The 71,313-nt window shown below is 47.1% G+C and overlaps 3 protein-coding genes across 3 annotated transcripts in view; all 3 read left to right on the top strand.

Moving 5' to 3' along the window:
• LOC130493313 (gastrula zinc finger protein XlCGF57.1-like) overlaps positions 1–4,523 on the top strand; it is a gene marked incomplete at its 3' end in the record, with an annotated part of 5,891 nt that extends 1,368 nt beyond the window's left edge. The window contains exons 3-4 of the mRNA XM_056867026.1: positions 2,641–2,817; positions 3,331–4,523. Coding sequence (XP_056723004.1) covers positions 2,641–2,817; positions 3,331–4,523 — 1,370 coding nt within the window. The remainder of the gene's footprint in view (positions 1–2,640; positions 2,818–3,330) is intronic.
• Positions 4,524–32,273: 27,750 nt separating this feature from the next.
• On the top strand, positions 32,274–52,443 carry LOC130493312 (oocyte zinc finger protein XlCOF6-like). Its single transcript, XM_056867025.1, has 7 exons — positions 32,274–32,696; positions 32,988–33,102; positions 35,386–35,456; positions 35,666–35,792; positions 37,393–38,941; positions 39,194–39,349; positions 52,416–52,443. The coding sequence occupies exons 1-7, from the start codon at positions 32,274–32,276 to the stop codon at positions 52,441–52,443; spliced, it is 2,469 nt and encodes an 822-aa protein (XP_056723003.1).
• Positions 52,444–56,875: 4,432 nt separating this feature from the next.
• Positions 56,876–58,354, top strand: LOC130493310 (zinc finger protein 658B-like; the record flags this gene model as incomplete). Its single annotated transcript, XM_056867024.1, has 1 exon — positions 56,876–58,354. A coding segment is annotated over one exon (1,479 nt), but the record flags the coding sequence as incomplete, so codon positions are not given.
• Between the last annotated feature and the right edge of the window lie 12,959 nt (positions 58,355–71,313).

Here is a 71,313-nt window from a genome sequence, read left to right as displayed (position 1 = left end):
GATCTGGACACTATACTTCTGTTGATGCAGCCCAAGACCGCATTTGCCTTTTTAGCTACCGCATCACACTGCTGACTCATGTTCAGTGTTTGGTCTACTAAGACCCCAAGATCCTTTTCACACACACTACTGCTCAGACAAGTCTCCCCCATCCTATAATTATGCATTTGATTTTTCCTCCCTAAATGCAGAACTGTACATTTGTCTTTGCTGAAGTTCATTTTATTAGTTCTATCCCACTTCTCCAGCCTGTCAAGAATATCCTGCATCTTGGCTGTGTCTCCTACCGTATTTGCTATCCCTCCCAATTTAGTATCATCTGCAAATTTAATAAGCATCCCCTCTATTCCTTCATCCAAATCATTTAAAAAGATGTTGAACAACACAGGGCCCATCACAGATCCCTGAGGTACTCCACTTGTCACTCCTCTGAAAGTGGATGGGGAACCATTAACAAGCGCTCTTTGGGTGCGATCTGTCAACCAATTAGAGATCCACCTAACAGTAACAAGATCTAAATCACATTTTCTACCAGAATATTATGGGGAACCTAATGGGGAAATATGACAAAAAATTTTTTTACCGTATTTGCTACCCCTCCCAATTTAGTATCATCTGCAAATTTAATAAGCATCCCCTCTATTCCTTCATCCAAATCATTTATAAAGATGTTGAACAACACAGGGCCCAGCACAGATCCCTGAGGAACTCCATAAGTCACTTCTGTCCAAGTGGATGAGGAACCATTAACTAACCCTCTTTGGGTACGATCTGTCAACCAGTTCAGATCCACCTTGCATGATCTCTGACGAAGGAATCTGCTTTTTCTTTCAGTCTCCAGTTACCTTTGAGGCGGTCACCATGTATTTCACTGAGGCAGAGTGGGCCCTGCTGGATCCAAGCCAAAGAGCTCTCTACAAGGAAGTCATGCTGGAGAACCACGGGAGCGTAGCATTTCTGGGTAAGATGTCAAAGGTGCAAATTGCTGCCATTAGGATTGTGCCATTGGGCTGATGTGTGAATCAAAATCTTAAACAGCAATACCTTGTTTTAAGGCCTGCTTTGTTACTTGATCCCTTTTGGGAGCCTCGAGGTGGTGGGGTGGCAGTGAAAGCAATATTCAGCATGGCTGGGTAGAGTGACCCGATTGTCCTGGCTGGCCCAGGGGCAACAAAGGCCAGTGTTGTGGCCGTCGCCCAAGCCAGATAGAGTGTCTTGGCCTAAGACCAATGCAGGGCTGAGAGGCCCACAGGAAGACTCTGGAAGGGGCCCCCATCTTAATTCCTCAGTTGCCAACACACTAGTCCCCCAGATGGGATTATCGTCATCCGCTCTGACTGTGATCTGGACTGCAACCATCCCCCTTAAACTGGTTTAGATTGTGGGCTTTAATCCTGACCAGGTTTCTCTTCTTTCTTGGATTTCTTTTCCTTCCCCATATAAGAGCCATCTCTGTCTCTCTGTGTCTCTATCTTCTTGCGGAGAGACAGCTTGGTGTATTGGTTAAGAGTGGAATCTGGAGAAAAGGATTTGATTCTCCACTCTTCCCCATGAAGCCAGCTGGGTGGCCTTGGGCCAGTCATTGTTCTCTCAGAACTTTCTCAGCCCCACCTACCTTTCAAGATGCCTGTTGTTTAGAGGGTAAAGGCATTTTATTTGTAAGCCTCTTTGAGACTCTTTAGGGTAGAGGAAAGCAAGGCATAAAATCCTTCTCTTATTATTCTCTTCTATTTAATAATCAATAGCAGAAAAACCATAGAGCTGCACAACAAGTCAAATATGAACAGTGGGGGGAACAATTCTTTGCCACTTTAAGGAGTAAAAGTACATAGGAGTAGGAGGAGGCAAGGAATAGGCAGAATATAAAAACTGCTCTCCTGGGTGATCTGGCTGGGAATAAGGTGTGACCAGCAGTTCAGTTGGGGGGGGGAGAAGGTCTGATCAAAGAAATGCACGCTCATTAGTGAACAGTGCCTGATGGGTGGCTTGACTTCTTCAGTAGATGCTGATTGGATGTCTTTCTTTATTGCAGAAGCACATGTAGAAGAGACTGTTGGGGGATTCCAGGGGTTCTCTTTGGGAAAAACCAAGAATAACGATTCCAAAGGAAACTTGACAGACAGAGGTGGACCCCAGAAGCAGGAGGGAAGCCACGCAGACAAGAATAGGGATAAGCCCATTCCATTCCAAGGAGGGGTTTTGCATGAAATCCCAGTCCAAGAAGAAAGGTCAACCAAAACAAGAAGGAACAAAGGCCTCCGTTCTAACCAGACATTCCGCTCCAGGGAAATCGACAATAAAAGTGAGGCCTTTGGAAAGACCTTCATTAAGAACATGAGTATTATTTCCAAGATTCAAATTCCCTCAGGAGAGAAACCGTATGATTGCGAGGAATGCGGAAAGACCTTCCATCGGAAATCAGCCCTTACTTCCCATCAAAGAATGCACCCAGGTGAGGAGCTGTATAAATAGTTAGATTGCAAACCAAGCCTTTCTGATGCAGAAGGCTTTCATGTCCCTTTAAGGTGTATTTTCATGTACTCTTCAATGTACAGCAGGGAAAAGCCACTGAATTTTTTTGTGTGGGGGTGATCTGACCTCCTTGCATGGGTGCTAACGGAATCTGTCTTTTCATTCCAGCAGGGAATGATCAGTGGAATGAATGTGATCGGGAAGTGCATCAGCTATTGCCAGATAAAGTGAAGAATGATTATTTGAAAGGAAACTCTGGGAGTCAAGGCAAACTAAAGAGGCAAAAAGAAAGTCACATGGTCGAGAAGAGAGATAAACCGATTCCTGGCCAAGAGCAGGATGTCTGTAAACTAGTCCACATGGTGGAGGCGGCATGCAAGTGCTTAGAGTGTGGAATGAAGTTCTCTGATCAAGCTCATTATGAGAGCCATTTGGAAATACACAGTGGAAAGAAGACCCATCAATGCATGGAGTGTGGCAAGAGCTTCCTTCGCAGAGCAGAGCTCCTTAGACATCAAAGAACTCATAAACCTTATAGCTGTTCAGACTGTGGCAAGAGTTTCTCAGAGAAACCAGACCTTTTTCAACACGAAAGGATTCATTCAGGAGAAAAGCCATTCATCTGCATGGAGAATGGAAGGATGGTCTCTCGTGGAAGAAAGGGAAATGTACTTTTTCGAAAGCCTAGTGTAATGGGGGTACATAAATGCTTTCCTTGTGGAAATTACTTCAGATACAGATCACAACTCCTTGTGCATCAAAGAATCCACACAGGGGAGAAACCTTTTGAATGCTCAGAGTGTGGTAAGAGATTCAGTTGCAGTGGCAATCTTCAAAGGCATTTAAGAACCCACACAGGGGAGAAACCTTGTGAATGCTTCGAGTGTGGAAAGAGATTCAGTTGCAGTGGCACGCTTCAAAGTCATGTAAGAACCCACACAGGAGAGAAACCTTTTGAATGCTCAGAGTGTGGAAAGAGATTCAGTCGCAGTGGCAGTCTTCAAAATCATCAAAGAACACACACAGGGAAGAAACCTTTTGAATGCTCAGAGTGTGGAAAGAGATTCAGTCAGTGTGGCAGTATTCAAAGGCATTTAAAAACCCACACAGGGGAGAAACCTTTTGAATGCGCAGAGTGTGGAAAGAGATTCAGTGAAAGTGGCAGTCTTCAACATCATCGAAGAATACACACAGGGAAGAAACCTTTTGAATGCTCAGAGTGTGGAAAGAGATTTACTAGCAGTGGCAATCTTCAAAGTCATGTAAGAACCCACACAGGGAGGAAACCTTTTGAATGCTCAGAGTGTGGAAAGAGATTTTCCTTCAGGAGCAATCTTCAAAGGCATTTAAGAACCCACACAGGGGAGAAACCTTTTGAATGTTCAGAGTGTGGAAAGAGATTTTCCTTCAGTAGCAATCTTCAAAGGCATTTAAGAACCCACACAGGGGAGAAACCTTTTGAATGCTCCGAGTGTGCAAAGAGATTTACTAGCAGTGACCATCTTCAAAGTCATGTAAGAACCCACACAGGAGAGAAACCTTTTGAATGCTCAGAGTGTGGAATGAGATTCAGTCAGAGTGGCAGTATTCAAAATCATCAAAGAATACACACAGGCAAGAAACTTTTTGAATGTTCAGAGTGTGGAAAGAGATTTACTAGCAGTGGAAATCTTCAAAGGCATTTAAGAACCCACACAGGGAAGAAACCTTTTGATTGCTCAGAGTGTGGAAAGAGATTTACTAGCAGTGACAATCTTCAAAGGCATTTAAGAACCCACACAGGGGAGAAACCCTTTGAATGCTCAGAGTGTGGAAAGAGATTTACTAGCAGTGGCAGTCTTCAAAGTCATGTAAGAACCCACACAGGAGAGAAACCTTTTGAATGCTCAGAGTGTGGAAAGAGATTTACTATCAGTGGCAATCTTCAAAGGCATGTAAGAACCCACTCAGGTGAGAAACCTTTTGAATGCTCAGAGTGTGGAAAGAGATTCAGTCAGAATGGCAATCTTCAACAGCATCAAAGAATACACACAGGGAAGAAACGTTTTGAATGCTCAGAGTGTGGAAAGAGATTCTGTAAGAGTGGCAGTCTTCAAAGGCATCTAAGAACCCACAAAAAGGAACAACCTCTTTGAATGCTCAGCGTCAGGCCCTTGTCCCCTCCTCAGTTGAGACACTCCTATTTAATCCCTAATCTTTTCTTAGTTTTTTTGAAGTCCACCCCATTGAAAGTGTAATGTGCAATGGGCGGATCTTTGGGATAGGTTTGAGAGAGTGAGTCTCCCTTCCATGTCCAGAGCACATTTCCTTCACAGAGGCAGGATGTCACTCAGCCTTTTATATAACCCCCCTCCAGCTCCAAGGCCTGTGAACACCCGTATCTCTACTTCAAGTGAATTTTAAAAAAAGTTTTATTGAAGTATGCCAAATACTACAGAATATGCCAAAATATGCAAATAAAACCAGTACTTTCATATTAGAAAATATAAAAAAAGAAAGTGAAGAAAAGAAAGAAAAAGTGAAATATAAAACAATACAGAAACCGACTTCCATCTCGCCTCCTACAGAACAGAATATTATATATATTGTTCCTTTTGTGAATAGCAAAGTCCTCAGGGCCAGATGAATTGCATCCAAGGGTACTTAAAGAACTTGCAGATGTAATTTCTGAGCTTCTGTCCATTCTTTTTGAGAATTCTTGGAGAACAGGTGAGGTGCCAGAAGACTGGAGGCGAGCAAATGTCCCCATCTTCAAGAAGGGGAAAAAGGAGGATCCGTGTAACTACTGACCCATCAGCTTGACTTCTATACTGGGAAAAGTTTTTGAACAAATCATCAGTCAGTCCTTGAGCATTTAGAAAGGATGGATCTGATTACAGAGCCAGCACGGGTTTCTCAAGAACAAGTCATGTCAGATTAATCTTATCTCCTTTTTTTGATAAAGTTGCTACCTTGCTGCATCAGGGAAATGCTGTAGACATAGTTTATCTAGATTTCAGTAAGGCTTTTGATAAGGTTCCCTATAATGTTCTTGTAGACATATTGGGAAAATGTGATTTAGATCCTGTTACTGTTAGGTGGATCTCTAATTGGTTGACAGATCGCACCCAAAGAGTGCTTGTTAATGGTTCCCCATCCACTTTCAGAGGAGTGACTTGTGGAGTACCTCCGGGATCTGTGCTGGGCCCTGTTTTGTTCAATATCTTTATAAATGATTTGGATGAAGGAATAGAGTGGATGCTTATTAAATTTGCAGATGATACTAAATTGGGAAGGGTAGCAAATACGGTAGAAGACAGCCAAGATGCAGGATGATCTTGACAGGCTGAGAATTGGACTAAAACTAATAAAATGCACTTCAGCAAAGATAAATGTATAGTTCTGCATTTAGATAGGAAAAATCAAAAACATTATTATAGAATGGGGGAGACTTTTCTGAGCAGTAGTGTGTGTGAAAAGGATCTTGGGGTCTTAGTAGACCAAACACTGAACATGAGTCAGCAGTGTGATGCTGTAGTTAAAAAGGCAAATGGGATCCTGGGCTGTATCAACAGAAGTATAGTGTCCAGATCATGCAAAGTGACGGTATTACATTGGTCTGGTTAGACCTCACCTAGAGTATTGTGTTCAGTTTTGGGCACCACAATTTAAGAAAGATGTAGACAAGCTGGAACGTGTCCAGAGAAGGGCAACAAAGATGGTGAGGGGTCTGGAGACCAAGTCTTATGAGGCAAGGTTGAAGGATCTGGGTATGTTTAGTCTGAAGAGGAGAAGACTGAGAGGGGACATGATAACCATCTTCAAGTACTTGAAGGGCAAGTAGTGCCGAGGAGGGTGCCGAGTTGTTTTCTGTTACCGCAGAAGGTCGGACCAGAACCAACTTGTTGAAATTAAATTAAACGAGTTTCCGTCTAGACACTAGGAAGAATTTTCTAACAGAGCAGTTCCTCAGTGGAACAGGCTTCCTCGGGAGGTGGTATGCTCCCCTGGAGGTTTTTAAGAAGAGGCTAGATGGCCATCTGTCAGCAATGCTGATTTATAACCTTAGGCAGATCATGAGAGGGAGGGCACCTTGGCCATCTTCTGGGCATGAAGTATGGGTCACTGGAGGTGTGGGGGGGAGGTAGTTCAGAATTTCCTGCATTGTGCAGGGGTTGGACTAGATGACCCTGGTGGCCCCTTCCAACTCTATGATTCTATGAGATGAAACACCACAAGAGGGATGGCGCTTCCAAAGCGGAGGCCCTAGTTCCTGGGGGAAAGTCTCAAGACCTCAACCAGACCCAAAGGGTAGGAATAATTGGAGCAGCCACAAAGTCCCCTCTTGTACTCGTCTGTCCCCATAACTGCCTCTCTTCTCCCTCCCCCCCCATTGCAGCTCCCTTCATGGGATGATCCACACCGTCTCGGCTGAACCTCTTAGCAACTCCCAATCGGACCAAGCCAAAATCCCCACCCTCTCGGAGTTGCTGCAGGAAAAAGGCTTCTATGGTTCGACCCTGGCAGTTTTGGTTGTAAATAGCATTTATTTCTGAAAGGAGCTACATGCTGTGATGTTGCAGCAGCACCCTCTGGTGTCCGAAGGGGACGGGGCCTTTTCTTCACACTCTCCTGATTTCCCGGCCAGGGCAGCGCCTGGCACTCGGCTCAAAGCACACAACAGAGACACCAAAGTTCTCCTAAACCGGAGCGTCTCCATAGCAGCACGCAGTTGTCAGGTCCGTGTCTCAGTTAGATTCGTTTTCTCACCAACTTGCCTTCAAGGATTGTTTTGCATTCTTGGTCTCTTTGAAGCCGACAGAAGTCCGTGGGAACAGCGGCGCCTCTGTACCGTTTGTAATCTGTAATCTCTTGAAACTGTACTGTTGAGTGCTTTTTTCAATGCTTTTATATTAAGTGCAAGCCAGTTTCCTCCATTGCTGTCTTGGGTTCTCTATGCTCTGCTTACCTATGCTACCATTAAACCAACTTCTTTGGACAACTTCGTCTCCTGCTGTGGTTAGTGGTTCTCGATAGGGCAAGTGCTTACATTAAGACAGCAATGGAGGAAACTGGCTTGCACTTGGTAGTATAAAAGCATTGAAAAAAGCACTCAACAGTACAGTTACAAGAGATTACAGATTACCAACGGTACAGAGGTGCCGCTGTTCCAACGGACTTCTGTCGGCTTCAAAGAGACCAAGAATGCAAAACAATCCTTGAAGGAAAGTTGGTGAGAAAACGAATCTAACTGAGACACGGACCTGACATTTTGAACTGGTCTTATATGCGGGGAGACCCAGATACCCTGGAAGATTGGATTTTACTGGCTGAGGAAGTTGAAAGCCGCCGGCGATTCGTTTCGCTAGTCCGAAACAACCAAGGAGAAGGGCGGACAAAAGCCGCCCACCAAACCTTCGACTCCCAACCCGCGGAGACCAACCCGACTCCCTCTGGATCGCGAGTCTCGGTTCCAGAGAGGGCCCTGTCTCGTTTGCGGTGGAATGGGTCATTTTGCAGCGGCTTGCCCTCAATGTCCAGAACCCACTCGCCCAAGCATACTGCCTCGAGCCCGAGGACGATCTCAACACAGAGGCACCGCGGCCACCCGCAGCGCCGGGACGACCCACACCCTCTGCACTTCACACCGGAGAATCGACCCCGTAGGGTCCCGGATTACAAGTGCCCCAGTGGGGGACAGCTCTCCTTCTTCCGACGAGGATAATCAATGGAATTCCCCAGCCCTAAATCTGGAATCCCCTCTTGACCTGTCAAAAAACGGGTACGGTCTGTGGTGAGTGGAGCATCCCCACAGACCCCTGCGGAATCTCCTGCAAAAACCAAGGCTCCTGTCATGGCGAGTGAAGTTGAAAATACTGTTTATGTGGACGTAGTGTTACAACACTATAAGAAGGGCCCCCAATTACGTGTCAAGGCACTCATAGACTCTGGCTGCGGACGCACTTTAATCAATGAGGCCACGTTTGCAGCCCTAAAAGTCAAGTCCGAAGAACTACCGGTTCCCGTCCAATTCGCCCAAATGGACGGTAGCCATTTTAGAGGGGGGCCAGTCGACCGCCGCACACGGGGGGTGGCGATGGGTATCGGTTCCCATTGGGAGCAAATAGACTTTACCATAGCTCCCATCTGATACGAAGTTGTTTTGGGGATTAACTGGCTCAAGGGTCACAGTCCCTACATAGACTGGGAAGCTGACACAATTATGTTTACCAACCCTAAATGTGAACAGCACCGACGTGAAGTCGTGGTTGTACCTCCACCCGCTCCAGCCTTAACCTCCGATACCTTATTGCCGACGCCATTACCCGAGGTATGCCGAGACTTTGAAGATGTTTTTGATATAAAGGAATGCGATGCCTTGCCCCCCCTGTCAGCCCTTGGCCCACAGAACCAGAAATCACCACAAAGTCATATAGAGTCCAAACAGATGGCTTTTACTGGTCAAATAGGCATACAGTGCAAACGAATAAAATGACAGCTATGAGAGACTCACTAGCTGGGAGATAATATAAGGCAGAAAAGGCGGGAGATTACAAGCATAGGCTGAATACAGTTTCCCAGGAGCTGAGTTCCCAGGCCTAGGTATGCGACCTTGAGGGCCAGACAGTACAACGCAGAGACAGAGGCAATAACGAAACCGAGATAGCAGCCTGACATTCTGCTCCCCTCAAGGCCCCCTCCCAGTTCGCAAGGGGGCTGGCTTATCCGGGTAAGCAATGTGAAAGGCGTTGACGAGGTCGGGGGCGGAGACATCCCGTGCGCGCACCCATTCGTCATAGGCAGGGGGGAAATGTTTCCAACGGACTAAATACTGCAGGTTGCCATGGTGAACACGGGAGTCAAGGATCTTGGAGACTTCGAAGTGTTCCTCCCCCCCCACCATGATGGGTTGCGCAGGAGGTGGATCCGGATGCCACTGTGGAGAAGCAACATGGGGTTTGAGGAGGCTAATGTGGAAAACAGGGTGCACACGCCTCAAGGATTTGGGGAGAGCCAGTTCCACCGTGACAGGGTTTATGACCCGGGTGATGGGGAAAGGGCCAATGAATTTAGCACTGAGCTTATGGCACGGACGGGTGGAACGGAGATTTTTGGTGGAAAGGTAAACCAAAGCACCCACTTGCAGATCACCCCCGGGGGAGCGATGTTTGTCAGCTTGCGCTTTGTATTTACGCTTGGCCCGGTCGAGGTTGCTAACGAGCCAGGGCCAAGTGGTACGGAGGGCGTGTGCCCAGGAGGCAATGTCGGGGTTCCCCTCCCCCTCTACATCATCTGCAGGAGCAATAGGACTGAAATCTTGTCCATACACAGCAAAAAATGGGCTAAAACCTGTGGATTGATGCATGGCATTATTGTAGGCATATTCTGCTAAAGGTAACAGTTCCACCCAGTCATCCTGGTGGTAGTTAACATAACAGCGTAAATAACATTCAAGTACAGCATTGACACGTTCAGTTTGACCATCAGTTTGAGGATGGTATGCACTAGACAACCCTTGTTCCACTCCCACCAACTTGAGGAAAGCTTTCCAAAACTTAGAAACGAAACCACTTCCGCGGTCACAAATTATCTTACGCGGAAACGAATGTAAACGAAAGATATGCGTCACGAAGAGGCGGGCCAGTTTCTGAGCAGAGGGGATCCCTGCGCATGGAATCAAATGTATTTGTTTAGAAAACAAATCAGTAACAACCCACAACACAGTTTTACCCCCACTGAGAGGGAGATCAGTCATAAAGTCCATAGCAATCACTTCCCAAGGTTTGCTGGGCGTTTCAAGAGGTTGTAGCAGTCCCGGGGGTTTGCCCTGCGATCGTTTCGCAGCGGCACAAACGGGACAGCTGCGGATGAAGGAGTCAATGTCGGAACGCATTCCCCCCCACCAGAACTGTCTGCGCAATAAGTGAAGGGTTTTCAGAAACCCAAAGTGCCCAGCTGTTTTGGCTCCATGAGCTAAATGTAAAACGTCCTTCCGGAGAGCTTTGGGTACATACAATTTCGAGTCCTTGTACCAGGACCCTCCCTGTTCCAAAACACCAGGAGGTAGGGTATGAGCGGAGCGTTCTAAAAGGCACTGGTCCCGAAGGACATTTAAAAAGGACTCGGAGATGGGGATTTTGGAGGGGGCCCCCCCGTCGGCCATGGAGATCTTAGAAACAGTTATGGGGCTAGTGCTTACGTGCGGCGGCGCGCAGACTGCAGGCGGCTGGGCGGCCGGAGGGGTAGGAAGGGCGGGAACGCCGGTCTGTTGCGGTGGCGGCTGGGCAGCCGGTTGGGCTGGCGGAGCTTGTAAGTTGGGTAAGGCGTGCTGATGCTGGGATCGAGTTTGCACAGCCAGCATAGGTAGGGCCCCACGTTGCATAGGGGTGAACAGAGAGTTGGTGGGTCTCTCGAGTTTTACCGGATATTGTGGTAAACGGGAGAGGGCATCCGCGAGAACGTTCTGCTTCCCAGGGACGTGCTTCAGGGTGAAACGGAACTGAGCAAAGAACTCCGTCCACCGTTGTTGTTTCGCCGATAGCTTATGGGACCCCGTGAGGGCAGCTAGATTTTTGTGATCGGTCCAAACCTCAAAGGGGACTTTAGACACTTCCAAGAATTGTCGCCATAGAGTCAGTGCATGATGAACTGCTGAGGCCTCTTTCTCCCAGATGGGCCAGTTTAATTGAGCGTGCGCAAATTTTTTTGAAAAGTAAGCGCAAGGGTGAAGAAGACCATCCGGTCCTTGCTGGAGGAGAGCCCCTCCCATGGCTACATCGAAAGCATCGACTTGCACAATGAACATTTGATTTGGGTCTGGGTGCCGTAGCACCGGCTCCGAAGTGAAGAGGCGTTTGAGGGCCAGAAAAGCGGCTTGGCATTGCTCAGTCCATAGGATTTTTGCGGAGGGCAAGGCAGCCGAGCTTACTTTTCCCTTAGTTTTCAGTAGGTCCGTAATGGGTAGAGCCACCTGGGCGAAGTTAGGGATGAATCCCCGATAGAAGTTTGCAAATCCCAGAAATTGTTGTACTTGCTTACGGTTGGTGGGGGGAGTCCAATCGAGGACGGCTTGGACTTTGGCGGGGTCCATGCGAAGACCTTGGTGGGAGATGATGTATCCCAAAAACGTGAGTTTGCTTTGATGAAATTCGCACTTAGCTAGTTTTGCGAAAAGTTGATGGTCACGCAGGCGTTGCAGAACTTCCCGGACCAGAGCCACATGCTCGTTCATAGTTTTCAAATAAATGAGAATGTCATCTAAATAGACCACCACCCCACGATATAGAAGGTCATGTAGGATTTCATTGATGAGTTGCATGAAGACCCCCGGGGCCCCTTTTAATCCGAACGGCATCACAAGGAATTCATACATTCCGAAACAGCTAGAGAAGGCAGTGAGGTGCTCATCCCCTTCGCGGATACGGACTCGGTAGTAAGCTTCCACCAAGTCTAATTTAGAGAACACACGGCCTTCCTGTAATTGTCCCAAAATATCCGATATTAATGGGATAGGATAGGCGTTGGTCTGGGTAACCGCATTGAGCTTTCTGAAGTCAATGCACAGGCGAAGGTCGCCCTCTTTTTTCCGGACGAAAAACGCGGGGGCCGAGTTTGGGGCATTCGAAGGGCGAATGAACCCTCTGGCGAGGTTTTTGTCCAAAAAGTCCCGGAGGACAGTGCGCTCGGAAGCGCTCATAGGGTAAATCTTACTCTTGGTTAATGTGCAGTCCTTTACCACTTCAATCGCACAGTCTGAGGCCCGGTGGGGGGGTAAGGCATCACATTCCCTAAGGTCGAAGACATCTTCAAAGTCCCGGTATACAGCAGGTAGAACCGGTGGTGCTGGGGCAGTAGAGGTTAATGCTGGAACGGGCGGATATAGCAGAGCAAAGTTCTGCCGATGCTGGTCGCAGGTGGGACTAGCGAAGGAGATAGTGTTTGTTTCCCAATCAATACTGGGACTATGTCCTTTAATCCAGTTAATTCCCAAGACCACTTCAAATCGGATAGGGGCTATAGTGAAGTCTATTTGTTCCCAGTGGGAACCAATTCCCATTGCCACCCCTATGGTGCGGTGATCAACTGGACCCCCCTGGAAATGGCTTCCGTCCATTTGGGCAAATTGGACGGGGGCGGGTAAAGCCTCAGAGTCGGCTCTGAGTGCAGCAAAAGTGGCTTCGCTTATGAGAGTGCGACAGCAACCGGAGTCAATTAGTGCTTTGACGGGGAGTTGTGGGCCACCGTTAAGGTGTTGTAAAACTGCATCCACGTAGACGGTGGAGTCCACTTCTTTGATTTTGGTAGGAGCATTCGGTTTGATAGGAAGATCCTGAGAGGTCTGTGGAGATGCTCCATTCACCACAGACCGGAGCTGTTTTTTGACAAGTCGAGGGGAGATTCCAGGTTTAAGGCTGGAGAAATCCAAGGATTTTCCTCATCCGAAGAGGGAAAGTTGTCCCCCAATGGGGCACTTGTAATCCGAGACCCGGCGGGGTCGTTGGTAGTAGGCAGGGAGGCTGGGTCCCCGGCATGGAGTGCAGAGGGTGTGGGTCTTCCCGGAGCTGCGCTGCGGGTGGCCGCGGTGCCTCTGCGTGGTGGACGACCTCGGGCGCGGGTTGTCGTGCTGGGACGAAATAATTCCTGGCGGCGCGGGCAAACGGCTGCAAAGTGGCCCATTTCTCCGCAAGTAAGACAGGCACCCCTCTGAAATCGGGCTTCACGTTCCTGGGGCGGACGTGGGGGATTTCGTGGGACGAGCAGTGGTGCCTTGGGTTGAGGCTTTTGGGTGCCTTTTTCCTTGTGCTTTTGACCGACGAGAGAAATAAAGCGTCGGCGGCTTTCCACTTCCTCGGCTAATAGGATCCAGTCTTCGAGGGTATCGGGATCGCCCCGCATGTAAGACCAGTTCAGAATGTCAGGATGCAAGGCTTCCCTGAAATGATGGATCAGGGTGGTCTCGGGCCAACCTACAATTTTACTTGCCAGTCGTTGAAATTCATCGGCAAATTCTCGAACTGTAGCAGAGCCTTGTTTTAATTGTAAGAGTTCCGTTTTGGCTCTTTCCCCCAGGAAGGGGTCCTCAAACCTCCTTCTCAGGGCAGTCATGAAGTTGTTGAGGGAACGAATAGCACGAGAGCGGGTGTCAAACTGGAGGACCATCCAGTCAGCCGCTTTACCTGTCAGAAGGGAAGCTACGTAACGCACCCGGCTATCTTCCGTGGGGAAAAGTTGTCCTTGTTCTCGCATATAACTGTCCACTTGATGCAAGAAACAAGGCAAAGTCTCGAGAGATCCGTCGTACGTAGTCCTCAATTTGAGTTGCTTCCAAGGGCCGGGCGCAGGTTGGCCCGGTTGCACGGGTGGTCCGGGCGGAGGAACAACAGGAGCTCCAGGAGGCAAGGGTGGAGCAGGCACATTAGCGGGTGGTTGGGGTGGCTGTACGGGTACCCCCTGACCCGGTATCGGAACGGGCTGTCTCTGAGCTATCAGGGTTTGTTGTAATTGCCTGTTCTCCTGAAGCATACGTTCCATTAGTTCCTGGAGTTGATCAACACGGTCGGAGAGCTCCCGATTCTGGGCTCGTAAGAGATGAACCTCCTCACTTGGGCCACCAGTAAGATGAGGTTTACTGGTCCGGAAGCTTGTGGCCCATTGAGAGCTATCCCCATATAGATCCTCGTCTTCAGACTCTCCTGAGTCTCGACGTCGGTCAGCCAAACGGCGTGCGCGTTGGGTCGCGCGCGACGGGACAAACGCCGGGGAAAAAGACAGACCTGATAGCCCTTGTACATTGTCCTTGGGGCGCGTGTCCACGTTCGCCCGATCCCTAATCCTTGCTGCAGCCGCCCTGGCTGCTTCCGCAGCTTCTCTCTCTCTTGCGACCTTAGCCGCTTCGGCGGCTTGCTGATCCGCAAGAACTTTGGCGTTCTCAAGTCTTAGGGCAGCCTCTGCCGTAATGCGCGGCAAAAGTTCTGTCTCCAGGAGTGAGAGTATGGGGTCGGGTTCCCCGCCCAGCAGAGGTTGTACTCGAACCGCCAGTGCGGGTGCCTCGGCTCCAAAAGTCGAGGTCAAAACTTGAGCCAAGGTGGCTACCGCGGTGTCCTTTGTACATTCCACAAGGAGAAGAGCGGTGCTAATAGCGACTCGCTTGGCCTCAGCCTGACAGCTGGCTGCGTCCGGGATCAGGGAAAAACCCTCCGGCGGGGCTCCCGCCATGGTAGAAAGAGTTTCTCGAGAAATAAGATTATCCAAAAGTCCAGTTAATATTTGTAAATCCTCAGTTGCCAACCGGGCATCGTCCAGTAATTGATCCAAGTCTTGAAGATCTAAACGAGTATCAGTATCCTCCGACGTCAACATCCAGAGAGTTCCTTTAAGAGATTGCCACTGTTCCTGTACCAGTCCCCTCAAGCGGCAAACCTCTCGGGTAGTCCGGAAAAGTTCAGCGATTAAGTCTTGTAACAGAGTAGGATCCTCAGAGAAGGGCTCCAGGGTAGTAGATCACCTGGAGAGCTGCACAGCTCCCATCCAAGTGGCAGGCGAACCCCCCTGGGCTCCAGCCTGGCTAGTAGAATGGTGAAGAGATAGCTGTCATAATGTCAGCCCTTGGACCACAGAACCAGAAATCACCACAAAGTCATATAGAGTCCAAACAGATGGCTTTTACTGGTCAAATAGGCATACAGTGCAAACGAATAAAATGACAGCTATGAGAGACTCACTAGCTGGGAGATAATATAAGGCAGAAAAGGCAGGAGATTACAAGCATAGGCTGAATACAGTTTCCCAGGAGCTGAGTTCCCAGGCCTAGGTATGCGACCTTGAGGGCCAGACAGTACAACGCAGAGACAGAGGCAATAACGAAACCGAGATAGCAGCCTGACACCCCCACCGTACCACGGACTGTGCAATTGAAGTAGTAAAAGACTTCACACTAGCTAAAAGCAAGATTTACCCTATGAGCGTTTCCGAACGTGCTGTGTTATGAGACTTTTTGGATAAAAATCTTGCTCGAGGGTTCATTCGGCCGTCAACCGACCCCAACTCAGCCCCTGCTTTCTTTGTCCGTAAGAAGGAGAGTGACTTGCGTTTGTGTATTGACTTCTGGAAACTCAACGCAATTACCCAAACCAACGCCTACCCCATCCCATTGATCTCAGACATTTTGGGACAATTACAAGAGGGACGCATTTTCACCAAATTGGTCTTGGTTGAGGCTTATTACCGGGTCCGGATTGGTGATGGGGACGAACCCCTCACAGCCTTCTCTAGCTGCTTCGGAATGTATGTATTTCTTGTGATGCCTTTCGGGTTAAAAGGGGCTCCGGGGGTCTTCATGCAACTCATTAACGAGATCCTCCATGATTTATTATATCGCGGCGTGGTGGTTTATCTTGATGATATCCTTATTTATTCTAAATCCATGGATGAACACATTACTCTGGTCAGAGAAGTGTTGCAACGTCTACGTAATCATCAGCTCTATGCAAAGTTGCCTAAGTGCGAATTCCACCAGGAACAATTAACTTTCTTGGGATACATAATTTCCCATCGGGGCCTCAGCATGGACCCTGCTAAAGTACAATCGGTACTTGATTGGACTCCTCCCTCCACCCGTAAACTAGTGCAACAGTTTCTAGGCTTTGCTAATTTCTACCGCGGTTTCATTCCCAACTTTGCTCAAGTGGCGTTACCAATCACCGACCTTCTTAAAACAAAGGGTAAAGGGGTCTCTGCTACGTTGCCTACCACCAAAGTGCATTGGACTGATCAATGTCAAACTGCTTTTGTAACCCTCAAGCAGCTTTTCACTTCTGAACCTGTACTGCAGCATCCCGACCCAAACCAAATGTTTGTTGTGCAAGTTGATGAGTCTGATGTGGCCATGGGGGGGGGCTCTTCTGCAGAGGGGGTCTGACGGTCTTCTTCACCCCTATTCTTATTTTTCTAAGAAATTTGCGCACGCTCAACTGAACTGGCCAATTTGGGAAAAGGAGGCGGCAGCCGTCCATCATGCCCTCACTCTATGGAGGCAATTTTTGGAGGGGTCCGGGGTCCCCTTTGAAGTCTGGACCGATCACAAAAATCTAGAGGCCCTCACGGGGGCCCACAAACTGTCCGCAAAACAACAACGTTGGGCTGACTTCTTTGCTCAATTCCATTTTGTACTTAAACATGTGCCTGGGAAGCAAAACGTGCTTGCTGATGCTCTTTCCAGGTTGCCCCAATATCCAGTAAAGATTGACCGTCCTACGGACTCTTTGTTCACCCCGGTGCACAGAGGAGCTCTGCCCGTGCTAGCTGTAAAGACTCGGTCCCAAACTCTGCTCCAATCCCAGCCCCAAGCAGTGTACAGCAGAGCGCCGGGCACGAAAGAGCCGACTCCCTCACCAGACCTATCCGCGCCGCCTGTCACCAGCGCCCCACATCAACCGGTTTCCCCCCCCCACTCCGTCGCCACCACCGACGGCTCCTGATTCACCCTCCTCTGCAGGGGGGGGAGTGATACTGTCCAACTCCTTCCTGGACTCCCTTCGTACTTAATGCCTAGCCGAACGCACCGCTCAGACTCTACCCCAAGGCTTGCTTGAACGAGGTGGTTGTTGGTACAAAGACTCGAAATTGTACGTGCCTAAAATACTTCAGAGAGAGATCCTGCAATTGGCCCATGGAGCTAAGATGGCAGGGCACTTTGGTTTCCTGGAAACGCTTCACTTGTTACGCAGGCAATTTTGGTGGGTGGGCAAGCGTACGGATGTGGATTCCTTTGTTTGCAGCTGTCCCATTTGTGCCACTGTCAAACGATCCCAAGGCAAGCCCCCGGGACTGTTACAACCACTGGAAGTTCCCAGCAGACCCTGGGAAGTGATTGCCATGGATTTCATGACCGATCTCCCACTTAGTGAGGGGAAAACTGTACTGTGGGTTGTTACTGACTTGTTTTCCAAACAGGTACATTTGGTTCCTTGTGCGGGTATCCCCTCTTCCCCCAAGTTGGCCCACCTTTTTGTGTCACATGTTTTCCGTCTACATTCCTTTCCGCGTAAGATAATTTGCGACCGCAGAAAGTACCTACGTGGCTAAATTTTGGAAGACGTTTCTCAAGTTGGTGGGGGTGGAACAGGGTTTATCTAGCGCTTATCACCCCCAAACGGTTGGGCAAACTGAACTTGTCAATGCTGTATTGGAATGTTATTTACGTTATGTCAGTTATCACCAAGATGATTGGGTTGAACTATTGCCTTTTGCTGAATATGCTTACATCAATCTACAGGCTTTAGTCCTTTCTATGCTGTGTATGGTCAGGATTTCGGTCCTATTGGTCATGTAGATGTAACGGGGGAGGGGGGAAATGTCGATGTGGCCTCTTGGACTCAAGCTATCCACACCACCTGGCCCTGGCTAGTAAAAAACCTGGACAGGGCCAAACGCAAATATAAAGCTCAAGCAGATAAGCATCACTCTCCCAACAAAGATTTTCAGATTGGTGATTTAGTGTACCTTTCCACCAGGAACCTGCGGTCCACCCGACCTTGCCATAAGCTCAGTGCCAAGTACATGGGGCCACATCCCATTGCTTGGATAATTAACCCCGTCACTGTGGAACTGACTCTCCCTAAGACCTTGAGGCGTATCCACCCTGTCTTCCATGTCAGTCTTCTCAAGCCTCATGTCGCCTCCTCAGATTGGCACCCGGAATCGCCTCCTGAGCAGCCTGTGATGGGGGGGGGGGAGCATTTTGAAGTGTCAAAAATTTTGGACTCTCGTGTACGTCACGGCTCTCTGCAGTATCTGGTTCGTTGGAAACACTTCCCCCCTGCCTACGATGAATGGGTGCGTGCACGAGATGTCTCCGCCCCACACTTAGTGCACGCCTTCCACACCGCCTACCCCAATAAACCATCCCCCTTGCAGAACGGGAGGGGGCCCTAAGGGGAGCAGAATGTCAGGTCCGTGTCTCAGATTCATTTTCTCACCAACTTGCCTTCAAGGATTGTTTTGCATTCTTGGTCTCTTTGAAGCCGACAGAAGTCCGTGGGAACAGCGGCGCCTCTGTACCGTTTGTAATCTGTAATCTCTTGAAACTGTACTGTTGAGTGCTTTTTTCAATGCTTTTATATTATCAAGTGCAAACCAGTTTCCTCCATTGCTGTCTTGGGTTCTCTATGCTCTGCTTACCTATGCTACCATTAAACCAACTTCTTTGGACAACTTCGTCTCTTGCTGTGGTTAGTGGTTCTCGATAGGGCAAGTGCTTACAGCAGTCCAAACCGCTGCTCAGGCTGCCTCTCTCTGTGCGTAGGTTCCTTCTTTCTCTAGTGTCTCTGTGTCCCAGCAGAGCTGGGGGAGGGATTTCCTACTTCTGTAGCCATGCCCTTTTCACAGCGATGGGGTGGAGGGTGGCTCTTTTCTTCTTCCATGCTGGGCCCCTGGACGTTGGAACACAGGCAGGAGAGGCAGAAATTCAGCAGGGGCAGCTTTCCCAGTGGTGGGGCTGCATCTGTTGGATTTCTTCCCTATTGTGCACTGTGCTTCCCACCACACTTTTCCTGATCCAGCAGAGACAGTCTCAGATGCTTCCCAAGGAATCCTCATCAGGACCTAGGGTGTCCAGATCCGGGTTGAGCAATACCGGGAGATTTTGGGGTTGGAGCCAGAGGAGGGTGGGGTTTGGGGGAGAAGAGGGACCTCAATAGGGCATAATGCTATAGAGTCCACCTTCTAAGGCAGCCATTTTTCCCAGGTGAACTGAAATCACCTGGGGATCAGTTGTAACAGCAGCAGATCTCCAGCCACCACCTGGAGGTTGGTAGTCGAAAAAGAGGACACCGACCACTGTACTAATACTGAACAGGTAGAAAATAAGCACAGGAGCGACACAACAATTTTACAAAGGGCAAAAATTATTTTATTGAAAAGCTACCAAAAAGTGAACTATATCAAGACAAAAACAATGTATACAATACAATCCTATATCTATACAATGCAATCCTATATCTACAAAGTCCAAGAGATTCTAATAGTTATATCTTCAAAGTCATGTAGTCAATGTAACGTTGCTTAAATGGATGGTATGGGGATACGGCCGTTTCAAATTTCTTCAGTTCAATCCATCAGTCCCCTAAAACGTCAAATAAGCTCAATTTGAATAATAAGGTGCTACTGGACTCTTGCTCTTTTCTACTTCTGCAGACTGACTAACACAGCTACCCACTGTGAATTTAAATAATTTGTGAATTCAGATAGAAATACCGGATAGTCACCATGTTCCTTGTCGGGATACAACAATTGTAGTCAAAAATTATTTAAATTGAGCTTATTTGAAGTTTTAGGGGACTGATGAAGGATTGATTTCAAGAAATTTGAAACGGCCATATTCCCGTACCACCTGGAGGTTGGCAACCTTATCAGGACCATTTGAGCCCTTCACGGCCAGAGGCAGCAGCCATCACCAATACAGAATGGACAGAATTGAAACCAAATAAATCCCGGCAGGTGGCCATACCCGAGAAAGGTGACTCCAGGCTGATGGTTAAGAAGCAGTCGTGAAAACCTTGTCAGAGGCAACATCACAGATTGGTTTTATTTGCTCTGTTCAGGAGCATGCAGGCTTTCAGGTGCCACAGAACTCTTCTTCAAGCCTGTCATGCTAGTTAGCAGGAATAGGCAGACGTGTCCATCCTGGACGGCCCTCTTGGGTTCCTGCTGAGGGTTTTAAAGACACTGAAAGGCTTTAACTGGTTGGTTCTTGTAGGTTATCTGGGCTGTGTGACCGTGGTCTTGGTATTTTCTTTCCTGACGTTCTGCTGGCGAAACGTCAGGAAAGAAAATACCAAGACCACGGTCACACAGCCCGGATAACCTGCAAGAACCAATGAACTCTGACCGTGAAAGCCTTCAACAATATTTTGCTTTAACTGGTGTTTGGCCAGCAAATGGGCAGAGTTGCCTTCTGATGCCCCCCCGCCATAGCAAAAAAACGAGATTTGCCATGAGACTGCGTTATTCTGATTTTAGTGCCTTATTCACTTATTTTGGTCACCCCCATTTTATTGCATTGTCTACAAAAACCTTGGGGAGGGTGTGCAGATGGACAGGCAACCACCCACAATTCCCTGTCTAGTCCTTCAATGTGTGTGTGTGTAGCAGCTGTTAGACACTCACATTCTCCCTTCAAGTAGCATCAGCTGAAATATTGTCTCAGCCTTTCCTTGTCAACATTAACAGTGGCAGCTGGATTTTAAATGATCCCTAAATGGACTAGGCCCTGACCTGGATGGCCCGGGCTAGCCTGATCTCGTCAGATCTCAGAAGCTAAGCAGGGTCAGCCCTGGTTGGTATTTGGATGGGAGGCCACCAAGGAATACCGGTAAACCACAAAAAGGGGTCGCCATAAGTCGGTTGCGACTTGACGGCACTTCACACACACAAACGGACCAGGCGTCCCCCTGGAGCTGGCTAGTGTCTCAGCTCTATTTCCACCAGCCTCCCAACCAGACCATCTCTGGCTGGGTCTAACGTGGGGGGAAGGGGCTTCCCATTTGTAGGAGAAAATTAAGCCCCGAAGCAGAGAGGCGTAGGCTTGCCAACCTCCAGGTACTAGCTGGAGATCTCCCGCTATTACGACTGATCTCCAGCCGATAGAGATCCCCAGTTCACCTGGAGAAAATGGTTGCTTTGGCCATTGAACCCTATGGCACTGAAGTCCCTCCCCAAACCCTGCCCTCCTCGGACTCCATCCCCCAAGTCTCCCGCCAGTGGTGAGGAGGGGCCTCCGATGCCAGCCCCCCCGCCCGGTGAATCTGTGCCAGGGAACAGGTGGGCTGGATCCTGCTTGGGAAGGGGAAAGGGCAACACCTCCTCTTGCCACATGTACAGCAGGGGCTGGCGGCGGGTCCGCCTCTTCCCCAAATGTATCCAGTCTCCTTCCGCAATTCCTTCCCTGTCTCTCCCAGTTCTCCCCGCCCTCCGCCCCCCAAGCAAATGCAAAACCCATTTTGCAGAGAGAAAGGTGAGTGCGGGGGGGGGGGATATAGTCTGTTGTGACAGCAGGTAGACTTCCCCTGACTATGGAAGATCCACTGATTTAGCAATTTGTAATAATCTCTTTTCCTTTCTGTAAAATGTATTAGGACAGCCAGGGAATAGCTTGTTGCTGGGCAGAATATCCCTGTATGTCTGTGTGCTAAGGAAGTGGGTTAAGAGTCAAGGAGAGTCAGAGTGAATTATAAATATTGATAGAAACTGGATAGAACTGAACTGTACTGCGCCGCCTCTATGTCTGGAGTGCTATCAGCCTACCCTGAATGTTGATGGGTTGTCATATCTTGAATTTGGATAAATATCCCTTCCTCAGTACGATCGGGGCTCAGAGATTTCTGCCCATTAGGGCCTCTGAGTCAGCAGCTGCAAATAAACTATTTTCTTGAATAACGATCTGCAGGTCTATCTCTTCCCCCACGAACCCTTGTTTACCGTATCACTGTGCTTTGCATCTCCGATGGAGAGGCGACGCTTGGGCGGCGGGGCGGGGGGGGGGGTCTCCCTCTGCTGGCGGTCTCCGCCCCACAGAAACTAAGGTAGTCGAGTGTGATGTCCTAGCCTAGACGCAGAGAGTCCCCACGTGAGAACACGACCTTCGTTGTCCTGGCGTGTAGAAAAGCAGGAGCGGCGCCTCCCGAGTGAGTCAAGGGTGCGGGTTCAGGGCTCGGTTGGGGGGACTCATTTACAGTACATTTTAAAACGGGCACTTTTTTCCTGTGTAGCGGCTTGGCTGCAAGAAAAAAAGAGAGAGAGCCGTGTCCGGGCTTAAAGCCAAAGGCTTAAGATAAGATATGGGTAACTCCCTCCTCTTGTGAGCTCTTGACCCAAAGAACCAGAAATCACCACAGAGACAATTAGAATCCAAGCAGATGGCTTTTACTGGTCAAATAGGCAATACAGTGCATAAAGGATAAGATGACAGCTATGAGTGTCTTGCTCATTAGTTGGCAATATAAAGCCTGAAAACGGCGGGAGATTACAAAGCACACAAAGCATAAACAGAGCACACTTTCCCAGGAGTAGCGTTCCCAGGCTTTGGTATGTGGAGTTGTCCTTGGAGTCTGGACGGTTCAGCAAAGGAACAGAAGCAACATAGAAACCGAGATAACAGCCTGACACCTCTCTCCTCAGAAAAATAAAAAACACGGAGTGTTAAATTTTGTTCACTAAATGAACGTTTATGAAACCGAGGTTTCCAGTGCAATCATAACCATTGATGAATGAAATGCGTGCCATAATTTGTATGTATCAAGCTTGTAGGTTATATGAGCTATGTGACCATGGTCTTGATATTTTCTTTTTTGATGTTTCGCCCGCAGTTGTGGCAGGCATCTCCAGAGGAGTAACACTGAAGTTTAGTTAAGCTTTAACACTGGCTTAAAAAGTAACGCTACTGTTAAATGCTCTGAGAATAAATGATATAACTATGATGAGAAGTGTTCTTGTTGGAAACATGAGTAATAGCATTCCCATAAATGTGCAGCTATTATATCATGCAAAAACAACAATGCTTTGAATTTATAATTAACAGATTGTTCTTAAATGCTTTCCTCCACTGAGGTAGGAAGAACTATGGATTTGCAGACACAGACGTTTGAAGACGACTAAATGAAGAAGTTATGTAAAGGCATGACTTTGTCATTGTAATGTTCAACACCTGTTATTTTGTAATAGCCTACATGTAATGGCTCTGCTGTATAAGTTTGATTTGTATTATTATATAATTGTAATACTATTTCTCATTACGACAATATTCTATCATGCACAAACGATTGCTGAATTATTGACACTTAATTATAGTGATTGATTATATGGTATTCCATAAGCATGGGGGGGATTCATGAGGGACACAATGCTCATTGCTGGAGGTAATTCAGGGCGGGGGGGCTCCTTCCCCTTCCCCAAATGTCTCTGGTCGCCTCCAGCAATTCCTTCCTACCCTTCCCCCTCCCCAAGCAAATGCAAATGCAGAGAGAAAGGGGGGGGGGTCTGTGCATTGCATCCCCGATGGAAGGGGGCGAGGCTTGGGCGGGGGTCTCCCCTGTTGCCTGTCTCCGCCCCACAGAAATGAAGGGCAGCGAGTCTAAAATCCTAGAGAGGCCTTTGTGGTTCTGACCCCTGGAAAAGCAGCAGCTCCTCCCCAGTGAGTCCAGGGGGGTCCCGGGGCTGGAAGGTGTGGGGTGAGTGGATGGGGGGGGGAAATGCAGGGAGGCGGGCCCCAATCCGGGGGAGGGAGCGATTCCCACCATACCCAAAAGCCTGGGGATGGGACGCAGCTCCGTGGGGCTCTCCTTTTCCCTCCCCCCTCTCTGCATGAGGCTGGGGGGAGAGAGGGATGCAGCCCCCCCTTCCCTGCATTGCAAAGGCCTTTGCGAGGGGTCCAGGTTTGCAGGGAGGAGGTGGGGGAGGGAGGGGCGGTGGGCCTGGGTGGGTCATCAGCTGGGGGGGGCTGGTGAGTCCTGGGAGGGGGGGGTCGTGAGTCAGGGAAAGGCAGGGGGGAGAGGGGGCTGGATTGGGGGGGGGGGCTCTTTAATGCCTGCCCCTGCTTTCTGCAGCTCCATTTTTTATTTAAGGCTTTTGCTCTGGCCCCTTCCGGCCGGTTGCGGCGTTTCCCCTGTCCCCATCGTTGACCCTCCTCGGAATAAACACCAGTTTATCCCTGTCTCAGATTGGGGGGGGGGACCCACAATACCCCGGAATGGTGCAAGGGAGAGAGGGTCCCCAGTCCCAGAGAGGCACATGAGCGGGGGGGGGGGGACATTTTCTGCTCCCTCCCTACAGAAGGAAGGTTGGAGTCTCCAGGGCTGCTGCAGGAATGGCCGGGAGGGGTCCGGTGAGCTGAAAGGGGCTTTTGGGAGGGGGGAGGAATGTGGGGGCAGGGTCTGCTAGGCAAGACCCAAAGCATAGAGAAAGAAACTGGGTGAGCAGTGAATTGGGAGAACAGCCCCCTTCGCCCCCCCCCCCAGGTCACACACCCCACCCTCCTGGGCCAGGAAGAGCCTTTTTCTGCAAAACAAAGAAGTCCCCAAAGAAAGAACAGCCAGGGAATGAACCCCCCCCCCCACAGGAGAGGTGAATAGGAAAGGGACCTTCCAGCCACTTTTGACTGGGGAGGGGGCTGATGGGTCAAGCCTGCGGGGGGGGGCAGGAGATTTGGGGAGAGCCCCCCCCCCACTGCTTCTGCCCCTCTTGATTCTGGCTAGCCTGGCAGCAGCAGGCCGTTCCTTTCTTCTCTCCACATCAGGATCCCAAGAAGTGCACCCGTCTCCTTTGCTCTTTGGAAAACAGGTGGGGGGGAGCCCCCTTCCGCTACACTTTGTCCTTCCCCCTATGGAAACCCTGGTCCTCTGAGTTGTCAGTTGCTTTTCTGCTATCCTGAGTGTATGCGAGGCGGAAGGGTTCGCTCCTGGCTCCCCGAGATTATGAGCCAAAGTTGCAGGCTGTCTTCAGGGTCAGCAGTGCCACGTGCTGGAGGGAAGAAGAGAGACGAGGCCCCCATCCAACACGCCTAGAATACGTCAGTTTCTGACCTGATTCACGCAAGCAGAGACGGTGGATACAGCCTTTCTCCTTGCAGTTCTAGCTTTCTATGTGCAGGGTGTTTTCCATGATTCAAAGGAATATTAGTAGTTCCAGGTTGGAATCTCCCCCCCCCCCCCCCGCCGGCCCCTTGAACAGACAGTCTAGTGTGAGCTCCTAATTTGTGGCTGTGGACATGATATGTAATTTGATAGTAAATCTGGAGTGATCCAATGAAATACTAGTGAGCGTCCAAGATGATCTGTTCTCTTGGATTCAATAGCTACCTTCCGAAGTCTTCAGCAAGAGACGCTGCAGCAGAAAAAGTACCGCTCAGCAAACCAGCGCTTTGCGATAAGGAGACCGTGCTATGACACGGGGCAGTCGTTTGGATCTGAGAGAATGAGTAGCAAAGGACTACTGTGAAGGTGGCAATACTTATAGTAAAATTCTGCCTTGAGGCAGGGTGACTCACCGGAGGGTGGTCTTGGGTGCACAAAGGCAAGAATGCTTCTCAACTATTGGGGTGTTAGGAAGAGAAAGGATGGGTGCTGGGTTAGTTAGAATGTAATAGTATTGATAGCTGACAAGTATTGAGTGATTACTGACATCAGGCAGCTGTCAGGGATTGGAGGGTGGGAGAGGGAAGAGGAGGATCTGTGAGATGGGATTAGCCAGGTCCCAGACTGTCCCAGGGAAGGAATTAACGGTGTGAAAGGGGAGCACCATTCTTCTCTAACTCTGGTGTCAGGCATATCTTGATAGGACAGCCACATGGATGGTTATGCAAAGGTCCCAGTGCTCTGTCCATTGCCCATTGCAGTGGCAATGATGTCATTCCCAGTGCTAGCTATGTCATCCGTTGCTTGTATTTTTTAGGCCTGGGAAAGTATTTAGCTGATGTTAGCTGGGAAAGTTTGGGAAATTTATTTTGATGAGACAGCTTATGGCCTTCTACATAGCTATTTCAGAAATGTATTCATCGTGTATTAAAGTGAATAGATGTGTTTGTGCTGATTTTGCTGATCACAATAGCCAACCAGGTACTTAGAAATAGCCACATGATTGTGCTAAGTGACTTCAGAGATTACTCAGATAGATACGTTTTCATTATGCATGCTTCTGAAGACCAAATCAGATTTTCTTGGACTGGAGCTCAGCAATCAAAAATTGAAGGACCCCTGCTTGGTAAGATCCTTTTGGCTTATTTGATATTCCTTAAAAGCAATGAACAAGAGACTGAACTCTGATATGTTCTAACAGACAACTACTTTTGATATGTATTAAAATTACGTTAGGAGATTTTGTTGCAGCCATGAACCTAAAAGTATAGACATAGGAACGTATAGAGCAGGAGAGTTTGTATAATTTTCCTATTGAAGTTCCTAGTTCAGAGGCTTGTTTTTCAGAAGGGAACAAAACCAAAATATCCCTTTGCTGTGCCTTGCCAGAAAACACTTCTACTCTATCTGTCCTTGAAAGGTGCTTGTTTCTGAGGATATTCAGAGCGACCTTAAAGCAGGCAAGGAGGCTTCCAGGATGTTCTCCACTGAAACGCAGGCAGCATTAAAGTGTCTTTGACTTTTTCTCCTGTCCTCTGGTAATGTGTTGCTAATTATGACCTCATGATGTAATGTAATCATATAATGTGAGTTTTAAGGTTTCAAAATGAAAGAAACGTCTTATAAGATAAAGGAATGATTCCTTCTGACCATAAGATTCAGAAGATGGGAATGCAGGTAAAATCAACCACTACATACACACAGCAGAGACACAAACTGAATGTTTAGTTTATAGTTATGGTCAGCAAATGACCTAACAGGAAATCCTTATAAGGTAAGTACAAAAGACTTGCGGCCCAGAGGACATGCGGTGCACACAGTTATCATGGTATAGCTCAAGATCAGATCCAACCAAATACTGTCAAGGGTAGAGAAGGATACTGATCTTGAAAGATATAAAAGAAGGAATTTCCTAACCAAGAGTTAGAGTTCCTAACAGGTTGATACCCGTTGGCCTGAATGGATCTCTCCATCCCTTACCTGGGCTGTAAAGACTTTGGACCTTGATTCTTGCATGGATTGAGGCTCTCAGACCTTTCATCTAGGTTGAGACTTTCTTGCCGAAAAAGTCTCTCTAAGTGTTTAGTCCTTGCGTGGACTGAATACTTACAGATTTCTCCAATATTTACAAGTCTTTTCATAAGACTGAAGAACTCCCTAAACTGAGGATTCTTTCTTAAGATATCCGGCTCTTGCAAGGGCTGGATGTCTAGACTAAGTGCCCACAAACAACTCCATCTTTTAAATAAGATGGAGACTCTGACTTATAGATCTCTCCATCCTTTGTATGGAGGCACTGAAAACTCCTGAATACTTGCAGGTATTGGGAAGTTTTCACTAAAATCTATCTAGCCTTACATAGGCATTTCAGTCCTTGCAGACATGCATGAGTCGGAGATCCTTCTAACAGAGAGGCTTCTGAACTCAGTTCTTACACAGAACTCTTTTAACACTGACATAGCTTTCCAGTTCTGACAAGGCTAAAGATGACATGCACACACTCATAGATCTCCCTGATCAGCCTCTGTACCAGAGGACTGGAGAATGGCCAATGTAACACCCATTTATAAAAAAGGTTCCAGGGGGGGCCCAGGAAATTACAGGCCAGTTAGCTTAACGTTTGTTCCGGGTAAATTAGTGGAAAGTATTCTTAAAGATAGAATTGTCAAGCATATAGAAGGGCAAGGTCTGCTGTAAGGGAAGGTCCTGTCTCACTAACCTATTAGAGTTTTTTGAAAGCATCAATAAGCATGTGGTCAGGAATGAGCCTGTGGATATTGTGTATTTGGATTTCCAAAAAGCTTTTGACAAAGTCCCCCACCAAAGACTGCTAAGCAAACTTCATAGTCACGGGATAAGAGGACAAGTCCTCTTATGGATTGAGAGCTGGCTGAAAAATAGGAAGCAGAGAGTAGGAATCAATGGTCAGTTCTCATAATGGCGGGATGTGAGCAGTGGGGTGCCTCAGGGATCTGTGTTGGGACCGGTGCTTTTCAACCTGTTCATCAGTGACCTGGAGTTGGGGTTAAACAGTGAAGTAGCTACCGTATTTTTTGCTCCATAACACGCACCTAGTTTTTAGAGGAAAAAATCTTGTTTTCCTCCTCTAAAAACTTGTCTTATGGAGTGAATGTCCCAGGGAGGCCAGGTCCACCCATTGGTTTGCATGGCAGTAGACCTGGCCTACTGTCTCAGTCAGGAGGCCAGGTCTACTGCCATGCAAACCAATGGGAGACCCCCCCTCACGGAGACCAGGTCTACCCATTGGTTTGCATGGCAGTAGACCTGGCCTCCTGTCTCAGTCAGGAGGCCAGGTCTACTGCTATGCAAACCAATGGGCAGCCTGACTGTGCCCGGGAAAGGGGGGAGCGGCAGGGAAAGCGAGCCTGGCCCTCTCCGGGGCCAGGATCGCACGGGAGAGGGGGCGGCGGGGAAAGTGAGGGGAGGGGGCTGTGAGCTCAGTGGCAGAGCCTCTGCTGGGCATGCAGGAGGTCCCAGGTTCAGTCCTCGGCGCCTCCGCTCCCACCCGCCCCTGGCCCAGGCGAGCCAGGATCCGGCCCATGTGCACCCGGGGAAGGAGAAGGGAAGGCTTCAGCTCGCGCACGGGGCCGGATCCGGCCCATGTGCGCCCGGGGAGGGAGGAGGGAAGGCTGCAGGCTGGTGCCAGCTCTGTGCACCCCGCCCGCCTCCCAGCTGGGAGGCAGCGGGGCGCAAGGCTCGCGTCGTTCCAGTGCGCCTAGAGCGCCTAGAGCAAATGTGCACAGAGCCGGCTGGGCGCACCGTTCCAGTGGGCCCAGCTGGCTCTGTGCACATTCGCTCCATAACACAACACAGACATTTTCCTCCTCAAAAGCGAGGGGGAAAAGTGTGTGTTATGGAGCGAAAAATACGGTAAGTTTGCAGATGACACCAAATTATTTAGGGTGGTTAAAACAAAATCGGACTGTGAAGAGCTCCAGAAGGATCTCTGCATACTGGAAGAATGGACATTAAAATGGTAAATGAGATTCAATGTGAGCAAGTGTAAAATGATGCATATTGGGACAAAAAATCCCAACTTCACATATACACTGATGGGATCTGTGCTGGCAGCGACAGACCAAGAAAGGGATCTTGGGGTGGTAGTGGATAGCTCCATGAAGATGTCAACCCAGTGTGTGGCTGCTGTAAAAAAGGCAAATTCCATGCGTGCTATAATTAGAAGAGGAATAGAGAATAAAACTGCTGATATCATACTGATTTCATATACATATCATATATCATATCATACTGCCCTTGTACAAATCTATGGTGAGACCACACTTGGAATACTGTGTACAGTTCTGGTCACCACACCTAAAAAATAATATTACAGAGCTTGAGAAGGTGTCCCAACACCCCACGACAATCCAGAACAATTTAGGGAATTGTGTAGATGCGTGTTTGTAGTGTTTTTCGGATTGGTACTAAACAATGATTGAGAACGTCGATTGATGGTGGAAGGTATGTTGGTTTTGTTTTAGTGGGGGTTTGGGTATGGGATTGTTGAATCTGTGAAAGGGCTGTTCTGTTCACAGTTCCAGCCAGCAAACTAATCTGAAATATTCCAAATTTAGTTATTTTAAATATACCCCAGGATTCTTGATTTTGGACATAGTTTATGCAAAGCAAGCATTTGTTATAATCAAATGGGGGACCTCAATATGACAACATTTAACTCTGTAGCAAATTGTAATAATACGGTCCCAATATATATTACATCTATTCACAGACCCAGCAACCTCATACCACTTTGCAACCCACACACACATTGAAGGAGGAGCTTTATAGAAGCTCCACAGAATGAGGGCAGGCAGATAGGAGAATATATTAGAAAATATAAGGGGAGGTACCCAATACGTTAAGGAAATAGAATGTATGGAATAGTTTCAGTGGCTAGCTGATAGGAAAAATGGGAGCGACCTGCACAGCACAGCACTTATGCAATCACAAACCCCAGGATTATTTTTCATGTACAAAATTGATTTCCAAGTTTAATAGGATGGGTTAACATACTTGTGTACATTATAATTCGGATCTTATTTATTTCTTACTGTTATAATTATATTTTGTTGCCTCTCACATTGTATGCCAGCAATATTTACACTTTTTAAACCACAGCCTGCAAGTCACATGCTCGTGTCAATCCATCAGCGAAAAATCGCCGGATGGAATTGAAAAGTTTGGGTTATTCTTAACCCAAAAATGGGGCATTGTCGTGAGAATTTTTTGTATTGAACATTAGTTCATATTAAATATATTTATATTAAATGAGTTTGGGTTAAGAATAACCACATTCATACCTTAATATTATAACCTATAGTCACACACAACCTGACAAGCTTTCAGAAAGCAGCCCTCTAGCTAACCCCAACTTTTCCATTAGGTTCCTGACCTTAGAAAGTAACAGGAGATTTGCATTGCTAACAGTTAATCACCCACAGCACATCAGATGCCCCAAATTTATGCAAGGTCACTAAAGCAGACAACAAATTATCTGCTCACGTAAAGGAGGGATTGTTTTGTTACATTGACGGATGGACAGGACAATCAGTTAGCAGATCCGGACACTGAAAGAGTTATTATGGAACAAGATATTTCTAAACAATTTTAATCATGATTTGTGGAAACTCCTTTCCTAAAGAATGTAACAGGGAGGGGTCATTTGAGACCCTCTCCTCACGGTCCAGCTTATAAAAGGACGGTCCAAATGTCCATCCTTTGTCCTTCCCAGTGAGAAATCATTCTCTCTCTCCTTTAGAATGACCCAGAGCGGCTCTGATTGTCTGTCTGTCTGTCTGTGTATCAGTCTCTATGTGGGATGTTGTTAAATCTGTCTAAGTATTATTTTTCTCTTTGCCTTACAACCTCTTTAAGTTCAATAAACCTATATGCTTTACTGTGATATGTGTGTGGTCTGAGACTGTCCTAAGTATATGGTTTGTGTTTCCCTATTACACTCTCTGGCTTTGCTTGGTAAGTAGAAGGCAGAGGAGTCCAAAAAAAATAAAGAGCTCAGGGGAGAGAATTTGCAGAATTCTCACATCATAAATTTTTAAGACTTTGTAACCATCTGCATGCATATATATTATATTAAATAAGCCATACAAACATTTATATCTTTTTTCATATTTTTTGAAGCATTTCAATAATAAAGCTTACTTCGGTAAGAAAGCAGTTGAGTCCTGCTTAGTAGGTGTCTAACTGAATAAGATAACATACTTCTTCTCAGGAAGGGGTCAATTCTAAGAGCATAGGCACTGAAAAGCACTGACCCGCTTCAATTTAATTGTACTTGTGTCAGATAGGCTCTCTGCCGGCCCCGGATAAGAAACAAGATGGTTCCCCCCCCATGGACAAAATGGAGTTTTTGTGCACTCCATTCCTTCCCCTTTTGCACCCGGTCTCCTGACCAAGATCTGCACCTCAATGGAGACCCGCCCGAGTAATCGCTGATCTGATACCGGGTCCCGCAAAACAATGCCGGGAGCCCAGGAAGTTCAGCCAGTTAACACACGCATTTATTTCCTGTATGCGTTGCCTTAAGTCGTTACCGGTAGTTCATTTCTGTATTGTTTCTTTGTTTCTATAACCTAATCAACCCCATTGTATTTACCCTATATATGTACTGATACTGCCCCATGTCTGTATTCTAGCCTTATATTTCTAAGATCTGCCGAACTCGCTGTCTTGCTGAAATAAAACTTTTAACTCGCTGCACCGTCTGGAGGAAAGTATTACCAGGAACGCAACGTGTTGCTGAGACCTGACAACTTGCCTGTATAATTACATTTTGTGTAAGCTCAATAATTTTAGTTCTCTATTTTATACTGTCTTGTTTACGTGGAAGTAAGTCATTGGGGGAGGCTACTGTGGCTTTCGGTAGCCTTCCAAAGCCCTGAGGGCGGATTGAAGCAGCGTAATCAGACACAAGCTTGTAGCATCTTTAGAGAACCTAACAGGCATTTCTAAAAAAGCTTGGTATGTCTTTTAACGAAATGATATTACAAACCACAAGTGACTGATCCACTGTGTGTGTCTCCATTTCCTTTTGTTTTCATTCTGGCACGTTGCTATCTGTCTCTTCCCCCTCCCTCACAGGGAGAAGCCTCTCTTCACAGCCAAGTGAGTAAACGGATCTGTTCACAGTCAGAGGTCACCCAATAGAAGGGGGAGGAGATGGAAAAGCAGAATTCGGAAGGACCTGAACCTGGCAAGAGAGCAAGGAAAGGCCCCCAGCTCATCCAAGCTGGGAGTGGCATTGAATCCTGGGAGACAGCGGTGCCAGAGAACTGGGATCAGGAGCCCCTGAACTCAGAAGTACATTGCCGAAGCTTCCGGTGGTTACGCTACTGTGAGGCTGATGGGCCCCGAGAGGTTTGCAGCCAGCTCCATGAACTTTGCAAACAATGGCTGAAGCCAGAGAGACACACCAAGAAGCAGATCCTGGACCTGGTGATCCTGGAGCAGTTCCTGACCCTCGTGCCCCAGAAAATGCAGCGCTGGGTCAGAGAATGCGGGCCTGAGACCAGTTCCCAAGCGGTGGCCTTGGCCGAAGGTTTCCTCCTGAGTCAGGCAGAAGAGAAGAGGCAGGCAGAACAGGTAAGGGCTTTTCTTTCCAGGTATTTCAATTCAAGCAACGATATTTGACCTTACCCTAAAGGTTCCCTGCCCGATATTTGTCCAAATGTTAATCTTCCAAATGGGAGATTTAACAACCTGCCTCAGTAGCCATTGCTTCTAGGGAATTTCTTATCCCTTCAGATAATGCCCCAGGGTTGGAGGAAAACCCTATCTGCTGATAGAAAGGAGCAGAGTCTGGGAGTGGGGCTGTATCCATTCCTTGGTACCTTCCCTTCCATCTCTTACCTATCTCCCTCACTGCTGTTTCAGAGGTGGGGTCCATCCATGAAGATGGAAGCTAAGTTTTGTGAGACAGAAAGTACTCGGTTGGAGGAAGGGCAGCAGACCTGGGACCCGGAGTGTGCCAAAGATGCCCTCTCATGCAGTAAGGACTCATTGTACCTGGATGGGATTGGGGCACCTGGTGAATCATAGAATAGAATCATAGAGTTTGAAAGGACCACCAGGGTCATCTAGTCCAACCCCCTACACAATACAGGAAATTCACAACTACCTCCCGCCTGCTCCATTCCCAGAAGATGGCCAAGATGCCCTCCCTCTCATAATCTACTTAAGATCATAGAATCAGCATTGCTGACAGATGGCCATCTAACCTCTTCTTTAAAACCTCCAGGGAAGGAGCATTTACCACCTCTCGAGGAAGTTTGTTCCACTGTGGGACCGCTCTAACTATTAGAAAATTCTTCCTAATGTCAAGATGAAAACTCTTTTGATTTAATTTCAACCCGTTGGTTCTGGTCCAACTTTCTGGGGCAACAGAAAACAACTCGGCACCATCCTCTATATGACAGCCCTTCAAGTACTTGAAGATGGTTATCATATCCCCTTTCACCTTCTCCTCTTTAGGCTAAACGTACCCAGCTCCTTCAACCTTTCCTCATAGGACTTGGTCTCCAGACCCCTCACCATCTTTGTTGCCCTCCTCTGGACACGTTCCAGCTTGTCTACATCCTTCTTAAATTGCGGTGCCCAAAACTGAACACAATACTCTAGGTGAGGTCTAACCAGATACCATCAATCACGTGATCTGGACATTACTTCTGTTGATGCAGCCCAAGATCACATTTGCCTTTTTAGCTACTGCATCACACTGCTGACTTATGCTCAGTGTTTGGTCTACTAAGATCCCAAGATCCTTTTCACACACACTACTGCTAAGTCTCCCCCATCCTATAATGATGCCTTTGATTTTTCCTACCTAGATGCAGAACTTTACATTTATCTTTGTTGAAGTGCACTTTGCTGATTTTAGCCCACTTCTCCAGCCTGTCAAGATCATCCTGTATCCTGGCTCTGTCTTCTATCATGTTTGCTACCGCCCCCCCATTTAGTATTATCTGCAAATTTAATAAGTATCCCCTCCATTCCTTCATCCAAATCATTTATAAAGATATTGAACAACACAGGGCCCAGGACAGATCCCTGAGGCACTTCTCTAGTCACCCCTCTCCAAGTGGAAGAGGAACCATTAACAACCACTCTTTGGGTGCGATCTGTCAACCAGTCACAGATCTACCTAACAGAAATAGGATCTAAATCACATTTTCCCAATTTGTCAACAAGAATAGTATGTGGAACCTTATCAAATGCCTCACTGAACCTTATCAAAAGCCTTAGTGAAATCAAGATAAACTATGTCTACAGCATCCCCCTGACCCAGCAAGGTAGTAACTTTCTCTAAAAAAGGAGATAAGATTAGTCTAGCATGACTTGTTTTGAGAAACCTGTGCTGGCTCTTAGAAATCAGATCCATCCTTTCTAAATGCTCAAGGACTGACTGTTTGATGATTTGTTCAAAAACCTTTCCTTGTATAGAAGTCTTCTGGCACCTCACCTGTTCTCCAAGACTTTTGAAAAATAGTGGACAGAGGTTCCGAAATTACACCTGCAAGTTCTTTGAGTACCCTTAAATGCAGTTCATCTGGCCCTGAGGATTTTGTTTCGTTTAAAGAAACTAGGTGTTCGTGCACTAACCCAATGCCAATCCTAGGCTGCAAATCCCTTCCCTCATCACATGTTCTGTTTATGCCATGTTGAGCACCACTTCCCTCATGAGAAAAGACTGAGGAAAAGTAGGAATTGAGCAGTTCTGTCCTCTCTTCATTTCCTGTTACAATTTCACTTTCTTATCCACACAATGGGCTTATCTTGTCCTTGTTCTTACTCTTACTCTGAACATAGGAAAAGAACCCCTTTTTGTTGTGTTTAGCATCTCTTGCTAGCCTAAGCTGATATTGAATTTTAGCTTTCCTAACATTCTCCGTACAAGCACTAGTTATGTGTTTATATTTATCTTTGGTTATAAGGCCCTCCTTCCACTTCCTAAATGAGTCTTTTTATTTCTCAACTCTGATCCTGCAGAGATGCTGCCATGTTTTTGATCACCATTCACAGGACAAGTTTCAAGTCTCACAGAAGTCTGAAATGTGTCAGCAGCTTTTTGAGCTCCCGGGAGTCTCATTCATTCCTTGTGCTTCCCTTCCGCCTCTCCCACAACTTACTACGAAGTATTACCAATTTTTTTGAGTGTACATAGGGCAAGGTTTCACACCTTTGGAATGGGGAGGCATAAAACATGCTTCACACAAGAAAACAAAACGAGAAGTCAAGCCTAACACCCTTTCTTCCACTTTTCTCTCCCTCGCAGGCAGTGAAGAGACAGTGCTGATCCATTCTCTTTGCAGAGGTGTGGAGACAGCTGCTTCTCCTCCAGTCCAGGTAGACGAGATGAGCTGGGGGAGCCGGCCACGGTACCCCTTTCTCCGGGGGGGCTTTTCTCCTGCAGTTGTTAAGGGGCCCAAACAAGAGGCTCTGAATGCCACTCCTTTTACACATGCCGAATTCTTCATCCTGCCCCCTTCCATAGCTCGCCCCCCCGAGATTCGCCTTGCATTTTCTCTGATGAGAGAATCTGCTTTTTCTTTCAGTCTCCAGTTTCCTTTGAGGAGGTCGCTGTGCATTTCACTGAGGCGGAGTGGGCCCTGCTAGATCCGAACCAAAGAGCTCTCTACAAGGAAGTCATGCTGGAGAACTACGGGAGCGTGGCGTTTCTGGGTAAGGTGGCAGAGGTGCAAATTGCTGCCATTAGGATTGTGCCATTGGGCTGATTCAAAATCTTAAACAGCAATATGTTGTTTTGAGGCCTGCCCTGTTACTTGCTCCCTTCTGGGAGCCTCAAAGTGGTAGGGTGGCAGCAAAAGCAATATTCAGCATAGCCAGGTAGAGAGACCCAAGTGTCCTGGCTGGCCCAGGGGCAACTGAGGCCAGTGTTGCTGTGGCCATTGCCCAAGCCAGAGGGGGAGTCCTGGCCTTAGGCCAATGCAGGACTGAGAGGCCCTCAGGAAGACTCTGGAAGGGGCCCCATCCTCAGTTGCCAACCATTAAAACACACTTCTCCCCCAGATGGGATTAACGTCATCCCCTCTGACTATGATGTGGAATGGATCTGTCCCCCTTACAGTGGTTGGGATTGTGGGCTTTAATCCTGACCAGGTTTCCATTCTTCCAGAACAAACTTTCCTCTTCATTGGAATGGTCGCTCTATCTGTCTATCTATTCTTGTAGAGACCCAGCTTGGTGTATTGGTTAAGAATGGAAGACTTTAGTCTGGAGAAAAGGATTTGATTCCCCACTCTTCCACATGAAGCCAGCTGGGTGACCTTGGGCCAGTCATTGTTCTCTCAGAACTATCTCATCCCCACCTACCTCACAAGGTGTCTGTTGTGGGGAGGGGAAAGGAATTTGATTTGTAAGCCACTTTGGGACTCCTCTTCAGTAGCAGAGACTCAAAAGAGATGTACACCAAGTAAAATGTAAACAGTGGGGGAACTATTATTTACCACTTTAAGGGGGAAAGTACATATGGGGAGGGGGGATAGGCAGAATATAAAAGCTGCTCTCCTGGCTGGAGATAAGGTGTGACCAGCAGTTCAGTTGGGAGAGAAAGAAGGTCTGATAAAAGAAATGTACACCCATTCGTGAGCAGTGCCTGATGGGTGGCATGGCTTCTTCCGTAGATGCTGATTGGACGTCTTTCTTTATTACAGAAGCACATGTAGAGGAGACCGTTGGGGAATTTCAGGGGTTCTCTTTGGAAGAAACCAAGAATGAACATTCCAAAGGAAACTTGGGGGATGGAGATGGACACCAGAAGCAGGAGGGAAGCCACACAGACAAGAGTAGGGATAAGCCCATTCCATTCCAAGGAGGGGGCTTGCATGAAATTCCAGTCCAAGAAGAAAGGTGAACCAAAACAAAAAGGAACAAGGGCCACCATGCTAACTAGATAATCTCCTTGAGGGAAATTGACAATAGAAGTGAGGCCTTTGGAAACACCTTCATTAATAATATGAGTGTTATTTCCAAGAGGCAAAATCCCTCAGGAGAGAAACCATATGATTGCATGGAATGTAGAAAGACCTTCCGTCAGAAATCAGGCCTTACTTCCCATCAAAGAATGCACCAAGGTGAGGTGCTGAATAAATTGTTAGATTGCAAACCAAGCCTTTCCGATGCAGCAGGCTTTCATGTCCCTTTAAAATGTATATTATTGTACTCCTCAGTGTATAGAAGGAAAAAGCCACTGAAATGTTTTGTATGTGGATGATCAGTCCTCCTTGCGTGGGTGCTAACGGAATCTGTCTTTTCAATCCAGCAGTGAATGATCAGTGGAATGAGGGTGATCAGAAAGTGCATCAGCTATGGCCAGATAAAGTGAAGAATGAATATTTAAAAGGAAACTTCAGGAATCAAAGCAGACCTAAGAGGCTGAAAGGAAGTCACATGGTCAAAAAGAGGGATAAACCCATTCCTGGCCAAGAGCAGGATTTCCATGAACTATCCCACATGGTGGAGGTGGCATGCAAGTGCCTGGAGTGTGGAATGAACTTCTCAGATCAAGCCCAACATGAGATCCATTTGCAAATGCACAGTAGAATGAAGATCCATCAGTGCTTGGAATGTGGCAAGGGCTTCCATCTCAGAGCAGAGCTCTTTAGTCATCAAAGAACACATGAACCTTACAGCTGCTCAGACTGTGGCAAGAGCGTCTCACAGAAATCAGATGTTTTTCAACACCAAACAATTCATTCAGGAGAGAAGTCATTTACCTGCATGGAGAAGGGAAGAAAGGGTAATGCACTTTTTAAAAAGCCTAATATAATGGGGGTACATAGATGCTTTCGTTGTGGAAAGTACTTCAGATACAGATCACACCTCCTTGTGCACCAAAGAGTACACACAGGAGTGAAACCTTTTGAATGCTCACAGTATGGAAAGAGATTCAGTGAGAAAGGCACTCTTCAAAAGCATCAAAGAGCCCACACAGGGGAGAAACCTTATGAATGCTCCGAGTGTGGAAAGAGATTTACTAGAAGTGGCAGTCTTCAAAGGCATCTAAGAACCCACACAGGAGAGAAACCTTTTGAATGCTCAGAGTGTGGAAAGAGATTCAGTCGAAATAGCAGTCTTCAAAGCCATCGAAGAACCCACACAGGGGAGAAACCTTTTGAATGCTCAGAGTGTGGAAAACGATTCATTCGGAGTAGCGGTCTTCAAAGGCATCGAAGAACCCACACAGGGCAGAAACCTTTTGAATGCTCCGAGTGTGGAAAGAGATTTACTAGCAGTGGCAATCTTCAAAATCATCTAAGAACCCACACAGGGGAGAAACCTTTTGAATGCTCAGAGTGTGGAAAGAGATTCAGTCAGCGTGACAGTCTTCATAAGCACTTAAGAACCCACACCGGGGAGAAACCTTTTGAATGCTTAGAGTGTCGAAAGAAATTCAGTCTGCGTGACAGTCTTCATAAGCACTTACGAACCCACACAGGGGAGAAACCTTTTGAATGCTTAGAGTGTGGAAAGAAATTCAGTCGGAGTAGCGCTCTTCGAAGTCATCTAAGAACCCACACAGGGGAGAAACCTTTTGAATGCTCTGAGTGTGGAAAGAAATTCAGTCTGAGTGACAGTCTTCAACAGCATCGAATAATCCACACAGGGAAGAAACCTTTTGAATGCTCGGAGTGTGGAAAGAGATTCAGTAGGAATAGCCAACTTCAAAGTCATCTAAGAACCCACACAGGGGAGAAACCTTTTGAATGCTCAGAGTGTGGAAAGAGATTCAGTCACAGTAGCACTCATCATAGGCATCGAAGAACCCACACTGGGGAGAAACCTTTTGAATGCTCAGAGTGTGGAAAGAGGTTTACTAGCAGTGGCAATCTTCAAAATCATCTAAGAACCCACACAGGGGAGAAACCTTTTGAATGCTCAGAGTGTGGAAAGAGATTCAGTCAGCGTGACAGTCTTCATAAGCACTTAAGAACCCACACCGGGGAGAAACCTTTTAAATGCTTACAGTGTCGAAAGAAATTCAGTCAGCGTGACAGTCTTCATAAGCACTTACGAACCCACACAGGGGAGAAACCTTTTGAATGCTTAGAGTGTGGAAAGAGATTCAGTCGGAGTGACAGTCTTCAACAGCATCGAAGAACCCACACAGGGAAGAAACCTTTTGAATGCTTGGAGTGTGGAAAGAAATTCAGTCTGAGTGACAGTCTTCAACAGCATCGAAGAATCCACACAGCAAAGAAACCTTTTGAATGCTCGGAGTGTGGAAAGAGATTCAGTCGGAATAGCCATCTTCAAAGTCATCTAGGAACGCACACAGGGGAGAAACCTTTTGAATGCTCAGAGTGTGGAAAGAGATTCAGTCAGAGTGGCAGCCTTCGAAGTCATCTAAGAACCCACACAGGAGAGAAACCTTTTGAATGCTCAGATTGTGGAAAGAAATTCAGTTGCAGTGGCGATTTTCAAGGGCATCAAAGAACTCACACATAGGAGAAACCTTTTCAATGCCAGACTGGAAAGAGATTCTCTCAGTAACCATCTTCAAAGGCATCATAGAATCCACACAGGGGAGAAACCTTTTCAGTGCTCAGAGTGTGGAAAGAGATTCAGTGAGAGTGGCAGTCTTCAAAAGCATCAAAGTACCCGCACAAGAAGAATCCTTTTGAATGCTCAGGGTCTGGAAAGAGATTCAGTCTCAGTAGTGATCTGCTGAGATATGTGAATGTAGCGGAAGCTGTAAACAAAAACTTGGTATATATTGTAAAATGTATAAGTGCTGGTAATGTAGCTGATCTGTTTACTAAAATTGTGGATTGTAACAGATTTGTGATGTTGACCAAACTAATCTAATACCCTTGAGAAGGAGTGTTGATATTGCAAGGCTGTCAGATCAGTTTGACAGGTTGCACCTAGATCAGAATGATGCAACAAGCCCGGAAACTCCCTGGAGAGCCAGAGGGAGCTGGCTAGAGCAGGTTATGGCCAGTAGGCTGATGCAATGTGTTAGCAAGTCAGGATGACAAGGCATCTGCTCTGATTGGTTCCTGAGACTGCTATGTATATATAATGGAGAGAAACTGAAGCTCATGTGTGGAGATGCTATGAGCAGAGAGGAGTGTAAGGAGTTTTGTAATATATCTGTACACTATAAAATAAACAAGCACTTTTTCTAGTAGCAAGGAGTTCTGGTGGTGTTTCCTGAATTGACTGCATAATCCACTGGCACCCGCGTCAAAGCCGCCCGGGTTATTGAAGCCTTTGGAAACGCCTGCAGGGCCGTGGGAAGTCATTGCCATGGATTTTATGACTGATCTCCCTCTCAGCCGGGGGAAAACGGTAGTATGGGTGGTTACAGATCTCTTTTCCAAGCAAGTGCATCTGGTTCCCTGAGCAGGCTTGCCCACTGCCCCGAAATTGGCCCGCCTGTTTGTGTCACATGATTTCAAATATCACTCTTTCCCACGCAAGATAATCAGTGACTGCAGAGTTCAGTTTGTGGCCAAGTTTTGGAAGGCTTCATCATCTAAAGGCTTCATCAACTAAAACCATCAAGACTAAAGGGGAAAGACTACACAGGAAATTGTAGGATCTGAAGTTCGTCTCCCTTGTGCAATGGGTAAAATATTCCTACCACCTGGAACGAGAGGAGGCGATGGACGGTCAGTGAATTAACAACGCCCAGCTCACCCCTTCTTTTACAGCCGAGCAGAGTGTCAGTAAAACTTGATGGCTTTTTACAACTATACTAATTGTTTTACAACGGAGAGAAGAATTTGTAGCTATTTAACCCCGGGAACTATAAAATTGATGAATAGGAAACTTACAAGGTTTTGACTCCTGCCATCATATTTAAAACAGCACTTCTTTGATACTGATGAATTGTTAGAACTATTTTCAGAAATAAACATGGGAAAGGTTGACGAGAAAATACAGGAAATGTTAGCAAAACACACTGATGCCTTTACCAAACAATATGAGCAAATATCTCAACATCTGGCTCAGTTAACCAGCATATTGACTAGTTTAACTCAAACCACTAACCAGACTAGCCAGAAATTGGACATTTTGGCAAGTGATATTACAAATATGAAATCTCAAGTCTCTACAATGAAAACCAATATGGAAAAAATGGATATTTCAATTAAAAAGGCAACTGAAGAACAGAAAGATATTAAAAATAAACAGAAACTTCAAGGTAATCAAATCCAAGCTATGCATTCCCAACAAGAAAATGCCATGGACCAACCAGCTATCATGGAGTTAAAATTAAGACAATCGAACGTACGTTTTCGCAATTTTCCAGAAGAAATGGGAGGTACCAGAACAACTATCATAAAATCGTTGGCTGACCTGATCCACATAAATAAACAAGATCTGGATTATGCAATAAACAAAGTATATAGAATTCCTTTACCCACCAGATTGGAGAAGACAAAGGCAAGAGATATTATGATTTCCTTCTATGATATCAGGATGAAAGATTATATTATGCAAACTCTTTATGAAAACCCTTTGTCAGTGAATGGAAATCCACTCATAATTCTAAAGGACATTCCGCGACATTTGATGATGAAGAGAAACATGTACAAAGAATTTACTGGAACATTGAAGAAGAATGGAATAAGATTTTGCTGGATCTTTCCACAGGGACTTATTCTTACCTACAAAGAGGTCAGATTTACTATCTCTTCACAGGAGGACGTGGAATATTTTCTGAAAAACCATGAAAAAGATCTAGCTGGTCCTAACCATGAGCAACAACAACAACAAAAAGAGGAGAAGAAGGAGCTGGCCTTGACACTTGGAAAAAAAAGACCGGACTTTAATAATAACAGAAGTGTTGGAAAAACAAAAACTCACAGCAAGAATAAAATTAAAAGGAAGCATGCAGTTTATGGGTGATAGAGAGAAACGGAGGGCTAAATAGGGATTTAAATGATGACTAGTGAATTTTGTAATTATTGATCTAATCCTTTTACTTTAAGAACGGTTTTGAAATAAAATCTGTTACTATATATGAAATTAATAATAAACACGTATTAACTGTAATGAACTAAATAATTTAGAATTAATTTAGTAATTAAGTTTGATGTATTTTTCTGGATTAGAATTTCTATACAAAAGAATAGATAAATTTATAGCAAGATGGAGGAAGATGGGGAAGTCTTTTATTTGAATATCTTTTTATTACTAGATGAATATGCTTTTCGACGACACTGTTAAAAGTTTTCTTTTGTATTATCTATGAAATGAATGTGTTGTTGAAAAGTACCCAACAGTAAAATATTGTGAAAATAATAAAAATTTTATGGAAAAAAGAAAAGAAAGAAATGCCTGATGTTCAAGCTGGATTCAGAAAAGGAAGAGGCACTAGAGGTCTTATTGCAAATTTACGTTGGTTACTGGAGTATACGAGAGAATTTCAGAAGAAAATCAGTTTGTGTTTCATAGATTACAGCAAAGCTTTTGACTGTGTGGATCATGAAAAGCTATGGCTGGTTTTAAAGGAAATGGGTGTGCCACTACATCTGATTGTTCTGATGCGCAACCTATACTCTGGACAAGAGGCCACAGAACAGAATATGGAGAAACGGAATGGTTTCCAATTGGCAAAGGTGTTAGACAAGGATGTATTTTATTTCCCTATCTCTTCAATCTATATGCAGAACATATAATTAGGAAAGCTGAATTAGATTTAGACGAAGTTGGAGTGAAAATTGGGGGGAGGAACATTAACAATTTGAGATATGCTGATGATACTACGTTACTGGCAGAAAATAGTGAAGACCTGAATTGACTACTGCTCAGAGTTAAAAGAGAAAGTGCCAAAACAGGACTACAGCTGAACATCAAGAAGACAAAAATAATGACTGCAGGAGACTTACACGACTTTAAGATTGACAATGAGGAAACTGAAATTGTAGAAGACTTTCTGTTCCTTGGCTCCATCATCAACCAAAAGCGAGACTGCAGCCAAGAAATCAGAAGGAGGTTGAGATTGGGAAGGGCAGCCATGAAAGAGCTAGAAAAGATTCTTAAGTGTAAGGATGTGTCAGTGGCCACCAAGATCAGGTTAATTCATGCTATCGTATTCCCTATTACTATGTACGGGAGTGAAAGCTGAACATTGAAGAAAGCTGAACATTCTTTTGAAATGTGGTGTTGGAGAAGAGTGTTACGGATACCTTGGATTGCCAAAAAAACAAATCAGTGGGTTTTAGATCAAATCAAGCCTGAACTGACCCTAGAAATAAAATGACTAAACTGAGGCTGTCGTATTTTGGTCACATTATGAGAAGAGTTACTGGAAAAGACAATCATGCTAGGAAAAGTTGAGGGCAGCAGGAAAAGAGGAAGACCCAAGAAGAGATGGATGGACTCAATAAAGGAAGCCACAGCCCTCAGCTTGCAAGATCTGAGCCAGGCTGTCAAAGATAGGACATTTTGGAGGACATTGATTCATAAGGGTCACCATGGGTTGGAGACGACTTGACGGCACTTAACACACACACAGCTCTGAGCAACCTTAACACCCTATTGAGTCAGGCACATTCAGTGCTTCAAAAACCTCCCCAGCTTGGAATGTCAGGTGTCATTTCCAACTCTTCCCTCTGAATTTTGAGGGCAGTTACTTCAAACCACACAGTCAAATTCAAACTTTATTTCTTGAACCAATCATGATCATGGAAATGTCCAGCCAAACTATGGGACTTTTCCACATAAAAGGGGAAGCCCATTTCCGTGAAAAGGGCTTGCTAGGTTTCCCCCCATTACCTGGATAACCCTGCAACTGCTTTGCAGGACCCTCCCCACTCGTTGGACTTCTGGTGCTCAGACTCTCAGGAATCCTCAGCTTCTCACTCGCCTTGGATCAGGTAATATTGACTTCTCTCTTCTTTATCCTTACCTGTTCCCCCCATTCCTCCCCCCCTTCTTAGTTGTGTGTGTGTGTGTGTGTGCGCGCGCGTGCGTGCATGTACTAGGGAATCAGCTCTCAGGTGCTTAGTATAGATTCTTTAGAATTTTACTCCTTTATTCTGTTTTGTAATCAATAAAATTAAAATCTTTGGGTTCAGAGTAAGAAAAGGTCAAGGACATGGGAGGCCCAGTGCAGGGACAGGATAGTGAAGTTGATGAAGAGAGGGCAGAACTGCTCAATTCCTACTTTTCCTCAGTCTTCTCTTGTGAGGGAAATGGTGCTCAGCATGGCAAAAACAGAACAGATGATGAGGGAAGGGAGTGGGAGCTTAGGATCAGCAGGGGGTAGTACATAAACACCCAATTTCTTTAAATTAAAGTAAGTCCTCAGGGCCAGATGAACTGCATCCAAGGGTACTAAAAGAACTTTCAGATGTAATTTCTGAGCCTCCATTATTTTTTAGAAATTTTGGAGAACGGGTGAGGTGCCAGAAGACTGGAGGAGGACAAATGTCCCCATCTTCAAGAAGAGGAAAAAGGAGGATCTGGGTAATTACTGACCTGTCAGCTTGATGTCTATACCTGGAAAAGTTTTAGAACAAATCATCAGTCAGACTAACCTCACCTTTTTTGAGAAAGTTACTATATTGCTGGATCATGGGAATGCTATGGACATAGTTGATCCTGATTTCACTGAGGCTTTTGATAAGCTTCCACATAATAGTCTTGTTGACAAGTTGGTAAAATGTGGTTTGGATCCTAGTACTGTTTGGTGGGTCTGTAACTGGTTGACAGATTGCACCCAAAGAGTGCTTGTTAATGGTTCCTCATCCTGTCCTTCAGTGTTACTCCTCTGAAGATGCCTTCCACAGCTGCTGGCGAAACGTCAGGAAAGAAAATACCAAGACCACAGTTACACAGCCCGGATAACCTACAAGAACCAATGAACTCTGACCGTGAAAGCCTTCGACAATATTTTGTTCCTCATCCTCTTGGAGAGGAGTGACAAGTGGAGTGCCTCAGGGACCTGTCTTGGGCCCAGTGTTGTTCAACGTCTTTATAAATATTTTGAATGAAGGAATAGAAGGGATGTTTATTATATTTACAGATGACACTAAATTGGGAGGGGTAACAAATATAGTAGAAGACAGGGTGATCTTGTCAATTCCCTGGGTTGTGAAGGGGGTTGGACTAGATGACCCTGGTGGTCCTTCCCACCATAAAACAACAGGAGCTACACCCCACCACTGAAACATGCTAGGAACCTAGAAGGTTGAGCCAAATTAAAAATAATATAAATATATATTTATGATTAAGTGCAATTGCCCTTTAAAAGAGTTACAAATATAAGCCTCACAAAGCAAATTAAATACATATAAGAAATCACATAAAACAGCTCGACTGGTTGCACTATAAAACAGCAAGACCATAGGTGTTTCGGACCATAGGGACACAACTTCAGTGGTCACAACAGAGTGCATGCACACATCTCTGTGTGTGTGTTAAGTGCCGTCAAGACGCTTCCGACTCATAGCGACCCTATGAATGAAAGTCCTCCAAAATGTCCTATCTTTGACAGCCTTGCTCAGATCTTGCAAATTGAAGGCTGTGGCTTCCTTTATTGAGATGCGCACATTTACTCTCAACCAATAACACGTTTTTGTAATAGTGCTGATTGCATGTGAAACCTAGGGGCAGAAAAATAAGGAAGTGTATTTTAATAGTAGTGCTATAACCAATTTGGAACTTGGTGATGTAATTGTTTCTTTGAAGGCTGCTTCTCCCAGTTCATTATTGGGCTCCAAATACAGACCAAAATAAAACCAGGCCTGAACTTGTTCTGGAGCTCCCATCAGTCATGAAAATAAACTTGACGCAACCATGCTGTGCCAAAACAAAAGACGATACAGTATCTTTCTCTCTCCCCCCCCCCCCTCAAGAACTCTTCAAGCCCGTCATGCTCGCTTGCAGGAACGGGCAGATGATGGGGGTTACTGCACTTGTATTCCCAGCGATGTATTAAGAGTTTGAAAACGTTGTAAGAAATACTGTTCGCATTTTGTTTGGTCTCTTTAGCCATGAAGACGTCTTCCAACCATTTATTAGCCGTGGCATCCAAAACCCCTTTTAAAGCGATGTTTCTTTATAACATTTTCAAACTCTTTATACATCGCTGGGAATACAAAGTGCGGTAACCCCCGATGTATCCGGCCTGGTTGGCCCTGTGAATCTGTGCTGGGGAACAGGGGGGCTGCATCTTGTTTGGGGAGGGGCTTGGGGGTCAGGGAGAGAGAAGGGGCCACAACTCCTCTTGCCAGAGGTAATTCAAGGCTGGGGGGCGGCGAAGAATCCGTCCCTTCCCCCAAAGACATTACCGCACTTTATATTCCCAGCGATGTGTAGAGTTTGAAAATGTTATTAAAAACATCGCTTTAAAAGGGTTTTTAGGATACCACGGCTAATCGTTTTCAAACTCTCAGTACATCGCTGGGAAGGCAAGTGCGGTCACCCCTCGCCTTCTCCTTCAGCCATTCCTTCGCTGTCTCTCTCTCTCCCCCCCCCCCACGACTCCCCCCAGCAAACGCAACACCTCTTTTGCAGAGGACAGTGTGCGGGGGGGGGGGGGCGGACGGACTGTGCTTCGCATCGCCATGGGGGGGGAGGGAGGACGACGCTTGCTCGGAGGACCAAGACCAGCGAGTCTCCAGTCGCAGAGAGGCCACTTCCTGTCCGACCCAGAGTCCCCACGTGACAACGCGGCCTTTGTGGTTGTGGCCCGTGCAAAAGCGGCAGCAGCAGCAGCTCCTTCCGGGTGAGCGAAGGGGGGGGGGGTCCCGAAGCCGGGTTGAGGGTTCTCGAGGCTAGGAAATGGGGGGGGGGGGTGGAAGGGAAGCGAGGTCAGAGGCCGGCCCCGACCCGGGAGAGGGATGGAGACCCCCACCCCCCAAGCTCGGGGTGGGGGGGGGCTGCTCCGCCTGGCTCTCCTCTTTCCTCCCCCTTCTCTGCCTAAGGCTGGAGGGGGGAGGGAGATGCAGCCCCCCCTTCCCTTGCATTGCAAAGGCCTTACCGTTAACCCAGATCTGCAGGGTGGGAAGGGGGAGTGGAGGGCCTGGGGGGGGGGGGTCCTCCGGGTGGAGGGGGGGGAGTTGCGAGTCGAGGGAAGGCAGGGTGAGGAGGGGGCTGGAATGGGGGCGGGGAGTGCCTGGAGTCAGACCACCCCCCACCCACCCCCGGCAGGTTCTCTCCAAGGCAAGTGGCTGCTTCGAGAGAAGGAATTGGGGGGGGGGAATAAGGAATTGGGGGGGGGATAAATGACTCTTAACATGTCACGTGTTTGGGAAGCGAGGCACCTTCAGCCTGCAGAGGACCCCCGTGTTCATCCCGGAGGGCAAAGCCCCGAGCAGAGAGCAAAGAGGTCGGAGGGAAGTGATGCCCGTGGGGAGGAGGAAAACCTCCCCATCCCCCCCACCCCTGCACGGGAGACGTCAGGGTGTTTGCATCTGGGACCCCGTGAGAATGGAAACCAGATTGGTTCCTGGCTCGGATTGGGGGGAGGACAGAAGACCCCCGGAATGGTTGAAGGGGGAGAGTCGCCAGTCCCCGAGGGGCGCATGAGTTGCTGCTCCCTCCGCACAGAAGGGGAAGGCTGGAGATTTTGAGTCTGGGGAACGTCCGGTGAGCGGAAAGGGGCTTTGGGGAGGGGGAGGGATGTAGGGCCAGGGTCTGCTATTCAAGACCCAAAACAGAAAGGAAGGGGGCGGAGCAGTGAACTTTGAGAAGAGCCCCCTTGCCCCCCACCCTAGTTCATTCACACACACACCCCTCCCTGGGCCAGAAAGAGCTGCTTTGTGCAAAACAAAGAAGTCCCCAAAGAAAGAAGAGTCGAGGAATTAAGACACCCACACACACAGGAGAGGTGAATAGAAAAGGGACCTTCTAGCCTCTTTAGACTGGGGAGGGGGCTGATGGCTCAAGCCCTGAAGAGAGGCAGGAGATCTGGGGAGAGCCCCCCACTGCTTCTGGCCAGCCTGGCCCCAGCAGGCCCTTCCTTCCACTTCAGCATCCCAAGCCATGCAGCTGTCTCCTTGGCTCTTTGGGAAACAGGTGAGGGGGAGCCCCCTGTCCTTCTCCCTATGGAAACCCTGGTCCCCTGAGCTGTGGGCTGCTTTTCTACTCGGCTGGGTGTGGGCAAAGGGGGGAGGGGCTCCTGCCAAGATCCCCAAGATTATGAACCAGAGTGGCAGGCTCTCCTCAGGGTCAGCAGTGCCATGTGCTGGATGGATGTAGAGAGAGACGGCCTCCATCCGGTAGGCCTAGGAGACGTCAGTCTCTGACCTGATTCACACAAGCAGAGAAAGTGGGCACAACCTTGCTCCTTGTAGTGCTAGCTTTCTGTGTGTAGGGAGTTTTCCATGATGCAAAGTAACATTTATAGTGGCCAAGTTCAGGGTTGGAATCTCCCACCTGCCCCCTGGAGTGATCCATCGAAAGAATAGTGAGGATCCATGATTATTAACTCTGTTTGGGCACTGTAGTGGTGCCACAAATCCATGGTTTCTGTGGTGCACCCTGTGGGTTATGGGCATAATATGTGATTTGAGTTTGGGGTGACCGTGTGCAAAAACCCTGACGATCCATAAGGGTCCATGTTTTGGGACCCTGTTTTTGTGCCGTGACAGTGCCACAAAGTGGTGGATGCCTGATTTTTGCAGTACCATCTGTGGCTATGAACATGCTGTGTGACATGTTGGTGACTTTAGGGTGACCTAGCTCAAAAATCTTAAAGATCCATGAGGAACCATGCTTCAGAAGTACATTTTTGTGCCGTGGCAGCACCATGAAGCAGTGGATGTGTGATTTACCCAGTCCCCACGTACACACAACTGCAACAGGTGTGGCATTTCTGTAATCTTTTTGGTCCAATTCCTCTCTGAAGGGCACCCAAACTGGGTGTGGGTTGGGGTGGGACTTCCTAGGTATGCAGAAGAGTTTGGGAACTGAAAGAAAAGGATCCTTCCCCACCCCAAACCATCCCAACAAGGGGGCCGTCTCCTTTGCTCTTTGGTAAACAGGTGAGGGAGAGCCCCCTTCCGCTACACTTTGTCCTTTCCCCCTATGGAAACCTCTGAGTTGTCGGCTGCTTTTCTGCTATCCTGAGTGTATGCGAGGGGGAGGGGTTCGCTCCTGGCTCCCCGAGATTATGAGCCAAAGTTGCAGGCTGTCTTCAGAGTCAACAGTGCCATATGCTGGAGGGAAGAAGAGAGACGAGGCCCCCATCCAACACACTTAGAATACATCCGTTTCTGACCTGATTCACGCAAGCAGAGACAGTGGATACAGCCTTTCTCCTTGCAGTTCTAGCTTTCTATGTGCAGGGTGTTTTCCACGATGCAAAGGAATATTTGTAGTTCCAGGTTGCTTGGTAAGATCTTTTTGGCTTATTTGATATTCCTTAAAAGCAATGAACAAGAGACTGAACTCTGATATGTTCTAACAGACAACTACTTTTGATATGTATTAAAATTATGTTAGGAGATTTTGTTGCAGCCATGAACCTAGACATAGGAACGTATAGAGCAGGAGAGTTTGTATAATTTTCCTATTGAAGTTCCTAGTTCAGAGGCTTGTTTTTCAGAAGGGAACAAAACCAAAATATTCCTTTGCTGTGTCTTGCCAGAAAACACTTCTACTCTATCTGTCCTTGAAAGGTGCTTGTTTCTGAGGATATTCAGAGCGACCTTGAAGCAGGCAAGGCGGCTTCCAGGATGTTCTCCACTGAAACGCAGGCAGCATTAAAGTGTCTTTGGCTTTTTCTCCTGTACTGTGGTAATGTGTTACTAACTATGACCTCATGATGTAATGTAATCATATAATGTGAGTTTTAAGGTTTCAAAATGAAAGAAACGTCTTATAAGATAAAGGAATGATTCCTTCTGACCATAAGATTCAGAAGATGGGAATGCAGGTAAAATCAACCACTACATACACACAGCAGAGACACAAACTGACTGTTTAGTTTATAGTTATGGTCAGCAAATGACCTAAATACTGTCAAGGGTAGAGAAGGATACTGATCATGAAAGATATATAAAAAGGAATTTCCTAGCCAAGAGTTACAGGTTGATACCCGTTGGCCTGAATGGATCTCTCCACCCCTTACCTGGGATGTTGGGATGTGAAGACTTTGGACCTTGATTCTTGCATGGATTGAGGCTCTCAGACCTTTCATCTAGGTTGAGACTTTCTTGCCGAAGAACACTTAGACTTTTTCGGCAAGGACTACTTGCGTGGACTGAATACTTACAGATTTCTCCAATATTTACAAGTCTTTTCATAAGACTAAAGAACTCCCTAAACTGAGGATTCTCTCTTAAGATATCCGGGATGTCTGGACTAAGTGCCCACAAACATCTCCATCTTTTAAATAAAATGGAGACTCTGACTTATAGATCTCTCCATCCTTTGTATGGAGACACTGAAAACTCCTGAATACTTGCAGGTATTGGGAAGTTTTCACTAAGATCTATCTAGCCTTACATAGGCATTTCAGTCCTTGCAGACATGCATGAGTCAGAGATCTCTCTAATAGAGAGGCTTCTGAACTCAGTTCTTACACAGAACTCTTTTAACATTGACATAGCTTTCCAGTTCTGACAAGGCTAAAGATGACATGCACACACACATAGATCTCCCTGATCAGCCTCTGTACCAGAGGACTGGAGAATGGCCAATGTAACACCCATTTATAAAAAAGGTTCCAGGGGGGACCCAGGAAGTTACAGGCCAGTTAGCTTAACGTTTGTTCCGGGTAAATTAGTGGAAAGCATTATTAAAGATAGAATTGTCAAGCATATAGAAGGGCAAGGTCTGCTGGGCAAAACCCAACATGCCTTCTGTAAGGGAAGGTCCTGTCTCACTAACCTATTAGAGTTTTTTGAAAGCGTCAGTAAGTATGTGGACAGGAATGAGCCTGTGGATATTGTGTATTTGGATTTCCAAAAAGCTTTTGACAGAGTTCCCCACCAAAGACTGCTAAGCAAACTTCATAGTCATGGGATAAGAGGACAAGTCCTCTTTAGGATTGAGAGCTGGCTGAAAAATAGGAAGCAGAGAATAGGAATTAATGGTCAGTTCTCACAATGGCGGGATGTGAGCAGTGGGGTGCCTCAGGGATCTTTGTTGGGACCGGTGCTTTTCAACCTGTTCATCAATGACCTGGAGTTGGGGTTAAACAGTGAAGTAGCCAAGTTTGCAGATGACACCAAATTATTTAGGGTGGTTAAAACAAAATTGGACTGTGAAGAGCTCCAGAAGGATCTCTACATACTGAAAGAATGGACTTTGTGAACAGACTGCTGGACTTGATGGGCCTTGGTCTGATCCAGCAGGGCCTTTCTTATGTTCTTCTGATCTTAGCATAGATCAAAGGCCTTGCATACAAAAGGAAAGACTCATAGACTCAGTCCTTTCATAGGCTGAGAAACTTCAGAGATTTCTCTATGGTCCTGGCATGGACTGAAAATATGCTCTAAAAGCTCAGACCTTCAGTTCTCTAATTTCATGAGTTCATATTACATCTCTCTGACTATTGCATACACCAAAGTTATTGAAAGACTAAAATAACACATAGAGGACCTAAAAGGTCTATTCATCCTTAACATGAATTGGGAACTTTCAGATCTCTCTAGTCCTGCTGTACTGGGGAGGTTCACAAATGGGTAAAGTATGCCTACTTATTTCATCATAGCACTAACCATTTTTACAAGATTTCTGTAACTTATATTTTCTGAATGAAATATTATTATTGTTTTAAGTTTGAAACTCTCATATAGAGTCTAAACTTTGTAACAATTTAAGACTTTGTAACCATCTGCATGCATATATATTATATTAAATAAGCCATACAAACATTTATATCTTTTTTCATATTTTTTGAAGCATTTCAATAATAAAGCTTACTTCGGGAAGAAAGCAGTTGAGTCCTGCTTAGTAGGTATCCAACTGAATAACATAACATACTTCTTCTCAGGAAGGGGTCAGTTCTAAGAGCATAGGCACTGAAAAGCACTGACCCACTTCAATTTAATTGTACTTGCCTGTATAATTACATTTTGTGTAAGCTCAATAAGTTTAGTTCTCTATTTTATACTGTCTTGTTTACGTGGAAGTAAGTCATTGGGGGAGACTACTGTGGCTTTGGGTAGCCTTCAAAAGCCCTGAGGACGGATTGACGCAAAGTAATCAGACACAAGCTTGTAGCATCTTTAGAGGCATTTCTAAAAAAGCTTGGTATGTCTTTTAACGAAATGATATTACAAACCACAAGTGGCTGATCCACTGTGTGTGTCTCCATTTCCTTTTGTTTTCTTTCTGGCACGTTGCTATCTGTCTCTTCCCCCTCCCCCACAGGGAGAAGCCTCTCTTCACAGCCAAGTGAGTAAACGGATCTGTTCACAGTCAGAGGTCTCCCAATAGAAGGGGGAGGAGATGGAAGAGCATAATTCGGAAGGACCTGAACCTGGCATGAGAGCAAGGAAAGGCCCCCAGCTCATCCAAGCTGGGAGTGGCATTGAATCCTGGGAGACAGCGGGGCCAGAGAACTGGGATCAGGAGCCCCTGAACTCAGAAGTACATTGCCGAAGCTTCCGGTGGTTACGCTACTGTGAGGCTGATGGGCCCCGAGAGATTTGCAGCCAGCTCCATGAACTTTGCAAACAATGGCTGAAGCCAGAGAGACACACCAAGAAGCAGATCCTGGACCTGGTGATCCTGGAGCAATTCCTGACCATCCTGCCCCAGGAAATGCAGCGCTGGGTCAGAGAATGCGGTGCGGAGACCAGTTCCCAAGCGGTGGCCTTGGCTGAAGGTTTCCTCCTGAGTCAGGCAGAAGAGAAGAGGCAGGCAGAACAGGTGAGGCTTTTCTTTCCAGGTATTCCAATTCAAGCAACGATATTTGACCTTACCCTAAAGGTTCCCTGCCCGATATTTGTCCAGATGTTAATCTTCCAAATGGGAGATTTAACAACCTGCCTCAGTAGCCATTGCTTCTAGGGAATTTCTTATCCCTTCAGATAATGCCCCAGGGTTGGAGGAAAACCCTATCTGCTGATAGAAAAGAGCAGAGTCTGGGAGTGGGGCTGTATCCATTCCTTTTTGCCTTCCCTTCCATCTCTTACCTATCTCCCTCACTGCTGTTTCAGAGGTGGGGTCCATCCATGAAGATGGAAGCTAAGTTTTGTGAGACAGAAAGTACTCGGTTGGAGGAAGGGCAGCAGACCTGGGACCCGGAGTGTGCCAAAGATGCCCTCTCACGCAGTAAGGATTCATTGTACCTGGATGGGATTGGGGCACCTGGTGAATCATAGAATAGAATCAAGAGTTTGAAAGGACCACCAAGGTCATCTAGTCCAACCCCCTACACAATACAGGAAATTCACAACTACCTCCCGCCTGCTCCATTCCCAGAAGATGTCCAAGATGCCCTCCCTCTCATAATCTACTTAAGATCATAGAATCAGCATTGCTGACAGATGGCCATCTAACCTCTTCTTTAAAACCTCCAGGGAAGGATCACTTACCACCTCTCGAGGAAGTTTGTTCCACTGAGGAACCGCTCTAACTATTAGAAAATTCTTCCTAATGTCAAGATGAAAACTCTTTTGATTTAATTTCAATCCGTTGGTTCTGGTCCAACTTTCTGGGGCAACCGAAAGCAATTCTGTCCTCTCTTCATTTCCTGTTACAATTTCACTTTCTTATCGACACAATGGGCTTATCTTGTCCTTGTTCTTACTCTTACTCTGAACATAGGAAAAGAACCCCTTTTTGTTGTGTTTAGCATCTCTTGCTAGCCTAAGCTGATACTGAATTTTAGCTTTCCTAACATTCTCCGTACAAGCACTAGTTTTGTGTTTATATTCACCTTCGGTTATAAGGCCCTCCTTCCACTTCCTAAATGAGTCTTTTTATTTCTCAACTCTGATCCTGCAGAGATGCTGCCATGTTTTTGATCTCCACCATTCACAGGACAGGTTTCAAGTCAACACAGAAGTCTGAAATGTGTCAGCAGCTTTTTGAGCTCCCGGGAGTCTCATTCATTCCTTGTGCTTCCCTTCCGCCTCTCCCACAACTTACTACGAAGTGTTACCAATTTTTTTGAGTGTACATAGGGCAAGGTTTCACACCTTTGGCATGGGGAGGCATAAAACATGCTTCACACAAGAAAACAAAACGAGAAGTCAAGCCTAACACCCTTTCTTCCACTTTTCTCTCCCTCGCAGGCAGTGAAGAGACAGTGCTGATCCATTCTCTTTGCAGAGGTGTGGAGACAGCTACTTCTCCTCCAGTCCAGGTAGACGAGATGAGCTGGGGGAGCCGGCCACGGTACCCCTTTCTCCGGGGGGGGGGGGCTTTTCTCCTGCAGTTGTTAAGGGGCCCAAACAAGAGGCTGTGAATGCCACTCCTTTTACACATGCCGAATTCTTCATCCTGCCCCATTCTTCATCCTGCCCCCTTCCATAGCTCGCCCCTCCCCCCGAGATTCGCCTTGCATTTTCTCTGACGAGAGAATCTGCTTTTTCTTTCAGTCTCCGGTTTCCTTTGAGGAGGTCGCTGTGCATTTCACTGAGGCGGAGTGGGCCCTGCTGGATCCGAATCAAAGAGCTCTCTACAAGGAAGTCATGCTGGAGAACTACGGGAGCGTGGCGTTTCTGGGTAAGGTGGCAGAGGTGCAAATTGCTGCCATTAGGATTGTGCCATTGGGCTGATTCAAAATCTTAAACAGCAATATGTTGTTTTGAGGCCTCCCTTCTCAAAGTGGTGGGGGGCAGCAAAAGCAATATTCAGCATAGCCAGGTAGAGAGACCCAAGTGTCCTGGCTGGCCCAGAGGCAACTGAGGCCAGTATTGCTGTGGCCATTGCCCAAGCCAGAGGGGGAGTCCTGGCCTGAGGCCAATGCAGGACTGAGAGGCCCTCAGGAAGACTCTGGAAGGGCCCCCTTCCTCAGTTGCCAACCATTACAACACACTTCTCCCCCAGATGGGATTAATGTCATCCTCTCTGACTGTGATGTGGAATGGATCTGTCCCCCTTACAGTGGTTGGGATTGTGGGCTTTAATCCTGACCAGGTTTCCATTCTTCCAGAACAAAGTTTCCTCTTCGTTGGAATGGTCGCTCTGTCTGTCTGTCTATCTATTCTTCTTGTAGAGAGCCAGCTTGGTGTATTGGTTAAGAATGGAAGACTTTAGTCTGGAGAAAAGGATTTGATTCCCCACTCTTCCACCCAACCAGCTGGGTGACCTTGGGCCAGTCATTGTTCTCTCAGAACTATCTCATCCCCACCTACCTCACAAGGTGTCTGTTGAGGGGAGGGGAAAGTAATTTGATTTGTAAGCCACTTTGGGACTCTTCTTCTCTTCAGTAGCAGAGACTCAAAAGAGGTGTACACCAAGTAAAATGCAAACAGTGGGGGAACTATTATTTGCCACTTTAAGGGGGAAAGTACATATGGGGAGGGGGGATAGGCAAAAAGCTGCTCTCCTGAGGGGCCTGGCTGGAGATAAGGTGTGACCAGCAGTTCAGTTGGGAGAGAAAGAAGGTCTGATAAAAGAAATGCACACCCATTCGTGAGCAGTGCCTGATGGGTGGCATGGCTTCTTCTGTAGATGCTGATTGGACATCTTTCTTTATTACAGAAGCACATGTAGAGGAGACCATTGGGGAATTTCAGGGATTCTCTTTGGAAGAAACCAAGAATGAACATTCCAAAGGAAACTTGGGGGATGGAGATGGACTCCAGAAGCAGGAGGGAAGCCACACAGACAAGAGTAGGGATAAGCCCATTCCATACCAAGGTGGGGGCTTGCATGAAATTCCAGTCCAAGAAGAAAGGTGAACCAAAACAAAAAGGAACAAGGGCCCCCATGCTAACCAGATAATCTGCTTGAGAGAAATTGACAATAGAAGTGAGGCCTTTGGAAACACCTTCATTAAGAATATGAGTGTTATTTCCAAGAGGCAAAATCCCTCAGGAGAGAAATGATTGCATGGAATGCAGAAAGACCTTCCGTCAGAAATCAGCCCTTACTTCCCATCAAAGAATGCACCAAGGTGAGGTGCTGAATAAATTGTTAGATTGCAAACCAAGCCTTTCCGATGCAGCAGGCTTTCATGTCCCTTTAAAGTGTATATTAATGTACTCCTCAGTGTATAGAAGGAAAAAGCCACTGAAATGTTTTGTATGTGGATGATCAGTCCTCCTTGCGTGGGTGCTAACGGAATCTGTCTTTTCAATCCAGCAGTGAATGATCAGTGGAATGAGGGTGATCAGAAAGTGCATCAGCTATGGCCAGATAAAGTGAAGAATGAATATTTAAAAGGAAACTTCAGGAATCAAAGCAGACCTAAGAGGCTGAAAGGAAGTCACATGGTCAAAAAGAGGGATAAACCCATTCCTGGCCAAGAGCAGGATTTCCATGAACTATCCCACATGGTGGAGGTGGCATGCAAGTGCCTGGAGTGTGGAATGAACTTCTCAGATCAAGCCCAACATGAGATCCATTTGCAAATGCACAGTAGAATGAAGACCCATCAGTGCTTGGAATGTGGCAAGGGCTTCCTTCGCAGAGCAGAGCTCTTTAGTCATCAAAGAACACATGAACCTTACAGCTGCTCAGACTGTGGCAAGAGCGTCTCACAGAAATCAGATGTTTTTCAACACCAAACAATTCATTCAGGAGAGAAATCATTTACCTGCATGGAGAATGGAAGGATGTTCTCTTGTGGAAGAAAGGGTAATGCGCTTTTTAAAAAGCCTAATATAATGGGGGTACATAGATGCTTTTGTTGTGGAAAGTACTTCAGATACAGATCTCACCTCCTTGTGCACCAAAGAGTACACACAGGAGTGAAACCTTTTGAATGCTCAGAGTATGGAAAGAGATTCAGTGAGAAAGGCACTCTTCAAAAGCATCAAAGAGCCCACACAGGGGAGAAATCTTATGAATGCTCCGAGTGTGGAAAGAGATTTACTTTCAGTGGCAGTCTTCAAAGGCATCTAAGGACCCACACAGGGGAGAAACCTTTTGAATGCTCAGAATGTGGAAAGAGATTCAGTCACAGTAGCAGTCTTCAGAGCCATCGAAGAACCCACACAGGGGAGAAACCTTTTGAATGCTCAGAGTGTGGAAAAAGATTCATTCAGAGTAGCGGCCTTCAAAGTCATCGAAGAACCCACACAGGGCAGAAACCTTTTGAATGCTCAGAGTGTGGAAAGAGATTTACTTTCAGTGGCAATCTTCAAAATCATCTAAGAACCCACACAGGGGAGAAACCTTTTGAATGTTCAGAGTGTGGAAAGAGATTCAGTCAGCGTGACAGTCTTCATAAGCACTTAAGAACCCACACAGGGGAGAAACCTTTTGAATGCTTAGAGTGTGGAAAGAAATTCAGTCAGCGTGACAGTCTTCATGACCACTTAAGAACCCACACAGGGGAGAAACCTTTTGAATGCTTAGAGTGTGGAAAGAGATTCAGTCGGAGTAGCGCTCTTCGAAGTCATCTAAGAACCCACACAGGGGAGAAACCTTTTGAATGCTCTGAGTGTGGAAAGAAATTCAGACTGAGTGATAGTCTTCAACAGCATCAAAGAATCCACACAGGGAAGAAACCTTTTGAATGCTCGGAGTGTGTAAAGAGATTCACATGTAGTGGCGCTCTTCAAAGGCACTTAAGAACTCACACAGGGGAGAAACCTTTTGAATGCTCAGAGTGTGGAAAGAAATTGAGTCGGAATAGCCATCTTCAGAGTCACCTAAGAACCCATACAGGGGAGAAACCTTTTGAATGCTCAGAGTGTGGAAAGAGATTCAGTCAGAGTGGCAGTCTTCAAAAGCACTTAAGAACCCACACAGGGGAGAAACCTTTTCAGTGCTCAGATTGTGGAAAGAAATTCAGTTGGAATAGCCATCTTAAAAGTCATCTAAAAACCCACACAGGGGAGAAACCTTTTCAATGCTCAGAATGTGGGAAAAGATTCAGTCGGAGTAGCACTCTTCGAAATCATCTAAGAACGCACACAGGGGAGAAACCTTTTCAGTGCTCAGAATGTGGAAAGAGATTCAGTGAGAGTGGCAGCCTTCGAAGTCATCTAAGAACCCACACAGGGGAGAAACCTTTTCAATGCTCAGAATGTGGGAAAAGATTCATTCGGAGTAGCGCTCTTCAAATTCATCTAAGAACCCACACAGGGGAGAAACCTTTTCAATGCTCAGAATGTGGAAAGAGATTCAGTGAGAGTGGCAGTCTTCGAAGTCATCTAAGAACCCACACAGGAGAGAAACCTTTTGAATGCTCAGATTGTGGAAAGAAATTCAGTTGCAGTGGCGATTTTCAAGGACATCAAAGAACTCACACATAGGAGAAACCTTTTCAATGCCAGACAGTGGAAAGAGATTCTCTCTCAGTAACCATCTTCAAAGGCATCATAGAATCCACACAGGGGAGAAACCTTTTCAATGCTCAGAGTGTGGAAAGAGATTCAGTGAGAGTGGCAATCTTCAAAAGCATCAAAGTACCCGCACAAGAAGAAACCTTTTGAATGCTCAGAGTCTGGAAAGAGATTCCGTCTCAGTAGCGATCTGCTGAGATATGTGAATGTAGTGGAAGCTGTAAAGAAAAACTTGGTATATATTGTAAAATGTACAAGTGCCTGTAATGTAGCTGATCTGTTTACTAAAATTGTGGATTGTAACAGATTTGTGATGTTGACCAAACTAATCTAATACCCTTGAGAAGGAGTGTTGATATTGCAAGGCTGTCAGATCAGTTTGACAGGTTGCACCTAGATCAGAATGATGCAACAAGCCCGGAAGCTCCCTGGAGAGCCAGAGGGAGCTGGCTAGAGCAGGTTATGGCCAGTAGGCTGATGCAATGTTAGCAAGTCAGGATGACAAGACATCTGCTCTGATTGGTTCCTGAGACTGCTATGTATATATAATGGAGAGAAACTGAAGCTCATGTCTGGGGATGCTATGAGCGGAGAGGAGTGTAAGGAGTTTGTAATATATCTGTACACTGTAAAATAAACAAGCACTTTTTCTAGTAGCAAGGAGTTCTGGTGGGGTTTCCTGAATTGACTGCATAATCCACTGGCACCCGCGTCAAAGCCGCCCGGGTTATTGAAGCCTTTGGAAACGCCTGCAGGGCCGTGGGAAGTCATTGCCATGGATTTTATGACGGATCTCCCTCTCAGCCGGGGGAAAACGTTACTATGGGTGGTTACAGATCTCTTTTCCAAGCAAGTGCATCTGGTTCCCTGTGCAGGCTTGCCCACCACCCCGAAATTGGCCCTCCTACTTGTGTCACATGATTTCAAATATCATTCTTTCCCACGCAAGATAATCAGTGACTGCAGAGTTCAGTTTGTGGCCATGTTTTGGAAGGCTTTTCTCAAATTGGTGGGGGTGGAGCAGGGGTTGTCAAGTGCATTTCACCCTCAGACAGATGGACAGACAGAACGGGTCAATGCTGTATTAGAGGGCTATTTACGTTGTTATGTAAATTATCACCAAGATGATTGGGTAGACCTTTTGCCCTTTGCGGAATATGCTTACAGTAATGCTGTGCATCAGTCCACTGGTTTTAGCCCGTTCTACATAGTGCATGGGAAAGAATTCGGACCCATAGGCCATGTAGATGTCTCGTGGGAGGAGGGAGGTGCCGAAATAACAGATTGGGTCCACGCTACTCAAACCACTTGGCCTTGGCTAGAGAAGAATTTGGAACCAGCCAAGCGGAAATACAAGACTCAGGCAAATAAACATCATTCACCTGGTTGGGAATTCAAGGTGGGGAATCTTGTGTACCTGTCCACCAAAAACCTGCGATCACTTTGCCCTTGCAAGAAACTCAGTGAAAAGTATGAAGGACCTTTTCCCATCTCAAGAACCATTAACGAAGTAACTGTGGAACTCTGCCTCCCCAAATCACTGAGAGGATCCATCCTGTTTTCCATATTAGTCTTTTGATGAAACATGTGCCCTCACCCAGGTGGCATCCAGAACCCCCCCTGGAGGTGCCCAGGATGGTGGGGTGGAGGAGCCCTTCGAGGTTTCCAAAATCCTCGATTCCCGCATCCACCAGGGGTGCTGCAGTATTTAGTTCGTTGGAAACATTTTGGTCCTGCTTATGATGAATGGGTTGCTCGTCACCATGTTTCAGCCCCCCAGCTAATCAGCCAATTCCATACGTCATACCCGGACAAGCCCTTCCCGGTGGACATGGGAAGAGGTAGGCCTTGAGGGGGGCAGGATGTCAGGCACCAGCCTGGGAAAGGCGCCCAGTGGTCAGGCCAGGTGGCGTTTCAAGGTCTAACTGTTATTCAGCCCCAGCTCTGTTTAGTCTTTGATCGCTCCTGGGAACGAATGTTATCTAGGGGGTTGCCCTAGCAACCAGTAGTCATCCTGAAAGTTTACTTTCGCCTTTATATCACGCATACCTTTAGTTTTCCTTCCATTAGTATCCTTGCTAAGTTTCAAGTCAATTTCTGTAACTTTCTGTATATTTCCTAATAAACCAGCTTTCGTAGGAAGACCTGCCTGGAAGTCTGTTTGTGGGATTTATCTGGTGAGCCCAGAGCTGACACAGATAATCATACATGTGACAGTCCATGCAGCACACTGGATAGCCCCCTGACCTCTGCTGGCTTTCTACCTTCATAACTGGTATTTTATTAATCAATTTATTATTATATTATTCTTTGATTTTTAAACCCCACACTCTTCCTATACCAAATAACAAGATTTATTACCCACCTTACATGTCCCCAGTCACGATCCCCAGGCTAAGAGCCACAGGGCAAGAGCAGGAGGCTTTGCAGTTTATATGCTCACAGCCCCTGCCTTTCACACACAAGCTCCACCCAGCACCAATCAAAACACCCCCTCTTTAGGAGCAGCAATCAAGCTTTAAGACAGCAATCAAGCTTTAATCACCCACTCATCCTCTGGCACAACAAACAAAATGCTCTCCTAGAAAACCTCAGTTATTTCTCAGTTGAATTAAGCTTAGGTTTAGTAAAGGCAAAATTTAGGATTTACCCCTGCCTGTAGTCCCCAGCTCAGCTGATTCAAATGCAGCCTCAATTGCTTTCCTTTCCCCTCCCCACAACAGACAGAGATGAAGGGAAGGTGATTGTAAGCTGGTTTGATTCTTCCTTAAGTGGTAGAGAAAGTCAGCATATAAAAGCCAACTCTCGATCTTCCTTGGAATTTGCATACTCCCAAGTCTTACTTTCAGTGCTGTGGTAATAGGTTGAGAAGGGAGAGTTACTGAAATCTTCAAAATTGCTGTGCAAATGTAACTAAACACTAGGAATGTGCCTGGTGGTCTTATTCTGCTTTATTTCAGTAGTGAACAGACAGGTGCCTCTCTGTCTATAGATTCAAGATGAAATCCTAGAAGAAGAGACACACATGAACACATGAAGCTGCCTTATACTGAATCAGACCGCTGGTCTATCAAAGTCAGTATTGTCTACTCAGGCCAGCAGCAGCTCTCCAGGGTCTCAGGTAGTGGTATTTCACTTCACCTACTTGCCTAGTTCCTCTAACTCAGGGGTGGGGAACGTCAGGCCCGGGGGCCGTTTAAGGCCCGCAAAATCATTTGGTCTGGCCCTTCGTGGGTCCTGGCAGATCTCTAGTTCAGAAGGATCTAAGACTGGTGATCTGCCCCCTCCCGCAGACAGGAATAGCCTCTATTCAAGGCAGGTGTGAGTTTGTTTTGCTGAGAAAAGACACCTTTTCCCCCCTTGCAGAAGAGTCATTAGCTATGGAGCTGCTAGGACCGCCCAAGAAACTGTGTTAACCCTTTCCCATCCAGGCCATGGAGAAACGTATTCCTGGTTGGATGCCTGCCTGCTTGCCCACGCCAGGGTGTGTGAGTGTCATCTGGGGCAGCTGCCTGCTTGGAACTTGGTTGGCTCATTTTTAAGTTGATAATTTTGTATGGCCCACGAATGATGTTATAAATATCCAAATGGCCCCTGGCAGAAAAAAGGTTCCCCACCCCTGCTCTAACTGGAGATGCCAGAAATTGAACCTGGGGCCTTCTGCATGCCAAGCAGATTCTCTACCACTGAGCCACAGCCCCTCCTCACATTTGCCTCCACTGCAAAACATGAAGTTCTGCCAAATGAGATTCAATCTTGTCTTCGTTTTTTTGAAGGGCACCCCCTTGAAAGCTTAAAGTACAATGGTTTGAATAGGCTTGAGAAAACGCATCTGCCTACCATGTCCAGAGCACATTTCCATCATGGAGGCAGGACGTCACTAGGGCTTTTATATACCCCCCACCATCTCCATGGCCTGTGTAAAACCATATCTCCACTTCAAGAGTATTTCATCAAAGCAATACAAGACCATTTCCAGTTAATAGGCAACGAGCTCTGAGCTAAGTTCCAGCAACTCTCACGTAGAGACAAAGAGAACTATTATCATAACCAGTGTAAAGAAATAGAACAGAACAACAAAAAAAGGAAGAACACGAGATCTGTTCCACAAGATCCAAGAAATCAAAGGGAAATTTAAAGCACAGTTAGGCATGCTGAATGATCAAAATGGAAATACAGTAACTGAACAGGACTAAATAAAGAAAAGGTGGGAACAATACACTGAAGAACTATACAGAAGAGATGAAAGGATGATAGATTCCTTCCAAGAAGAATCTTTTGAAGAAGAACCTACATTATTAGAAAGTGAAGTGAAAGCTGCACTGAGAGCAGTTGAGAGAAACAAATCAACAAGAGCAAATGGGATATCAATAGACCAAGATCAGGTTAATTCATGCTATCGTATTCCCTATTACTATGTACGGGAGTGAAAGCTGGACATTGAAGAAAGCTAATAGGAAGAAAGTAGATTCTTTTGAAATGTGGTGTTGGAGAAGAGTGTTATGGATACCTTGGACTGCCAAAAAAACAAATCAGCAGGTGTAAGCACTTGTCCCCGTAGTGATCCCATAAACAACAACCACAGATGAGTAGTCCAAAAGAGAGTTGATTTATTAGAAAACTTACAGGCATTCAGAGCTAACAGGTAAATTGGTACGAATGGGGGATTAAAAGCATGAAGTAGTTTATATGAAGGAACATTGGTCATATCTAGATAGCATTGGTTGGCATGGTAACCCCCCATCCCATCGAGGCTAGATTCCTATGCAACTCAGTCATAGCAGGAATTCGGCAGTTAGCAAAACAGTCCTTGGTCAGCACCTGGCAAAACCAAAACAATCCCAGTCTGGCTGCCTTTGCAGAGAGCAGGCCTGACAGCGGGTTTTAGATCAAATCAAGCCTGAACTGACCCTAGAAATAAAATGACTAAACTGAGGCTGTCGTATTTTGGTCACATTATGAGAAGAGTCACTGGAAAAGACAATCATGCTAGGAAAAGTTGAGGGCAGCAGGAAAAGAGAAAGACCCAACAAGAGATGGATGGACTCAATAAAGGAAGCCACAGCCCTCAACTTGCAAGATCTGAGCCAGGCTGTCAAAGATAGGACATTTTGGAGGACATTGATTCATAGGGTCACCATGGGTTGGAGACGACTTGACGGCACTTAACACACACACACAGCTCTGAGCAACCTTAACACCCTATTGAGTCAGGCACATTCAGTGCTTCAAAAACCTTCCCAGCTTGGAATGTCAGGTGTCATTTCCAACTCTTCCCTCTGAATTCTGAGGGCAGTTACTTCAAACCACACAGTCAAATTCAAACTTTATTTCTTGAACCAATCATGATCATGGAAATGTCCAGTCCAATGCCAAACTATGGGACTTTTCCACATAAAAGGGGGAGCCCAGGTCCATGAAAAGGGCTTGCTAGGTTTCCCCCCATTACCTGGATAACTGTGAGAGATCCCCCTCTCTGAGTTTGCTTCTCCAAATCAGTTGCTCAGACGTTGATACAGAAACAATAGATTTATTGAAGCCTTCAGGAGATGAGACAGGCACAGGTAGAAAGTTGCAAGTGAGGGGCTATACGGGTTTACAGAATATATTGACTCCAGGGCACTGGGGCACTGGGGTTCACACTTATTGTTATGGGAAGTTACAAGCTTGGCATAATACAAAACATCAGACGGATCCCAGGAAGTCTGGTGCGGCTATCACACTTCCAAGGCCGCACCGGCCTGAGGGAGTACTGGCAGGAAGAACAGCGGGGGGGGAAGATACATGGGCCATCAGGCCTGGCGCCTGAAACCAGAAGGTGTGAACTGCTTTTACGAGTTCACTGATAACACCGCAGGTGATGGAAAGCAGAGACACAAAGACAGAGACCCTCACATTCTGCCCCCCTTAAGGCCCCCCTCCGAGAGGACGAGGCTTATCGGGATAAGCGAGGTGGAATTCTCGGACCAAGCGAGGAGCTGCCATGTGGGGTGCGGCCACCCATTCGTCATGAGCGGAGCCAAGGTTTTTCCAGCGAACAAAGTAAAACAGTTTCCCTTTCTTCCATTTGGAATCTAAAACCTTGGATATTTCCAAATGGGTATCCCCTCCTACTACGGTAGGAATCTCATGAGCGGGAGGGGGGTGGAACTGGGGAGCTGCTACATAAGGTTTGAGGAGGCTTATATGGAAGACTGGATGAACTCCCTTGAGAGTCTTAGGGAGACTCAGTTCCACGGTAACCTCGTTGATTACTCTGGTAATGGGGAAAGGTCCTACATAACGGTCGCTCAGTTTTTTGCAGGGGCGAAGAGAGCGGAGGTTTTTGGTGGACAGATAGACTTGCTCCCCCACCTTGAGTTCCCATCCCGGAGACCGGTGTTTGTCTGCTTGTTCCTTGTACTTGCCTTTTGCCCTTTCCAGATTTTTGAGCAACCATGGCCAGGTGGATTTAACCACCTGAATCCACTCCTGAAGATCAGGGGTAGACTGGAGCTCTGGCGAGACGGGGGCAGAACCGAAAGGGCCAAAATCCGTCCCGTATATAACTTGGAAGGGACTAAAGCCGGTAGAGGAATGAGGCGCATTGTTGTACGCATATTCGGCAAATGGCAGCAGGTCGACCCAGTCGTCCTGGTGGAAATTTACATAGCAACGCAAATAACATTCCACTACCGCATTTACTCGTTCCGTTTGACCATCCGTTTGGGGGTGATAGGCGGAAGAAAGGCCCTGTTCCTCCACTCCCATTAACTTTAGGAAAGCCCGCCAGAATTTGGCAACAAACTGGACCCCCCGGTCGGAGAGGACCTTCCTCGGGATCGAGTGTAGCCTGAGGACGTGCGTGATGAACAGTTTAGCTAAGCCCTGGGCTGAAGGAAGACCTGCACATGGAACGAAATGAACCTGTTTGGAAAAGAGGTCTGTGATAACCCAGAGAACCGTTTTCCCCCGACTTGGAGGTAGGTCGGTGATAAAATCCATGGCGATGACTTCCCAGGGACGGGAGGGGTTCTCAAGCGGTTTGAGAAGCCCCGGGGGTTTTCCCATCCGTTTCTTGGCTGTGGCGCAGGTGGGGCAGCTGCGCACATACAACTCTACATCAGATCTCATACCGGGCCACCAGAATTGCCTTCGAACCAGGTGAAGCGTTTTTATGAAACCAAAATGACCCGCTAGCCTGGCCCCATGTACAAGTCCCAATACTTCTTTGCGAAGGGAAGATGGGACATATAGTTTCCCCCCTTGCACCCACCAAGTGTTGGTTCGTTCCAAGCCAGTGGGGAGGAGATGGTGCTCCTCCTCCTGTAAGGAGGCGTCCCGGAGTCGCTGTTGGAATGCTTCCAGGATACCTTTGAGCGTAGGGGGGGTCTCCGGTTGGCGGGCTTGGGATCGGGTGGTGACGGCCAAGCCAGGGACTTCCCCTCGCTGTTCGGGAGTGAACAGGGAGTCGACGGGGCGATCGAAATCGTTGCGATACTGGGGAAGTCGTGACAAAGCATCAGCTAGGGCATTTTCTTTGCCAGGGACATGTTTGAGGGTGAACCGGAATTTTGCAAAAAATTGGGCCCACCGAATTTGTTTGGCATTGAGTTTTCTAGCTCCCTTGAGAGCCTCAAGATTCTTGTGATCTGTGCACACTTCGAACGGCAGCTCGGCCCCCTCCAAGAAGTGTCTCCATATGGTAAGGGCATGTTTGACCGCTGCTGCCTCCTTCTCCCAAATGGCCCAGTTGATTTCGGACTGGGAAAACTTCTTGGAGAAGTAGGCGCATGGCCTCAACCGTCCCCCCTCATCCCTCTGCAATAGGGCCCCGCCCATGGCTACATCCGAGGCATCCACCTGCACCACGAAGGGCTTGGTGCAATCCGGGTGAGCCAAAACGGGTTCGGATGAAAAAAGTAGCTTTAAACGTTCAAAAGCTTGCTGGCACTGGGGAGACCATTGCAGACGGGCTGAGGGGAGTGCGGCGCTAGCCCCCCTGTCCTTGGTACGCAACAGGGCAGTGAGGGGAAGCGCAACCTGAGCAAAGTTGGGAATGAAATTCCGGTAAAAGTTGGCAAACCCCAAAAACTGTTGAAGTTGGCGGCGGGTAGTGGGGGTTTCCCAGTCCCGCACCGCCTGGACCTTGGCGGGGTCCATTTCCAACCCTTGGTGGGAAATCACATACCCCAGAAATGTAATAGAAGGCTGGTGGAATTCACACTTGGACACCTTAGCATACAGTTTGTGCTCCCGCAGCCGCTGGAGCACTTCTCGCACTAGGCGCACATGTTCTTCCATGGTCTCAGAGTAAATAAGAATGTCATCGAGAAATACCACCACCCCCCGAAACAGTAAATCATGCAAAACTTCATTAATTAATTGCATAAAAACACTCGGAGCCCCCGAAAGTCCGAACGGCATGACCAGGTACTCAAACATCCCAAAACAACTGGAAAAGGCCGTTTTGGGTTCGTCTCCTTCTTTGATGCGAATGCGGTGGTAGGCTTCTACCAAGTCCAGTTTGGTGAAGATTCGGCCCTCCTTTAATTGTGCTAGAAGGTCAGGAATAAGAGGGAGGGGGTAAGCATTAGACTGGGTGACTGCGTTCAGTCTGCGAAAGTCAATACACAGTCTTAAATCTCCCGTCTTTTTCTTTACAAAGAAAGCTGGGGCTGAATAAGGAGCCTTGGAGGGGCGTATGAAACCCCTCGCCAGATTGACATCCAGATAGTCTCGCAATACAGTCTTTTCACTAGGGCTCATGGGGTAAACCTTTCCCTTAGACAGTTTGCCTTCCCCTACAATCTCGATGGCACAGTCCGTTTCTCTGTGGGGAGGCAGTTCGTCGCACTCTCTAACATCGAAAACATCAGTAAACTGCGAGTACTCAGAGGGTAATTGAGGAGAGACTGGGGCGGGGGACCCTACCAGTGCGGCGGCTGGAGTTCTGAGTACCCGTTCCTTGTCATGCAACCCACAGGGGTTTTCGGGGAAGGAAAGCACCCGTTTAACCCAATCAATGGAGGGATTGTGTCCCCTTAACCAGTTCATCCCTAACACCACAGGGGTTACAATAGGGGCGATGGTGAAATACAACCGTTCCCAATGTTCCCCCACGGACATAATCACGGCTGCAGTTCTGTGGGTCACAGGGCCCCGTTTAAAGTCACTCCCGTCCATTTGGGAAAAACGGAGGGGTCCCGGAAGCCGCTTGCGCCGGACACCCAACTTCTTGGCAGTTTCCTCATTTATCATGGTGCGGGCACACCCCGAGTCGACCAACGCGGGGACCTCTAACGGGGGACCCCCTTTGGGTAGGGACAGATGAACACGCACAAATACATTGTCCTCTTGGGCGCTTACCATCGGTGGAGCTCCTTGCACAACGATAGGGACGGTCTGCTGCGGAGCCCCCTCTACAGCAGACCGACGGCGTTTTTTGCCGGCTGTTCCCACTCTTCCTCCTCGCTGGAAGAGGGGGACGGGGTGGTGGCTTCCGGGGAGCCGTCCGAATCAAAGACGGTATTTGTAATCCGGGACCCCGATGGGACCGTAGAGTCGGATGCCCCATCCTGGGGGCGCGCGTGGAGAGCGGAGGGTGCGCCGGAGCGCCGGCTCAGTGGTCCACTTCTGCGGCGAGGCTGGCTGTCGGCGGCCGGTTTCGTCGGCTCGGCCTGGGTTTGGCGGGGGGGGGTCGGACGGCCTGAGCGAGAGGGGCATTGCGATGCAAAGTGACCCTTTCCCCCGCAGATCAGGCAGACGCCGGCCTCGAACCGCTTGCGGCGTTCCGCGGCCGAGAGACCGGCCACGGTCACCTCGGGGCCTGGGGTCTCGCCCAAGCCGTTGCTTGGACAAGTTCAGGAGTTGTTTGCGATTCTCGATGTCAGCAGCATGGCGAACCCAACCTTCCACATCCGGGGGGTTCCCTTGCATGAAGGCCCAATGTTGGAGGTCTGGGTTGAGACCCTCCCTGAAACATTGTACCAAGGTAGCTTCACTCCAGTCCAGAATTCGGCTAGCCAGTGACTGGAACTCACTTGCATACTGCGCCACCGACTTAGTCCCTTGGCGCAGTTGCATCAGGGAGGCTTTAGCCCGCTCACCCAGAGTCGGGTCCTCAAAACGGTTTCGGAGTGCTACCATGAACTCGTCCAGGGTTCGCAGCACCGGCGAGCGGAGTTCATACTGCAACACCATCCAGGCAGCCGCCTCCCCTTGCAGTAAGGAAGCCACGTACTGCACCCGGGACTCCTCAGAAACGAAGGTACGGCCTTGTTCCCGCATAAAAATGTCTACTTGGACCATAAAAAAGGTCAACTGGTCTCCCGACCCGTCATACGTGACTTTCAGGTCCCGACGGGCCGGGGGGGCAGGGGTTGCGGGCGGAACTACCGGCGCCCCGTCTGGGGGAGCACCGGCTGGAGGTTGCAACTTCAGCGCATCTAGGGTCGTGGCCATCTCACCCATTACGCGTTGCATGATCTCCATCTGCTCCTGCATAGCCCGGCGGTCTTCCTGCCACTGCTTTCGTTCTTCCTCCATGAGGGCCTCTTTGCGGGCCGGGTCCCCTTCGAGTCCCGTGCTGGGGAAGGCCAACCGGCGATCCTTCGCCGCAGTCCGCGAGAGCGACCAGCCCTTGGGAGAGTCCAGCCAATAAGTAAGCCCCCGGGGACGTCCGTCCCGATCTTGGTCGGGGGCGCGATCCTTCGGTTTCTTTGGCTTGGCTCCCTCCTCCTTCGGGTCCGGCTTCTCCGGCTCGTCCGGTTCCTTGGGGGCATCGGGGTTAGGGGTGGTGTCCTCGTCGGCTGACATTCTGTCCAAAGCGGTACAGCTGCAGTCCGAGAGGCAAAGACTTGCAACTTAATGTGAGAGATCCCCCTCTCTGAGTTTGCTTCTCCAAATCAGTTGCTCAGACGTTGATACAGAAACAATAGATTTATTGAAGCCTTCAGGAGATGAGACAGGCACAGGTAGAAAGTTGCAAGTGAGGGGCTATACGGGTTTACAGAATATATTGACTCCAGGGCACTGGGGCACTGGGGTTCACACTTATTGTTATGGGAAGTTACAAGCTTGGCATAATACAAAACATCAGACGGATCCCAGGAAGTCTGGTGCGGCTATCACACTTCCAAGGCCGCACCGGCCTGAGGGAGTACTGGCAGGAAGAACAGCGGGGGGGGAAGATACATGGGCCATCAGGCCTGGCGCCTGAAACCAGAAGGTGTGAACTGCTTTTACGAGTTCACTGATAACACCGCAGGTGATGGAAAGCAGAGACACAAAGACAGAGACCCTCACATTAACCCTGCAACTGCTTTGCTGGACCCTCCCCACTCGTTGGATTTCTGGTGCTCAGACTCTCAGGAATCCTCAGCTTCTCACTCACCTTGGATCAGGTAATATTGACTTCTCTCTTCTTTATCCTTACCTGTTCCCCCCATTCCTCCCCCCCTTCTTAGTTGTGTGTGTGTGCGTGTGTGTGTGCGCGCACATGCATGTACTAGGGAATCATCTCTCAGGTGCTTAGTGTAGATTCTTTAGAATTTTACTCCTTTATTCTGTTTTGTAATCAATAAAATTAAAATCTTTGGGTTCAGAGTAAGAAAAGGTCAAGGACATGGGAGGCCCAGTGCAGGGACAGGATAGTGAAGTTGTAACAGGTGATGAAGAGAGGGCAGAACTGCTCAATTCCTACTTTTTCTCAGTCTTCTCTTGACAAATTGCTCCACCAACTAAGAACGGCCATGCACCACCACTCGTTCTTTGTTGCTGGAGCGATTTGTCTGGTTAATTCCGATAACGAACGAGACTCTGGCATACTAATCAGTCTTCTCTTGTGAGGGAAATGGTGCTCAGCATGGCAAAAATAGAACAGATGATGAGGGAAGGGAGTGGGAGCCTAGGATCAGCAGGGGGTAGTACACAAATACCCAATTTCTTTAAATTAAAGTAAGTCCTCAGGGCCAGATGAACTGCATCCAAGGGTACTAAAAGAACTTTCAGATGTAATTTCTGAGCCTCTCTCCATTATTTTTTAGAATTTATGGGGAACAGGTGAGGTGCCAGAAGACTGGAGGAGGATGTGGCGGGAGTCTTTTGTCCCCCCCACCTTCTAGTTCGTTGTGCATGGCCCTCTCTGCCTGCTTCACTCACCAAAAGGCAGCCCAGAGAGATCTGGCTGGAAAAGAACCTTTCATACAGAGAAGCATTCTTACACAGTCATTCTTAAACAGCATTCAAGCCATATGAGCAGTAAACCAAACAATTTTACTGAACTTGCAAAAAAGAATATGAAGCAAAGGAGAAAGCAATATTTAACATATATGACAGTACTTAACAAACATACATATTGACAGATACAGAGGCCCCTGGGTCACTTCCAGAGAGAGAGAGACAGAGATGGCAACCATTCAAAGGGTCTGTGGTCTCTCAGTGGAAGGACAAAGAAGGGATATTTGGACTGTTCATTTATAGAGAGGAGAGGGTCTCAAATGACTCCTCCCTGTCACATTCTTAGGGAATGAGTTTTCTGCAAATCATGACTAAATTGTTTAGAAATATCTTGTTCCATAATAATTCTTTCAGTGTCCGGGTCTGCTAACTGATTGTTCTTTCCACCCATCACTGTTCCATCCATCACTGTTCCAAAACAATCTTCTCCCTTGATTTGTTGTCTGTTTTAATAACCTTGCATAAATTTTGGGGCATCTGATGTGCTTTGGGTGATTAACTGCGAGCAATGCAATTTCTTATGACCTTTTAGGTCATAGTCCTGCTTGGAGCTGATGTCAGCTAAAGGGCTGCTTTTAAAGGGTCAGGTATTATTTTTTTGTGTGTGTGACTTATAGGTAATAATGGTAAGGTAAGCATGT

This window comes from Euleptes europaea, chromosome 1 (assembly GCF_029931775.1).
Source record: "Euleptes europaea isolate rEulEur1 chromosome 1, rEulEur1.hap1, whole genome shotgun sequence".
NCBI classification, from domain to species: domain Eukaryota; kingdom Metazoa; phylum Chordata; class Lepidosauria; order Squamata; family Sphaerodactylidae; genus Euleptes; species Euleptes europaea.
Note: the sequence above shows the minus strand (reverse complement) of the source record. Positions and strands in the feature narration are given on the sequence as shown.

Bases quoted from the DNA above. Each gene is read 5' to 3' on its own strand.
- LOC130493312 (XM_056867025.1), top strand. From the start codon at position 32,274: ATGGAAAAGCAGAATTCGGAAGGACCTGAACCTGGCAAGAGAGCAAGG. The intron at 32,697-32,987 runs GTAAGGGCTTTT...CTGCTGTTTCAG, and splicing joins AGAAGAGGCAGGCAGAACAG to AGGTGGGGTCCATCCATGAA. The intron at 39,350-52,415 runs GTGTGGAAAGAG...CCTCCCCCACAG, and splicing joins AAACCTTTTGAATGCTCGGA to GGAGAAGCCTCTCTTCACAG.